This window comes from Cololabis saira, chromosome 12 (genome assembly GCF_033807715.1).
Source record: "Cololabis saira isolate AMF1-May2022 chromosome 12, fColSai1.1, whole genome shotgun sequence".
Taxonomy (NCBI): Eukaryota; Metazoa; Chordata; class Actinopteri; order Beloniformes; family Belonidae; genus Cololabis; species Cololabis saira.
Genome location: NC_084598.1, coordinates 2254312 through 2316651, shown reverse-complemented (window position 1 = coordinate 2316651; position 62340 = coordinate 2254312). Strand labels below are relative to the sequence as shown.

The following is a 62340-nucleotide window of genomic DNA, read 5'->3' as shown; positions in this document are numbered from 1 at the left end:
CCGTTATTAATGTCTTGAATGTTCATATCTCGATATAGATACGATAACGGTATATCGTTCAGCCCTATCCTGTACCCCCAGCTTGCATCTCTCAGATGGATCCGCCTTGCTCCAGGCTGGTGTACTGGCCCCAAGGCCAAGACCACCCCTCCCCTCCTGCACTCGGCCCACGATGCCCCTGTGTCTGAGTGCTTCCTTTGCCTGTTCAGTTGCAACCAGTGGGGTCCACTTCCTCCCAGTGGCCAGGATGGGGGCAGCTTGGGCCACAAATGGATTGCTCAAATCCAGAAGCATCATCTCCAATCTCACTTTGGCGCACTTGTACTCCTCTGCCAGACTGGAAGTGGGCAGGTGTAGCATGCCTTTTCCATAGAGCCCAATGCTGCTGAGGCACCTGGGAATGCCCAGCAACTTCCTAACATATGACTTGACCATCCTCTCCAGCTTTGAGAGCAGAACTTCATAGAGCAGGGGTCCTCAACCCTGGTCCTCGAGGGCCGGTGTCCCTGCAAGTTTTAGATGTTTCCCTGCTTCATTGCACCGTGATACAAGTGACTGTGTCATCAACAGAATTGTGCAGCCCTGGATGAAAAGCTGATGACGATGATTAATTAGAATCAGGTGTGTTAAAGCAGGGAAACATCTAAAACATGCAGGACACCGGCCCTCGAGGACCAGGGTTGAGGACCCCTGTCATAGAGTGTCCGCGGCCACAGGAGACGTGGAAGTAATCCATACTGCATGCACCAGAGTTTCAGTTTGCCAGGAAGCAGGGTTTTGTCGATTGTTTTCCAGGCCGCTGGCTACCTCCTTCCTGAGCTGCTTTCCTTGCTCTTTGTCTTTGAGGGAGGCATCATACCAGCATCCGAGGCTTTTCACAGGCTTCTCGGAGACCATTGGAATGGGTTCCTTGCCGATGTGGAAGCGGTGGTCAGTTTCCCCTTGACAATGGAGATACTTCTGGACTTGCTCGGCTTGATCTTCATGCGGGTCAGCTCCATGTTTTCCTGGAGTTTTCCTAGTAACCGTACAGTGCAAGCCTTGGTCACAGTGAGTGTTGTGAAGTCATCCATGTAGGCTCTGATTGGCGGCAGCCTCAGCCCAGGTTTATACGCTGTCCGCCAACCACCCATCCTGACGCCCGAATGATGACCTCCAAGGCCAGGGTGAAAGCTAGCGGGGAGATGGTGCAGCCGCCATGGTGGTGCAGCAGAGCTGGACATCCTGGAAGTAGGCCTTAACAAGGGTTGTGAGAGCTGGTGGAACTCGTAAGTAGTTGAAGGCTGTCCACAGGAGGTTGTGAAGGACAGAACCAAAAGGAACACCCCGTGGAGGTCTGTTCGTTCCTTCTTGGCGACTTGGATCTGGTGCCAGATCACACTGGTGTGTTCCACACATCCTGAGAAGCCTGAGATACCTGCGTTATGACTGATGTGTCAATCAGGTTGTTTCTTTGGAGGTATCTACTCAGCTTGTGCGTGACCACACTGAAGAAGATCTTTCCCTCAACGTTTAGAAGGCTGATCTGGCGGAACTGTCCGATTTCTGATGAATCCTTTTCCTTGGGGATAAGGATCCCTCTGGCTCTCCACCAGGATGTTGGTATCCCCTTCTTCTGCCAAGCGACTTTCATCAGCTTCCAGAGGAATCGCAGTACATCTGGTGTGTTTTTGTAGAGCCTGTATGGAACTCCATTGGGACCTGGAGCTGATGCAGCCCTTGTTCTGCGCACAGTGTTGTCTACTTCGCTCCACCTGGGTGGACTGATATCTAACTCGTGCTCTGGTGGATTGACTGGTGGCATGTCAGATGGGAGTGTAACCTCTTCCTGGTGTCGTTCATCTGTGCAGGACTTTTTCAGATGTTCTTCCAGGGCAGCCTTTGACACTGAGAGACTTCCGCTCTTCTCCTTTATGAAAAGACTCTTCCCAAATTTGTAGGGATCTTTGTAGAAGCGTGATCTTGTTTGGTCCTTCCTTCCACACTTCTTCAGGAGGTTATCAGCCCTCCTCAGGGATGCAAGCCTGCTCTGAATCCACTCCAAAGCACTCCGCGCCATAGGCATAGATTAGGCTACCCATTCTCTCCAATTTTTCATGGTAGATCCTCTGATTCCTTCTAGGATGTTACAGAGATCAGTGTTGGCCTCCTTCCACAGCGCTTTGTCGCAGGACTTCGGCCACTTCACTGTTGGCCTTCCCCCCTGGATCTTCTTCTCTGCCGGTGGTCTTGATGTGTTGGACTCAGGTTGCTCTCCTGTGCCTTGCTCCTCCTCCTCTAGGACAGGGGTGTTGATTTCCTGCAGACTGTGGTGTGTGTCCTGCTGCTGAACTTCAGTCGACTGACTCGGCCTGCTTCTCAAAAAGTCGATGCGACTTCTCCATTGATCCTTCTTTAGGCACCCTTTCTTGCCCTGGTGTATCTTCAGGCCATGGGTGGAGGTAACCTTTGTCCATCCACATACGCAGTTCTGGAGCGTTTGTCCTGCTGTAGCTGTAGAAGCCTCAGGTATGCTGATCATCAATCTCGTAGTCGTTACCGTTCCTGTGTTCGTTACCGGGTTGTCTGCTGATGAGCCATCTTCCGCCCCCGCTCTCGCAGGCTCAAGAGGTGTTTTCTTCAGTCATTATCAGACTTGATGACGACCATTAATTAGAGTCAGGTACGTGAAAGCAGAGAAACATCTAAAAAGTGCAGGATACCGGCCCACGAGGATCAGGATTCAAGACCACTGTTCCAGGGAATAACAGTGTACAGTAAAAGAGCTCTGGAGTTTTATCATGGGAGATTTATTCAGAAACCCAAAATATGGACACTTAAAACGGTGTGAGACTGTTGTGATCTTTTTAATGCTCGTCCATTTCATTGTGTGTTCACTCCCACAGCCCTCCTCTTGGCGTTCAGATTGCAGATGAATCGCACATCCGCAGATCCAAAGCTGACTGATTTCCCGGCCCCAGCACCATTCAATCATAACCAATAACAGTTTATATGAATTCAAATTATTAGAATGATTAGAATAAATATTCAGTGGTACTACACTCTCCTAGAGTCGGGACAGAGTAGGAAGGTCGTAATCAGGGCATAAAAAACATAAAAGAGATTCAATCAAAGTTAATTTGTAGCTCTAAACATATTTAGTGTTTTTTACAACTTTATTCCTCTCTCCTACAGCATCCATTACAATTATATAATGCCAATAGTTACTGTGACATAGTAAACGTAGAACATATCTGAAGCGGACTCATCTGCATTTCAGTATTATCTATAGTTTGGAAATATTTCACATTGGGCAGTTGCTGCAGCGCGACAGCAGTTTCTACTGTTTGCTATTTGAAAATTTGTTGTTTGTTGTTTTTTCTTTTTTTGTGGATTGTCAAAGTATGGATTGGGACTCCGTATCGGCCAGTTCTCAAAGTCAAATGACCTGTGAGTGAAAGTGATCTGGACATCCCGATGGGTCAGTAATCTTCTGTGCGTTTGTGTGTCCAGCTGTGCGAAAAGCTGGAGATAGTGATGTTTGGGACAACTGAAGACCAGGCGAAGCTGACGGATCAGGCCCGATGCTTCATAGAGGCCTCGTACAGGTCCTCATCCGCGCCCTTATTCAGGTCCTCATCCAGGCCCTCATCTGGGTCCACAACCAGATCCAAGTCCAGAAGCAGATACAGTGGCATTGGTGAGTCTGAATACCTCAATCACAACTGAGAACCATAGATCTTCTCATTTCACCACAGCCCATCGTTGTCCACATGATCCCCTGGCCCTCAGGGTTAGGGGATCATGTGGCCCTCAGTCTGCCTGAGCTGTGGATCCACAGAGTCCACCACAGAGCCTCAGGCCCCGTTTCCACGTAGCAAAAACGGTGGTGTTTTCATGCGTTTTGGCCGTTCGTTTACATGGAAACTAAGCTCAAAGTCACCAAAAACCATCATTTCTGAAAACTCTGGCCAAAGTGGAGATTCGCAAAACCTCCGTCTTCACGTTTGCTTGTAAACAGATGGAAATGGGCAATTAGACTTCAGAACGTCACATTATGAGACAGAAACGTCACCAGCGTCATGAGTTCGACCTGTGTTTACAATTTGTTTGGCCACCGTCAATATTTTCTTGTATTTTACCTGTTTTATATTCTAACGTTGCACTTAAAAGTAGAGAAGTAGAGAAAAGTAGAGATGATACTGCCCTGATATACTCGTACTCGCAAAAATTATCCGATACCACGAACCGATACTTGTAGTTACTGGTTAGCACCGCTAGGGGGAGATGTTGAGCCGCCACGCGGCTCCCCGGGTCAGTCTGAAGCCTGGCTGAACAGCCACAGAGCTGCTGCTGCTCTGTGACTGTTCCATGTTTCAGTAAATTCTATCTTCCTTAATTATACAAACTGGACAAACCTTATTCACATGGAACTTTATTAAACACTCCACTTAACTCACAGTACAACATAAACAATCCCATTGTTACTTAGCCGATTAGCCGCGTTAGCCGGTTAGCCGGTAAGCCGCGTTAGCCGCGCCGACAGCCCTCAGTCTGTCTTGCTTCTGTCGTCGTCCCTTATTTTGAAATAAGTCCACCCTGCTGACGTCCTGCTTACATTAATTGTCACTATCTTGCCTGAAACGGCACCACTCTCCTCCCACCACCACGCACCATGGACTGTAAGAATGGGATTGTTTATGTTCTTCTTCTTCTTCTCTGTTGTATTGGCGGATCACAACCAACTTTAAGGTGCATACCGCCACCTACTGTACAAGAGTGTGTAACATCATTTCATTTAGCCTGTTTTTTAAATTCTATTTGATTGTTTATGTTGTTTGCAGAGCTGGGTAGAGTAGCCAAAAATTGTACTCAAGTAAAAGTACTGTTACTTCAGAATAATATGACTCAAGTAGAAGTAAAAAGTAGTCATCCAAATAATTACTTGAGTAAAAGTAAAAAAGTTCTTGGTGAAAAAACTACTCAAGTACAGAGTAACTGTTGAGTAACGTCTGAAGTACAAAATAATCATCTTCAGGCTAATTAAATCAATAAAATAAATAAAAAATAAAAAAATAGCTAAATTAAATTAAATTAATCTTAAAGTAAATTCAAGTACTTTAATAAATAATAAAATAATAACAAAATAAATAAAAAAAATAAATTAAGCAAAAGTCGCACAAAATTTCAAGCCTTTGTACTTTTCTTTTTTAACCAGGCAGAACTAGAACAAGCCCATGAACTCATAGAAACTCTGTGTGTGTTTGAGTCTGTAAATGTGACAAAACATGTTTCCCAAAGAATCACTCAGTGATGTCATGAGATTGACACGTACGTAGATAAAAGGGATAAAAGAAAAGTAACAGCTCAACGTAACCTAATGTAGCGGAGTAAGAGTAACAGTTTCTCCTTCACAAATCTACTCAAGTAAAAGTAAAAAGTATAGTGATTCAAAACTACTCCTAAAAGTACATCATTTCCCAAAACTTACTCAAGTAAATGTAACGAAGTAAATGTAACTCGTTACTACCAACCTCTGGTTGTTTCACACGGACGGCTTCAGGTGAAGCACCGCACATGCGCCGTGGATGTACCTGCGATGAGACTAAAGCGCGGAGGAAAGCCCCGCTGGCCGAGTTTTGTTTAAAATTTAATTTCTGTTGCAAATAAAACCTGTCTTCCAATTCATTGCACTTTTCATTGCATTTTTAGCCTAGTTATTTTCGTGGTAGAAGTATCGGATCGGTACACAAATTAAAATACTCGTGCTCGTACTCGGTGTGAAAAAAATGGTATCGGGACATCCCTAGTTTTTTTCCAGGATTCTGATTGGCTAGCATGACTTTATCTTCTCGTTACACTTCCCCCTGTAGGTTTGGCTGCTCATAGCACCTTAACAGAGTATTTATGCGGGTTCGTGTAAATTTTTTCAAAACGTAGAGGGCGAAATATCGACTCCAAATGTGCTAGGTCAGTGCTCTTTAACCGCGGTCTTCAGGACCATTACCCTGCATGTTTTTGAGATTTCTCTGCTCTCACAAACCTGGCTTACATCAGTGGACCATTGCCAGACTTGTGTAGACTTTGATGACAAGCTGTTTTGATGTTTTCCAGTTGCTCAAACTGAAAGTTTCGCTGCCACTCAGTCTTTCTGCCACTCAGTCTTTCTGCCACTCAGTCTTTCTGACACTCAGTCTTTCTGCCACTCAGTCTTTCTGACACTCAGTCTTTCTGACACTCAGTCTTTCTGACACTCATTCAGAATAAAAGCTTAATGTGTTTATTGTAATGTGTTTCCTGTGTAACAGGTGTTTCAGGCGAGACAACTGAGTCAGCATCCCGATCATGAATCAGCAATTCTTCACCTCTAACATGAGTCAGAGCTTCAGCCGGAACACTGAGCTGGAACCACTGAATGAACCACTGGGACAACTGGAGTTACTGGTTTGCTCCATCCTCAAGTGTCCTCCGATGTTTGATTGATTTATTTATTGCTTTATTTCTTTATTGCTTTATTGAAACTGAGAAATGTAATTTTTAACACAACTTTTTAATATTTTAGTCTTTGATCTGACACCTTTACCGTTCTATCTCTGTGTTTATTTGTGGGAACTCTGCGGGTCTTGGGTAGATTTATTTATTGAAACTGAGAAATGTTAAATGTATTTATTGCTTTATTTCTGTATTGCTTAATTGAAACTGAGAAATGTAATTTTTAATACAACTTTTTAATATTTTAGTCTTTGATCTGACACCTTTACCGTTCTATCTCTGTGTTTATTTGTGGGAACTCTGCGGGTCTTGGGTGGTATTTGCTGCTCGGTGAAGTGAACTGGTTTCAGTGTGTGTCTGCAGTCAGAACTCCATCATCAGTGTTTTTTGGAAGGTTTTTTCTTTTTTTCTTCTACTAAATAATTTGAAGCAGGCGATCGAAGAGAAAACATGAACACAGATGTAAATTCAAAACACTGATCTCTTTCATTCACTTTAAATGTTAGACTGCAGCACTTTGCATGAGAACTGATCGATTTTACTCTTTTTAATGAGAACTAAATATCAAACATGTATTTATCGATTGTTGTGACACATTGAAGATCTGACAATCAGCTGATCCTGGAAGATGGCGCCAGCGTGTTCGGCAAGCCGTCTTCCACGGGCACTCTGTTCTACATTTGTTACAGCCTTGTTACTTTGCTTCTATCTGGATGTATCTGCCCTACTGTGCTACGATCGCCAAGCCCTGCTTAACATCCGCGACAAAGTTCTCCGTGAGTCTCGGGCAGCCAAACCCGAACCAGGAGATTGGGTCAAGCGTCCCCCACCCGTGCTGTCAGGTATCCCTGCTTATCTGCGTCTCTCGCCCGCGGCACCTCCTCGCAAGAAGCGCTCCAGGAGACGAGGAAGGAGGGGAGGTCTGCTGGTGAAACTCAAGCTCCAACTGTCTTCAAGCCGAGCTGCCACTCGGCGTCCGGTGAGGTGGCTCCGTCCTGTTGTCTCCGTCCAGCCTGTTACTCCTGCTGAAGCCTTCCTCAACCGTGATGAAGCCAAACTGCCTCGTCCACCGCTGTTCTCGGCCCCTCAAGCCGCCCCGACAGCGTTGACCGGACCGCGTCATCATCGGGTCCCCTGGCGCCCCCTGCGTATGAGCAGCCGCGGCGTTGACCACTCTGGCTTGCGCCTGTTGAGGCGCGCCGGACCGGCGGCTGGCGGTGCGACAGCTCTCCGGATGGCATTGATAAACGTGTGGTCCCTGGCAAGTAAAACCTTCATGCTTAACGACTTTTTTATCTCCGGGGAGCTGGACTTCCTGTTTCTGTGTGAGACCTGGGTCTCTGCTGGCGAAAACATGCCGTTCTCTGAACATCTTCCACCGGACTGTAATTCCCCCCGAGTGACTGGTAGAGGTTGAGGTGTGGCCTCTGTTTACAATTCCTTTTTTCACTGCCGGCAGATTCCACACACTGCTTTTGCTAGCTTTGAACTGCAACTGTTTGAATTAATTCTGTCACCCCCCATTTTATGTGCATGGGTGTACCGTGATATTGTGCAGACCTCTGTTAATAAATGTACCTGTGTGACATTTGGCACTAGGCATTGTTAACAGCTAACAGAGATGCTATGCTATAATGCTTTGGGGGAAACCCCAATTATGGCACAGAAAAAATATTGAAATATATCGAGTATCCCCATTTAGCTAGAAAATATCGAGATATGACTTTGTCTGGGCTTATGGTTAAATATGATCATATCATAATCTGTGGTGATTTTAATGTCCATGTTTGTTCCGTGTCACAGCTTCTGACCCGGGACTTTCTGAACCTCATTGACTCATTCAGTTTTACACAAGCCGTCTCCGGTTCAACTCATGAAAAAGGCCACACACTTGATCTTGTGTTATCCTATGGTGTTTCTGTGAATGAAATCTGTGCCATGTCTTTCTCCGACCACTCCTCTATTCTGTTCTCTGTATCAGCCCCATGCTCAGGTATTACCCGTAGTGTCTCCAAAAGGGCCTCGTGCCTGATTAACCCCTCGACTGCCGGCCAATTTTCAGCCGCTTTTAATGACTCCAATTTGTGTAGGCCGTCACTGGACCTTAGCTCTGATCTTACTACTGATCAGCTTCTATCTATGTTCTCTTCAGCCTGCACTGTAATTCTGGACTCCGTTGCTCCTCTTAAACCCAGACGCATGAAAGCACAGACATCTCCATGGCTTGACGATGCAACGCGCAAACTCAGACGTGTCTGTAGGCGGGCTGAGCGCAAATGTCAGAAGGACCGCCTCCACGTGTCCCTCCAGATTCTTCGTAGTTGCTTGGGGGATTACCATCGAGCCGTTAAAACTGCCAAATCCCAGTACATTTCCTCCCTGGTCTCCAGAAACAGTCACAAACCCCAGGTTCTTTTCAACACACTAAATTCTCTTATAAATCCCCAAAATTAATCCTCTGTTGTGCCCACATCTGCTCTCTGTGATAGCTTTTTAAAATTCTTCATTGATAAGATTGCAGCACTCAAGCCTACGGATACCTCTGCCACCCCACTCCCTGACCCACTCGCCTTCCCCCAGCCAGCTGTCCTCGAGCAGTTTGAGCCCAGTACCCTATCCTCCCTCTCTAATGCAGTTAGACACCTTCAGCCCTCCAACTGCCCCTCTGACTGCCTTCCCTCCTGTCTACTCAAGGACTCTGCAGTCTTCGAATCAGTTGCACCCATCCTTTTACTGCTGATCAACCTCATCCTCTCCTCTGGGTGCGTCCCGGCTGCTATCGAGCATGCCAAACCTTGACCAGTGTTTCCGCTAGAAAAAATTGGCACCGGACAATGTGACCGGCAGGGTTTCAATTTACCGGACAAATGTTTGAAATTCCGGTCACATAGGCTATATGAATTTATTGAGGTTAAAAATAAATCATATGCAGTAGTACGATATCAATGCAAGTCATTTAATAGTATTTTTATTGAAAAACAGGGTATTTAAAATAAAATAAGTCCTGTCAATTGACTTGAGAGTGTAACTTCAAAAAATAGATAAATATTGCAGAAGCTTGCGCGTAACCTACGGCGTAAGGTACGCAGCGACGCGTACTCTACGCCGTAGGCTCTGCGTCGGTGCGACGCGGAACCATAAATCAACGCACACGTGGATGTCGGCGCCGCAGCTCTGCTTCCTCCCGGCTCCCGGCATCGAGGCTCGGCGTGTCCCTCCGCCGGGGCTCGGCGTGTCCCTCCACCGGGGCTCGGCGTGTCCCTCCGCGGTACTCCCGGGGACCCTAGTCCCGCAGCACCAGTGAGTATTTTCACCGGACATTTTGACCGGAGAGATTATAAAATACCGGACTTCGGCATATTTTACCGGACAAAGTCCGGCAATTACCGGACAACGGAAACCCTGACCTTGACCCCTTGACCCCATTTCCAAGCTACCCTTCCTGTCTAAAGTCCTTGAGCGAGAAGGTTTTGTCCAGCTGCAATCCTTTTTAAATAATAACAACCTCTATGAGAAATTCCAGTCTGGCTTTAGAATAGCCCACAGCACTGAGACGGCTCTTCTGAGAGTGCTTAATGACCTGCTCCTAGCCGCTGACTCAGGTAGCCCTGTGGTCCTGGTGCTTTTAGACCTCACAGCAGCCTTTGACACGGTGGATCACAGGATCCTGCTGTCTCGGCTAGAGCATCACATAGGCATCAAAGGCACAGCCCTGAAGTTTTTTCAGTCCTACCTGGCCAACAGAAGCGTTGCTGTACAGCTTGTTGATTCCATCTCGTCTGCTACCCCCCTCACCTGTGGGGTCCCTCAAGGCTCCATACTAGGCCCCATCCTCTTTCTGCTGTACGTTCTACCCCTAGGGGAAATCATAACCAACCATAACATCTCCTTCCACTGTTATGCAGATGATGTCCAGCTGTATCTCCCCCTCAGGGTTGAAGGGCAGGCTGCACTCTATCCACTGCTTGACTGTCTGGCTGACATCAAAGCATGGATGGGTAGAAACTTCCACAACCTCAACGGGAGCAAGACCGAGACCATTGTTTTTGGAAAAACCTCTCCAGCCTTCTCCATCAATGCCCTGGGCTCTCTCGCCTCTAACATCAGGCCCTCTGTCAGAAATCTGGGCGTGATTTTTGACAGTACCTTTAAAGCAGCACAATGTAACTTTCAGCTTTTGTTGAGTTTGGCGACTCCTTTGGAGAAAAGCGGTAGTGCTTTACCAGTAGTGTGGAAGGGTTCCTACCGTCCACCTCGAAGTTACATAGTGCCAGTGAAGGCGATACAGACCCCTCAGACCATGACAGAGGTGTCATTAAACCTGTTGGAAGTTGATGTACCATCACAATGACTCTGGAAATATGATATTAAGGTGGAAAAGTTACATTGTGCTGCTTTAAGTTTGAGCAGCAGGTCAGTGCAGTAGTTTGTAAAAGCTTCTTCCACCTGAGAACTATTGTCAAACCCAAAGCCGACCTGCCACAGAGCGATCTGGAGAGAGTCATCCATGCTTTCGTCAATTCACAACTGGACTACTGCAACGCCCTATACACCGGCATCGACCAATCTCATCCGACGCCTGCAGTTAGTTCAAAACTCAGCCGCTCGACTCCTTACTTGCACAAAGAAGCAAGATCACATCACCCCGGTCCTTGCATCACTCCACTGGCTCCCCATCCGCTACCATATTCATTTCAAACTTCTCCTGACCGCTTACAAATCCCTCCACGGCCTCCTGGCCCCCACATACCTGTCTGATATTCTCCACCACCACATCCCATCTAGAGCACTCCGGTCAGCCGGCCAACTGTTGTCGGAAGTGCCCAGGACCAGCTTAATACCAGGGGGGACAGAGCCTTCGCTGTGGCAGCCCCCAGACTCTGGAACTACTGGTACTATAGCTGGGACAGAGCCTTGGCTGTGGCCCCCAGACTCTGGAATTCCCTCCCCCTACACATTCGGGCGGCCCAGTCTTTACATATTTTTAAATCTCAGTTAAAGACCCACCTTTTTTCCCTTGCTTTTAATTAGTGTCTTTTTATATTGTCTTATTCAGATTTTGTCTCTTAGCCCTTTTCTTGTCTCTTTTTTATGTCTTCGCTTTTTAAACACTTTCTGTGAAGCACTTTGGTTGCGGCTCAGCTGTTTTTTAAGGGCTATACAAATAAAATTTTACTTGACTTGACTTGACTTGTGATTGAATGTGTCTGTTGGATTTTAACATAACATTTTTATTTCTTTGCTCATAAATAGATCTGTTACAGAAACTTGTCTACATGTGTAATAGTGAATCAGAAAAACTGGGTCAGGACTCTTCAAAGGATCCATGGTTCTGGTCCAGATGTGGCCCTTAAGTAAATCACCTCCAGCCTTATTTTCTTTGAATCCAACAATACATTTTGACGGATCAGCCAGTTGTAACAAGTTATTTTTGGTCCAGTCAGTGAAGCTGCTGAACCCTGTCATGTGTCCAGTGATTATTGTGTTTTATGTTTTTACTGTAACTAAAACTTGGTCAGACCAAAATAACAGTGCTGCTGTTCTCATTGAGTGCGTTAACATTGGGAAGTTTAATTCCTCTTTAATTCAGAATTAAAATTAAATCTGATTTAAAATGATCAAAAATTACCATGTAAACACCTAATTCCGAATGAAAATGGCCATTCCGAATTAATCTTAATTCCGAAGTAAGTGGCTGATTTATTCCGATTTTAAATCCGAATAGAATAATTCCGCGATCATGTTCACACTCATTCCTCGTTAAATTAATTGCCGTCTTTCTGCGCTGCTCGTTCCCTCGCCCTTCTGTCTCCATGACTCTTATATTCCGCTGGGCTGGTTTTCCAAACAAAGTTTCAAGATGGCAGCAGCAGTAAACGCTGGTCAAGAGCAGAGACCATTTATTTAATAAATAGCTTGGAGGACCTGGAAATAATTAAAAGAACAAATGGCAGGAAACATAAAAATTGTGAGCTTTTCAAAGTTGTAGTGGCTAAGTTTGTTTTTCTTCTGGTAGACGTAACTTCCGGTCCGTCCCCCTATCCAATCAGAACCTTCCCAACCTGAAAAGGAATTGGATAAAGCCGATCAAACGTGTTTTCCATGTAAACCTCAATTTGGAATTACCATTTCCATGTCAACTCGAAGGAAAATATTTTAATTCGGAATTATTTAATTTGGAATAATTAACTCTGAATTAAAAAACATCATGTAAGCGTGGCCAGTGTCCTCCCCATGTGTCTCATCCAGAGTATCCCAGTCCGTTTCCATGTCTGTGCAGACCAGTCCCTCACTGTCCTCACTGGAACTGGTGTGATGGGGAGACTGGGACCAGTTTGGAACTGGTATGATGGGGAGACTGGGACCTGTTTGGAACTGGTGTGATGGGGAGACTGGGACCTGTTTGGAACTGGTATGATGGGGAGACTGGGACCTGTTTGGAACTGGTGTGATGGGGAGACTGGGACCTGTTTGGAACTGGTATGATGGGGAGACTGGGACCTGTTTGGAACTGGTGTGATGGGGAGACTGGGACCAGTCCCTCCCTGTTCTCACTGGAACTGGTATGATGGGGAGACTGGGACCTGTTTGGAACTGGTGTGATGGGGAGACTGGGACCTGTTTGGAACTGGTGTGATGGGGAGACTGGGACCAGTCCCTCCCTGTCCTCACTGGAACTGGTGTGATGGGGAGACTGGGACCAGGTCGGGGTCTGACCTGCCCAGTGGTGGCAGGGCAGTGGAGCTGGACGCATTCTACATGGAGCCCTGTGGAAATCTGAGGATTAAAAAAGGCATTAGTTAACGTGGATAAGTCAAAATAAATTGCCTTTGAGATTGAAAAGGAACAGAGGTTCTGGAAGGAGATTTGTGAGGATTTATCCACATGGATCAACCACAGAATCCCAGTGTGCCCCACGGTATGTATATTAGGTCACCTGGGAGACACTCAAATAGAACCTAATTGGACACACCGGGTTCTCACTGCTTTATGTATCGCAAAGAAAACCATTCTAGTAAATTGGAAACAAAAATCCAGTTTATGTATCAACCATTTTAGGAATCTTTTATCAGATCATATTAGTAGTGAGATAATGTCTGCCTCCACTGAACAACATTCGGCTGAATTGCACTCTCTGTGGTCCCCGATTATTGGCTTCGTTACCTAGTGGGGGCGGGGGGGGGTGATCTCGTAGCCCTTGGGGTTGGGGGTCGGCTTGGGGGGTCTGGGGCGCGGGCCTCTGGTGGCCCCTGGGGGGCGGTGGGTGGGGCCGCGGGGCCCTGTCCCTGGCCGGTGGGGGCCTTGGGGGTCTATGGGGGGGGGATGCCTCATGGCGGTGGGGGGGGTGGCTGGGGAGGGCTCGGTGCCGGGGGCTCTGGCTTGGGCGTCTCCGGGCCTCCCGGGGGGGTCGGGCCGTGGACGTGGGGGTCCCACCCGGAGGGCCCGGCCCTGCCTGGGTGGGGGGTGGCTGTCTGCGCTGGGGGGGCATTGCTGCCTTGGTCCTCCGTCGCTGGGCGGGGGCCAAGTGCCCCTGCGGATGTGGGGACTCCGTGACCCTTGGGGTGTCCGCCGGGGTGGCCTCGGGGATCGGGCCTCCCCTGACCGGGGGGTGCACGGGCGGGCGCGACGGCGGGGTGGCACCATTCCCAGGTATCTATGTCTTATGTTGTCAGTATGAATAGGAGGATGTTGGACCGTTTCCTCCTCCGTCTGGGGGCTCCCGCGGCGCCGGGGGCGCCCGTGGAGGTACGGTGGGGCCCTGGCCCGGCTCGGAGGGCCGGCCCCCGTCTACTGGATGGCCGGTGGGGGGACGCGGGTGTCTTATCAGGGCCGGCTTTGCTGGTCCTGCTTCCTGGCTTCGGCCTCCGCTCCCCATCTTTCCCCCCCTACACGATTCATACGCACATAGGCATAAGGCGGGGGGTCCGGGTCGTGGGGGGCACCGTGCCGCGTGGCCCGGCACTCCCCGCCTCACGGTTTTAACAGCAAAATAGACACTGCACATTCAACACTTAATAAATACACTTGACAAGGACACGTAGTTCGGGAGGGGGGGGGGTCGGTTTCAATCGATACTTGGCCCTCCCCCCTCCCTGTTTTTATGGCATTAATCACATGCACTCAACACCAGGGGCAGGAGGGGGTCCCACATCACCCGCGTTCCCTCACCGGCCTGGGACAGGTGGGTCGGGTTACCCGGGCCTGGCGGGGCCCGCCGTGCAGCCTGGGGTGCCTACTGGCGGTGTTGAACCCCCCCGGGGAGGGGGAAACGGTGCGTGATTGTATGTCTGTGTCGGTGAGAATGCGGTATGGAAGGGTCCTGCCATGGAGGATTTGAGCCTCCATTGGCAGGACATCAAAAACTTAATAATTTATCAATATTATATTATACAAAGATGGTTATTATTATTATTATTATTAGTATTATTATTGTTAGTATTATTATTATGTATAGTATATTATATTATTATTAGTATAGGTATCGGTTAGGTGAATGGATGAATGAATGGGATGCCTGGGTCTGGGGCCCTCCGTTGTCGGGCCTGCGCGGGTGTCGCCTTGTTGGGGGGTTCCCTCTCTCCGGGCCCGTCTCCGGTCCCCCCCGCTGCCTCTGCGGCGGGGCGCCCCTCTGGTCTTGGAGGGCCACTTTCGTGGGGGACGGGTGCGCCTGCCCGCGGCGGCGCGTCTGTCTCTCCGGGCAGGCTGGCCCCCTGCCGGGTGGGGGTCGTTGGCCTGAAGGGTGAGGGCCTCCTGGCCGCGTGTCCGGCCCGGACCGGGTGGCCGGGGATTGCCTGCGTCGCGGTCTGCCGCCGCGGGATCCCTGGCTGTTTCTTCCCGCGCCGTGGGGGCCCCGCCCGCGGGCCCCCTCGGCCGCCGCCGGGGGGGGGGGGCCTCGCAGGCGGTGGGTTGCCTCCCTCCTACTTCTCCCCTCTGTGGGGTTACCGGTGGCCTGGGTTCCGGGCTCTTCCGTGTCGGCCTCTGGTCTCGCGGGTGGCGGGGTTGCTCCCCCCCTGCCCCACTATAGATACACTTCAGGTGGAGCTTTGTTTGGTTTATTACACACACACACACACACACACACACATACGCACACACACACACACACACACACACGCATGATCATATACATACACACACACACACATAGACATACACACTGGCTTGTTCACCTGCATGCTGGCTCTCTAGTTTTTGGGTTTAGGTAGCGGTAGCGATAGCTTAGCTCAGACTGCGATCAGATCTCAAGATTTAGGTCGATTGCTGTTATTGTTTTGGTGGGCTCCGTGCCGGTTTCGTGCTTTGTTTGTGGTTTTTTGTTGCAGATTTCCAGTGCTTGACGTGTTTCCGTGTGTTCCTGCTTCCTGGATTGGCAGTGGATGTCGTCACCCCCCCCCCCCCCAAAAAAAAAAAAAAACAAAAAAAAAAACACTGGGTTTGTATGTGTATATTTATGTATGTGTACGCATATGTGTGCGTATATATATGTATATATATATATATAGTAATAATGCACATATATACACTTTTGGTTTCTACCGTCATGGTATCAATCAATAATATGTGTGCAGACAAGGTAAAAAAAAAAAAAAAGAGATTGAAAAGGAAAAAAAAAAAGTTCATGGTTAATGTTGTTATGTCAAATGTTATTTGTGTTTTAAAAAGTTTTAGTTTAGTTTAGTTTATTTGCACATAAAAATATACAACAGTTTTAAAGTACAGAAAAAGTATGTAGAAAAAAAAGAAATACAATATAACAGAAAATATGCAGGAGAAACCAAAAAACCCATAAGGGCTTGTCGATGGTTCCTCCTATAGTGAAACAAACAAAATCTACAGAGATATGTAGTCCTGAAAAAGGTGGGATGGAGATTGTTTGCAGACCTGGTATTAAAGTGATGAATTTGGGAATTGAATTGAAATAAAGAATGAAAACAGGTTGGAAGTAGCTTGTGAATGGATTGATAGACAAAAAGACAAATCTGAAAAACATTTACAGCAGAAATAGGGAGAATACTTAGGGATTGGAACAATGGGGTGGATCTAGTAAGTCTATTGGAAAATGTAATCATTTTGATAAAACGTTTTTGCAGGATAAAGTTACAGTTGAGGTTGCTCTTGAAGGTTCTTGCCCAAATGACATTCCAGTATGAAATATAAGGATAAATCATAGTATAATATAAATTAATACCGATTTTTCTTTATAATAGATGCCGTATAATAGATTACTCCAATATTCTTCGCAATCTTGTTCGAGATGAGTGCAATATGATTTTTCAAAGTGAGATTTTCATCAATCATAACACCTAGAAATTTAGTTACCACGACTCTTTCCAAAATGTTATTGGAAATATAAACATTTGAAAGGGCGTTGGTAGCTTGTTGGTTTCTAGGGGAAAATAACATGTATGAACTTTTCTTATATTAAAGGGGACCTATTCTGAAAAACAGGTTTTCTCTGTCTTTAACATTTATAAAGTGGTCTCCCCTCAGCCTGACAACTCAGAGAAGGAGGAAAGAAACCAGATTCTGCAGTGTCTGTACAGCCGCCCGGATGATCCGTCCAGTGTGATGTGGATCTACGAGCCAATAAGATTCTGCTCCCCAAAGTTACGTAACCAAAATTAGATTTACATCGGTTGGCCTCCGATGCGTGAAACCACGGCCACAACTAACTCCGCCGGCCGGAGCTTCCGCCATTTTCCCGTAGCGGTGTATCGCGTCATTCAGGCAGCCAATCAGAGCCTCATTATCATAGCCCCGCCCACTCAGAATCCCGCATAGATAATGAGGTTAGAGACTGGGAAGATCACGGCTGTATCCGAACTCGGATACTAAGTACTACATGCTACATACTGCATCAGTATGTACTGTATACTGCCTACTAAATGAAGGATTCAGTAGCCGCTCCAGCAGACCGTTCACACAGCAGTAGCAGCCAAGTATCCCAGAATGCATTTCACCAACCGTTCACACAGCAGTAGCAGCCAAGTATCCCAGAATGCATTTCGCACCAAAACGACAGCGAAAGCCGAAAGCTAAAAGCTGTTTTAGTTTCAGCTGTAGTGCTGTTAATATGCCACTTTATTAAGTTTTAATATTTTTTCAGGCGTAAAAGTAACCGTTAAGATCCCCAACCTGGGCTCAGTTTATACAAATAACGCCTGTTAAGAAAATTGATCCGATGTTTCGGGGATCAGAAGAGCCGCCGGCCCCGAGGAGGAGGAGCAGCTGCTGCTCCTCCTCCTCATCCTCCTCCTCCTCCTGCAGCAGCAGCAGCAGCAGCAGCAGCAGCTGCTGCTGCTGCTGCTGCTCAGGCTGGGGAGACAGACGTGATCGCTGGGTCAACCTGCGCCGTCGTCCCGGGGAGAAACCTGCAGCTCTGTGGAGAATTACCGCTGGCTGAAGATAAATGTTGGTTTAATAGATGAAATCTAACATTTGTAGCTGCCACATTAGTTTGTCTGAATATAAAGTGAAGCGTCATGTTTTTACTGGAGCCCCAGAAGCAGCAGCTGCTGCTCTGTCTGTTCATCAGAGCCTCACAATTTTAAATTAAAATTGTGACGGCTCTGATGTACAGACAGAGCAGTAGCACCTTGCCACCCGTCCCTTTTATCTCCAACGCGTTTCCCCTCCCCTTTGTTGTGGCAGCGCAATTATTCGTCCAGCAGATGGCGACATTTCCCCCAGTCCCCCCACAGAGAACAATGGCCTGGAGCCTTTTTGTCGTGGGAACATGATCTTCTAATTATGCTCATCTACAACTCTGCCTCTGATAACAATGCCCTTTAGTGGCCTTATACTGTAGCAACTCACTTCATTTCAGTTTTGGTTAACTATAATATCTCTGGTTGGAAGGAGCCTGTAATGTCAATTAATCTCCCAGTAAAGAACATAGATTGAGTGTGAGTGTGCAGCTATAAGGCTGTAAATGATCATGAACACATAGCAGCTAAAAAGAAAAGAATGCCCATACACATACAATAGAAAACATAACGAACACAACTGTACCGCAATCAGACCTTCAACCTACTTTTATTGTGATCAGAGTAGTTTATGTAAAAACACGTTTAAACTGCAAAGACGTGGACGTGAACAAATGAAGCGCTGATATCTTTTACGCACTGCAATGTTATTAACATCTGCAAACAAAAAGAAAAGTTAAACATGTCCTCACTTACTCTGCTGTTAACCAAAATCAATATTTTAATATTGGCTTTCTTAAAGGAGCTGTATGTAAGAGCAATAATAAAATGAATCATAAAATGACCCCGATATGTCAACAGACATTTAAAAATCATGTTCATTTCAAATACTTATGTCACTGACAACAGCATTCAAGCCAGGATATTCCAGTTTAAAAAGAGGAGTTGCAGCCCTCAACTTATGTTTATGTTGTCATTTTTTGTTTTGGCCTGAAGCTCCACCCTCCACCTATCTCCCAATCACCAAGTCAGTATTGTTTCTGAAGCTCCACCCTCCACCTATCTCCCAATCACCAAGTCAGTATTGTTTCTGAAGCTCCACCCTCCACCTATCTCCCAATCATGAAGTCAGTATTGTTTCGGCATCCGGGTTGCCAGCTCGGCTCTAATTATCGCAGCCATGGCAGCTTACGTTCCTGCTGCATTCTGCAGCCTACCTGGCAACCTCTGGTCGGGGGGAGGAGGGGGAGGGTACACGCCGCTCAACAATATTTTGAAAGTGACTGCAGTACCAGTTTTGGACATTTCTTACAGACGGCTCCTTTAAAGCGTTTATTGATCAAATATCTGCTTAGACACGTGCGTAAATGTGCGCAGCCAGTCTTCCCATTTGGAAACAAAACATTTCTGCGACTGTCAGGACTGCAAATCAAAGTCAAAGTACAGAAAAAACAACATAAAAAGTGACAGAGTACAATACACCGTGTACGTCGGTGATCAGAAATGACTGTAAGAAAAACGTTTTTAGAAACTTGAGACTTTCGCTCAAACCATTTAAATGCGTCAATGTTGCCTCATCAACGTTTAAAGCTCATTTGAAGATCCGTCCTGATGAGAAGGAAGAAGCCAACGGCTCCTCACAGACTGTTTTATGGGATACTACTGTGCACTAATTAAAAAAAGAAGGATGCTAATTCATAAACGCTAAAAAGCTCAAATAATATTGTGCAGTTATAACCCCTCTCTACTCCTGTCACTTCGTGATAATTAAATGAATTAAGAGATGAGGCCGTTTCTATTCAAAGTTCCATGAGGAGACTGCAAGTTACCTGCCTAATTCTGTTAAATCAGACAACATCCACCCCAGATACAATTCAATTCAATTCAATTCAATTTTATTTATATAGCGTCTAATACAACAGAGTTGTCTCTAGACGCTTTACAGAGACCCATACCCAGAACATGACCTGGGTATGGTCAGGTCATGACCATACCCAGTTATGGTCATGACCTGATACCTGATACAACACTTGCAACAGATGAGTTTAGAAATATTTATATATTTTATCAACTAAATGTCTTCTTTTTTTTCTTCTCCCTCTGTGCTGCTGCGTCCGCGGAGGACATACAAAGATGGAGTATAAAAGTTGGTCTCTCGCATCAGTTTGTGTCACTGAAAACACATAAATACTGCCACCAGAATTTAAAGGACAGTAACAACCTGGGGATTCAACTAACCTGGTTAAACAGTTATTTTAGGAACATCTGGAAGAATTTATTGCGTAAGGACCAGAATATACATCTGGTTACTATGGTTACTAGTTGAGCGTCACACAAGTTGAGCATAAACAAAGATCTTCTGCTCAAGAAATTAGTTTTTTGGCACTTCACTCGACGATTTTGTTGAAATTATCACTTCCCCTGAGGACATTGTGCATCCTGAAAACATGTGAACCCTTGCAGAGACTGAAGAAAGTGAAAAATCAAAGTTTCAGTATGGAAAATGTGAGATTTGAGCATGTTGAAAGTTTGCATTGTTTTCTGTGTGTTTCACCGCAGAGACTTTATGTATTAAACTTTATGTATTAAAGAGGGTAAAGTTGAGAAGAAACTTAAATAAATTAAATAAGACGGAAATGAGTTTCCAGACATGAACTTTCATCAAACAGGATTTATTGTAGCTCATATTTATTTTCTCAGCTTAAATGGAGGAAGTGGTTTTCTCATTTAATAATGCTAATTATCAGAAATCAGCAACAGAAGGTTGTTTTATAGAAAAAATTAGGACAAGCATGTTAACATATTTCACACGTTGATGTTTTGGTCTTAAACGGACCAGGGTCACCTAGTCCTGCTGGACATTTTATTACATGTATCAAGTTTTCTCTCCGGGTTTCTCTCCCATCTGGGTTTATCAACTTCCCCATTCTCCCTCAAAGCTCGTGACTTGATAATCTTACATCTTAAATGAACTATTTCATTTGAACATGTTCACACGAATGGCAGAAACGTCAAAGATATTTCTACTCAGTTATTTTAACTTCTTTTTAATAGTGTGATTGATAATATTTTACGTAGATCAACCAAAACCAGATTGTCATGTTCAGCAGCTTCTGTGGTCTTAGATCATTTTTGTCCACTTTGATACGTACTTGATATTTGAGACTCCAACATCCCACGATTAGAGATTATTCTTTCTCTGCACAAAGATACAACACTTCTTCAAGAATTGATTATTTCTGTTAGACTCAGGTTTGCTATCAAACATGATTTCCTCTAAAATATCAGAATATTCTGGTCTGATATCAGTAGTTTAGATTTCAACCACAAGAGGAAACTATCGCTGGTGTTTTCACCCCTCGTTGTTTTCTGATCAATCATGTGATCGGTTTATTTCCTTTAAGATGTCAGAGTTTTCAGAAGTGAATGATAAAGACATGTCCAAGACCAGGATGGAGTCGTTTGAGTTCTTTATTTCTCTATTAAATCACAGCCTTGATGTAACAAATGTTTTTATGTATGTCATGATAATTATTAAAGTATTGATATTGATCCCTAAAAATCTGAAACTACCTCATTTCAAGACTCGGCCGACAGACTTTACTGATGTATTTCACTTGGAGAAGGTCAGATATGCAGCGATAGACAATCTTGAATTATTCTGATTTTTATCAGCCTTTCTGGAACCGTCTTACTCATTGTGAAGGAAACTCCTCTGTGAGCAGGTTTAAAAGTGCCTGCTGACCTTTTTATGAATATTTGTGCTGTAACACAGTAGTAGTGGATGCAACTGTATTACTGTTGTCCTGCAATGTACGGACGCTTTGTTTTGACTTCTCCTTGTACTGTTTGATCATTTTGTTCAACTGTCTTTGTAATTCTGTGTTATAATTCAAGAAATTCTAATAAAACATCATTAACGAACTACGTATATAATTACAGTTGTGGAGTGAATTCTTTCTTATTTTCTGGTTTGTCCACTTATGGACGTTGACATTTATTCTGTCACATAGGAATTATTGATCTCTATTTAAATATATTTCTTGATGGTATTTTGTTGCTCAGGTTTTCTTTTGACAATGAGGAGTCATTTTTATTAGAGTAGTTTTAACTGTAGTTTTATTCCCAAATGAACGTTCTCAGGTTGTTCCAAAGTCTGCGTTTAATGCATGTCTTGAAAAATAAAACAAAAAAGCAGGTGAACCCGGTCTCATTAGACAATATGTAATAGATATGATCCCCAACACGTCCAAAACACAGTCGTCTCACTAGGACGTTGTAGTAAATATGAGGTAATGACATGTTCAGTGGTTGTTTTGGATCAGTCAGTATCAAAATGAAAAAATCACAACTTTGATTAATCAGAAAATAAATGAATACTGAATGAGGAAGAAAAAATATAACCCATCAAAAAGTAGAGTTACTAAAATGAAATAAAGTAGAGAAAAGTTAATGTAATTAATACATTGGTTTCATTATAGTGTGTGTGGGTCTTGGACTAGAAAGTTGTTCTACCAGCAGGTTGTTGTTGTGGAAAGGTTTGACAACCAGGGTGTGGCCACGTTTGATTTTATCCCTGATTATTTCTTCTTTCTGTCACGGCTCAGACAGGACAGAGAACCCAAATGCACAACACCAGGCAGATCAGAGTCCAAGAGGCTTTATTCAGGTCCAAGGCAGGCAGGGGTCAAAACCAGGTAGTCAGGCAGATCAGGCAAACAATCCGAAGGGGCAGGCAAAATCCAAAAACCAGGAATCATGCAGGGTCGCAGACAGGCAGGCAGGCAGGCAGGCAGGCAGGCAGGCAGGCAGAAACAGAACAGAACAGGAAGGCTGGAAAGCAAGGCAAAAACACTCGACGATCTGGCAACTGGTATGAGGAAATGGGCCGGTATATGAAGGGGAAACTGATGAGGGAAACCAGGTGTGGAGCTGGGCCGGGGAAGCACAGGTGAAGGGAATGAGGCTGATGAGGGTGGCAGGATCTAGATGACAGGAGTCAGTAACACAGTAAAAAAACCTCTGAAACTGTGACCATGACAATCCCTTATTATTTCTTCTTTCTAATTTCTTTTTCTCTCTGAACTTTTTGTTTGGTTGTTTGAAGCTTACATTTAAGAAGTGACAGTATTCATGGTATTTCTATCTTTATATTTCAGACACCTGAACCTTTGTAAAATGTGTTGAACTTTTTGTATTTACTGTAAAAGTTTCTTAACTCCTGTCATGATCCAGTCAAACCAGTTGTCTGAGGGGAATGTGAGTAGGGGATTCAGAAAGTGAAACAATTACAAATATGATCAGCAACGATCAAAGTATGCGGAACCAAGGTAAAACATGTGAGATCAAAATGAAGTCCAGAGATTACAAGACCAGAGAAAATGAATAAAGAACAAGATGATGACTTGATGTCTACTGATGAGCAGTTCCTCTGGTATCAGAAATGAGACCAAAACTGGTTCTGAATGGGTTCAGATTCACGTGGTCCTATGAATCCAGTGGACTTTTACACTGGAACCTGGTAATTTCAGAGTTACACTGTAGGAAGAGAGTTTGTTTTTATTTGCTTCTCTTTTGCGATCGGTCCAGTGGGTTTTTGTGGAAATATAAAACTTGTTCAGGCTTGGTGATGAGCCCGTTTCAGTTGTGGGAGGACCAAAACTACATCTTGACCTCAAGTCCTTCACAGGTGAAGGAAGCGTCTGTCGTGGAAACCTTCAATCCTGCGTTCAACGTTCAGCTCTTTGACTTATTGGATTCAAATTTTATTGTGAAAGTATTTTTTAATGTGTCATGTTCTGTAAAGTGTTTTGTTTGGTGCTGGCGACTTCAGTCTGGAAGGATGATCTCAGGTAAGGAGGCAGGACTTGGGACGAGCAGGTATGGAGGTGGGACTTCAGATGATAAAACATCCCGCACAGGCGTATCGGAGGAGTCTTCCACTTCAGTCCTGCATTAGATCTGGTGAGTACGAACTTATTTACTTGAACAGGAAATAAAAAAACAACGCTGCAGCTTTTTCAACTGGGACCTTTAAAGGGGACCTATTATGGCATTTAATGTATATTTTAAACAGGCCTTGAATGTCTTAAAAACAATCTAAAGCTTGTTTTTTCTACATAAATGAGAAATTCAGTCTGTGGGCCATGTCTCTAGTTTTACTGTTTCTAACCTCCTTCTCTATGAGGGATTCTGAGGGGCGGGGCTATGATAATGAGGCTCTGTGCTGATTGGCTGCTTGAATGACGTGTAGCAGGGGAGGGAACAAAGCCTCTCCGGGCTGAAGAGCAGCGGCTCCGTACACAAAGCTGTCCCATGCGACAGAGCTTCGGCGACAAAATAAATTCCATTGCTTTATTTTTTTTGTGTTGGACTGTCCTAACTGGCCGAGAGTTTAACGGTTTCGATGTGGACAGAGAGAGTTTAATGGTTTCAGTGTGGACAGAGAGAGTTTAATGGTTTCAGTGTTGACAGAGAGAGTTTAACAGTTTCAGTGTGGACAGAGAGAGTTTAACGGTTTCAGTGTGGACAGAGAGAGTTTAATGGTTTCAGTGTGGACAGAGAGAGTTTAACAGTTTCAGTGTGGACAGAGAGAGTTTAACAGTTTCAGTGTGGACAGAGAGAGTTTAACGGTTTCAGTGTGGACAGAGAGAGTTTAACCGTTTCAGTGTGGACAGAGAGAGTTTAACGGTTTCAGTGTGGACAGAGAGAGTTTAACAGTTTCAGTGTGGACAGAGAGAGTTTAACAGTTTCAGTGTGGACAGAGAGAGTTTAATGGTTTCAGTGTGGACAGAGAGAGTTTAACAGTTTCAGTGTGGACAGAGAGAGTTTAACAGTTTCAGTGTGGACAGAGAGAGTTTAACGGTTTCAGTGTGGACAGAGAGAGTTTAACGGTTTCAGTGTGGACAGAGAGAGTTTAACGGTTTCAGTGTGGACAGAGAGCGTCCGATGTCACGCAGATCGACGCGATAGTCGGACACTCTCATGCAGTTACACGGTGGAAACGGATCTTAAAGCCTGAATTACGGTTTTGCGTTAAATCGACGCGTACCCTACGCTGTAGACTCTGCGTTGGTGTAACACGGAACCATAAATCAGCCTTTAGTTCCCTGAAGAGGGAACGGGTCACCTCGTCTTCACACTAATTCACACAGGAAGATTTAATTGAATTCTAAACAGGTACACCACAGTTATTTACTCAGATTCCTCATCATTTCATTTCTTATGTTACAAGACAAATGAATCATGTTAACTGTAAAGAAATCACAACACTGAATGTTCACAAATGGCAACTTTATGGTTAAAAAAATAAAATAACATAATTTGTATATAAATAACATGTATGCACTATTGCTGGCTCAGGGAAGGACCGTGCGTCTTCTGAAGGTGTCGTTGAAGCTTCAGGTGCTTGGAAGATCTGAACCCATAAACAGAAAAAAAATGTATTACTAATAGAGCTCCGGTGTTACCTAACGAGTGAGTGGCTCCGTTAGGGAACACCGGAGCCACCGGGGCCACCGGGGCCACGGTGAGCAGCTCCGGTGCTCCAGAGCTGAGCTAAGCTAAATGCTTAGCCCATGCAAAGATCATACTTGTAGACAAATATAAATAACATAAAAAAAATAACGTCACTTACCGCTGACTCGTGTGCAGTTGCCGGGTCCGTGCTGTTGGAACTGATCCTTTTATGAGGTTAAATGTCGATGCAAAACCTCATTATTACTGTCCCCTCGCTGTGGAAACAATCACCACTTCTGAACAATGGCGGACGCTCCGACCGGTGGAGTTGGTTGTGGGCGTGGTTTCAGCAGTGGAGGAGACCTATGGAAATCTGCTCCCGTTGTTACGTAACGACGGGAGCAGATTCTGAACGGCTCGTAGAAGTCACATGACACTGGAAGGATCCTCCGGGCGGCTGTACAGACACTGCAGAATTTGGTTGCTTTCCTCCTTCTCTGAGTTGTCAGGCTGAGGGGAGACCACTTTATATATGTTAAAGCAAGAAAAAACATATTTTTCATAATAGGTCCCCTTTAAATGTTGCTGCCGTGTCTTGAAAACACTCAGATGTCCTGCCCACCTCCACTGGGCACTCAGCGGTGGTGAACAGCATCTTAACCTCTCAGGTGTTTGGTGTTTTAAGTGAAGTACTGAAGTGAAATAAAGAAAGAAGTTAGTCTTGAAGGTGTTCGTGTTCAGGGAGGAACATCAAATCATCCTGATCCTTCATTGCAAGTTTCATAATCACCTTAACCAGCTAAACCGGGTCTCTGTGGTTTCCAGAGGAATGTGAGCAAACATGTACATCGGTAAGTTTGTACCTGCTGCATTAGAACAGCAGTTAGGACTTTTGAAGGTTTCTAACAAGGTCAAGTTCATGGATTCCTGCTGCAGGTTGAAACAAGTACAAATGTTTCCTGGTCATGTTATCATCCTACCATCATGTTTTTTCCTCAGCTAAAGTGACAGATTCTCAGTTTTGGTTTCTTAGGTAACGTTAACGTTGAGGTGTCAGCTCTGCTTGCTGGATCCTCACGACGGGGATTTGTACTCATGATGGTCCTGTAACTCTCATCTTTTCAGGAATCAGCTAGATTTGAAAAGTGATTTCTGTCAAACCACTCCGTCTTGGACACCTGCACCATCCTGTGGAGGGGCGGAGCCAACCCAGCTGTCAGACCAGAAACTTGATACACCTGTCCAGGTCACCTGTCCATCACAGAAGAGACAGTCTAAGGTGATTCAGACAGAACTTGGTGGTTCTGCTGTTGGACTAAAGCCGGGCAGACACTGTGCGATTATCAGCTCGTTTTGAGTCGATTTTCCAGTCGCGCGACTATTTTTTGGATCGGGCCGGATTTTGACCCAATCGATGGTCGTGCCTCGTGCAGTATACGTGGGGTAACGATGAGAGATTAACACCTCACGACGAGAGATTAACACCTCACGACGAGAGATTAACACATCACGACCAGAGATTAACATCTCACGACGAGAGATTAACACCTCACGACGAGAGATTAACACCTCACGACGAGAGATTAACACCTCACGACGAGAGATTAACACTTCATGACGAGAGATTAACACCTCACGACGAGAGATTAACACATCACGACAAGAGAGTAACACCTCACGACGAGAGATTAACACATCACGACAAGAGATTAACACCTCACGACGAGCTCCCGATCACGAATCGTGTGAAAATCGCAAGAAAATTAAACGTGTTTGAAATCCTGGTGCTACGACCCGATTTGCCTCATCCTTTCACAGAGAGCATGCGCAATCTCTGATGTCACGTCAAAAACTATTATTTGTAGTTTAAATTGTTGCAAATTCACATTACAAATCATGTTTTAATAGCAGAAAAAAAGACTCCATTTCCCACGTCTGCCCAGCCAATTCCTTGTCCAATCACAACGTTGTCTAATATTTTTTCATTTATCGCTACACATACGACACTACGACGTAGGCTCCGCGTTGGTGTAACGCGGAACCATAAATCAGCCTTCAGTGTGTGCTCTGCGCTGTTCTGAACACTTCTCTTATCTGTTGTTCTCATTTTGCTGGGACGTCGGGTCCCTCCGCCGAGACACAACTTTTGCGGTATGCATTCATTGTTGTGTCTAAAAATGATGCGCAGTGCCCACCCAATCAGAAACGGTACAGATATTTTGTGATATATATATATATATATATATATATATATATATATATATATATATATATATATATATATATATATATATATATATATATATATATATATAAAAAATAAAATTATAAAAAAATAAAGGATCCCCATAACCTTTGATCGGGTGGGCAGGACGCACGTTTGGGTCGGCAAAAAACCCCTGCCCCAAAACCGGCCTCGAGTTCCAGTACACAGAAGTCTGACGTGAAGATTATGATCGTATAGTGTGAGCAGACGTGTCCCATCAGAGCATCGGGTCGTACAGTGTGAGACCATAAATCGTGGGCTGTGAACTTTTGAACTCAGTGATCTAGTCATGCAGTTTGAGATGGGGCTGGGAATCAAACAATTTTAAATATCGCACAGTGTATGCCCAGCTTAAAACACACACATAAACACACACGCAAACACACACACACACTTTGATCCGTCCAGGCTCCTCTGACGGTGTGAACGGCCGTAGATCTGAGCTCTAGTCAGCAGTCTGCACCACCTGCTGCATCTTCCATCCAACTCATGTCCTGGGGGTTCAGGGTTTGTCCTTCTCACTGCACCGCTTGTGTCTTGTAGGGTTGTGGTGATCCTGAATGTGCAGTTGGAGGAAAAGTGTGACGACAGATTCATAACGATGGCCACTTCAGCTCCCACATCTGACTCCACAATAAAAGCAGCTCATCTGTACATCAACGGGCTGAAAAGCAAGATAGGTCAACTTAGAAAGGTTGTAAGAAAACATAAGATCCAGGTGCTGGCGATATCTGGAACACGTCTGGACAAAAATGTCAAAGATGAGGAAGTGAAGCTTAAGGGTTTCAAGTTGTTTAGGAAGGACAGAGATCGTAATGGAGGAGGTGTAGCTCTGTACATCCAAGACCATAATAAGATAATGAATACCCCTGAAAAAGCCCCTGATTGTGAGATGATTTGGGTTACGGTTTCTCCAAATCCCTGCGCAACCCTGTTAGTGGGCTGTTGTTACAACCCAGACTTAAATGAAGAGTCTGTGAATAAAATCCTTAAACAATTCCAAAACCTGGAAAAAAAAGGAAAAGATGTTCTGTTGATGGGAAACTTCACCATCGATTGGCTGTCTGAGTCCAAGCTGAAGACGAAGATCGAACAGGAAACTACTGAATGTGGTTTGAATCAACTGGTTGAAGATCCCACCAGGGTGACGGAACATGAAGCAACATGCATTGATCACATCTACACCAACATCCCTGATCAGTGCTCTGACGTGACCTTCACGGAGGCGGCTTTCAGCGACCATCTTCTACTGACCGTGAACGTAACGACATCCATCCGCATAAAAGCAGCTCATCTGAACATCAACGATCTGAAAAGCAACATCGCTGAAATTAGAGATGTTGTAAAAAAACATCCGTTCCAGGTGCTGGCGATATCTCAAACATATCTGGATAATAAAGTCAAAGATAAGGAAGTGAAGCTGGAGGGTTTCAAGTTGTTTAGGAGGGACAGAGATAGTACTGGAGGAGGTGTAGCTCTGTACATCCAAGGAAACATTCGAACAAGGAAACACCCTAAAGAAGAACCTGATTGTGAGATGATTTGGGTTACAGTTTCTCCACATGACAGCAGACCCCTCTTAGTGGGCTGTTGTTACAACCAAGATAAAAAAAAAAATTCTCTGGAAAGAATCCTTGAGCGAATCAGAAAGCTAAAAATAACAACAAATTACAAAGAGGTTCTGTTGATGGGGAACTTCAACATCGACTGGCTGTTTGAATCTGACCTGAAGAAGAAGATTGAAGAAGTAACTACTGAATGTGGTCTGAGTCAACTGGTTACCCAGCCCACCAGGAGGACCGGAGATGAAGCAACATGCATTGATCACATCTACAGCGACATCCCAGATCGGTGCTCTGCAGTTTCCCACACGGAGGTGGAATTCAGCGACCATCTTCTACTGACTGTGACCGTGACGACAATCTGCAGCTGATCAGGCAGAGTAGCAAGGAATTAGTGTCAATGCAGAACAGCAGTGATCAACAGAAACCTGAGTCAGGTTTCTTTCAGACGCTCCCTTCCTCCTCCATAAAAGAATTCAAATTATTAGTAAAGAAACATCTCTTAAATAAATACATATAAAACTTAATTATTACTAAATGGCGATTGGTTTACTAAAAATGGTCATGGGTTCAAGTTAAGATAAGTGATTATAACTTAAACGCATTGTCGATGACTATACATTGTTTGAATTGGTTGATGCTATTTAAAGAAGGTATGATTTTGTATTGTAATGCATTACATCCAAATGTTTCGGAAGGACTGTAACCTTAATGTGAGTGTCAAAAGGAGCACTGGTCTTGTTTGACAGAAATCTAGAATATATTTTGTAGTAGAATTTCCTTTTTTTTTTAACTTTTTTCTTTTCTACGTTTCTTTTATTTTTCTTTACTACCTCTTTAGGTTTGCTTTTCATTTTTTTCATGTATTGTATATTATGTGTCGGACCCCAGAAAGAATAGCTGCAGTTTTGCTGTAGCTTATGGGGATCCAAATAAAACTATAAACTATAATCCTAAACCAGTAACTACCAAGGGGGATGGGGGGGATCTAGAACAGGGTTAGTGTGGGGGATGGGGGGATCTAGAACAGAGTTAGTGTGGGGGATGGGGGGATCTAGAACAGAGTTAGTGTGGGGGATGGGGGGATCTAGAACAGGGTTAGTGTGGGGGATGGGGGGATCTAGAACAGAGTTAGTGTGGGGGATGGGGGGATCTAGAACAGGGTTTGTGTGGGGGATGGGGGGATCTAGAACAGGGTTAGTGTGGGGGATGGGGGGATCTAGAACAGGGTTAGTGTGGGGGATGGGGGGATCTAGAACAGGGTTAGTGTGGGGGATGGGGGGATCTAGAACAGGGTTAGTGTGGGGGATGGGGGGATCTAGAACAGGGTTAGTGTGGGGGATGGGGGGATCTAGAACAGAGTTAGTGTGGGGGATGGGGGGATCTAGAACAGGGTTTGTGTGGGGGATGGGGGGATCTAGAACAGGGTTAGTGTGGGGGATGGGGGGGATCTAGAACAGGGTTTGTGTGGGGGATGGTGGGATCTAGAACAGGGTTTGTGTGGGGGATGGGGGATCTAGAACAGGGTTAGTGTGGGGGATGGTGGGATCTAGAACAGGGTTTGTGTGGGGGATGGGGGATCTAGAACAGGGTTAGTGTGGGGGATGGGGGGCATCTAGAACAGGGTTAGTGTGGGGGATGGGGGGCATCTAGAACAGGGTTTGTGTGGGGGGTGGGGGGATCTAGAACAGGGTTTGTGTGGGGGATGGGGGGGATCTAGAACAGGGTTAGTGTGGGGGATGGGGGGATCTAGAACAGAGTTAGTGTGGGGGATGGGGGGATCTAGAACAGGGTTTGTGTGGGGGATGGGGGGGATCTAGAACAGGGTTAGTGTGGGGGATGGGGGGATCTAGAACAGAGTTAGTGTGGGGGATGGGGGGATCTAGAACAGGGTTAGTGTGGGGGATGGGGGGATCTAGAACAGGGTTAGTGTGGGGGATGGGGGGATCTAGAACAGGGTTAGTGTGGGGGATGGGGGGATCTAGAACAGAGTTAGTGTGGGGGATGGGGGGATCTAGAACAGGGTTTGTGTGGGGGATGGGGGGGATCTAGAACAGGGTTAGTGTGGGGGATGGGGGGATCTAGAACAGGGTTAGTGTGGGGGATGGGGGGGATCTAGAACAGGGTTAGTGTGGGGGATGGTGGGATCTAGAACAGGGTTTGTGTGGGGGATGGGGGATCTAGAACAGGGTTAGTGTGGGGGATGGGGGGGATCTAGAACAGGGTTAGTGTGGGGGATGGGGGGGATCTAGAACAGGGTTAGTGTGGGGGATGGGGGGGATCTAGAACAGGGTTTGTGTGGGGGATGGGGGATCTAGAACAGGGTTAGTGTGGGGGATGGGGGGCATCTAGAACAGGGTTTGTGTGGGGGGTGGGGGGATCTAGAACAGGGTTTGTGTGGGGGATGGGGGGGATCTAGAACAGGGTTTGTGTGGGGGATGGGGGGGGATCTAGAACAGGGTTAGTGTGGGGGATGGGGGGCATCTAGAACAGGGTTTGTGTGGGGGATGGGGGGGATCTAGAACAGGGTTTGTGTGGGGGATGGGGGGATCTAGAACAGTGATTCTCAACCGGGGGTCCGTGGACCCCTAGTGGTCTATGGTGTAATTGCGAGGGGCCTGTGGGTCCGTGATGATAAAATATATATGTTTTAAAAAGATCTTCTGACATTTATAGAAATAGATAATTATTTTACTCAAATGTGACCAAATGTGAAATGTGAACCCTCCCCCCCACCCCCCCTCAGCATTTCATTGGGCATACACCCTTGATTTCTTTAAACGGTACAGGGGTGTCAAACTATGGAATACATATTCCCATTTAGCAAAAAAAATTGTTTTAAAGGATGTCTGAAACACCACTTAATTTTTGTTTTGTAAATGGATGCTCTGGCATAAGTAATGGGCTGAAAAATGTTATCGTCTTGTGTAATCTCCTTGAAAGTATTTTTTGTTTGTGTTCATTTGGTTTGTTATTTAGTCGTTTATTTTTTGTTTGTTTCTTAATTTTTAAATTGTACTCTTTATCGTTTTTCATATATCCGATCATTTTTCTTTTGTGTAAATTCTTTGTAATTTTCATTTATTTCTATCATCTATAGATTTCTAACTACTCATTTGTATATTTTGTTTTTATAAGTATGATATTAAATTTAATGTTAACTATAGGTGGAGGCACCTGTTTTTTTAATTGCATTACAGAAAATAAAGAACTTTGTCACAATATTCAAATTTTCTGAGACCTGTATAATATTTGATAAATATACAATATATACACAATATATACACAATATATAAACAATAAGGATTTTAGGATCTCTTTAACCATGGCAACATCCACTTTACTTTGCTGGAAATGTAATCTTAACCCAGGTAACGCATTTTGTCTATTTTGCTCTATCCAATTGTTTTGGTGTTCGGCCTTAAAGCAGCACAACGTAACTTTCAGCTTTTCTGAGTTTGGCGGCATCTTTTGGACAAAAGCGCTATTGTTTTACCAGAAAGAACACTACGTTTCCCATGAGCACCAGCGCGTACTGCCGGAAAACTCCTGTCCCCGTCGCGTGCATTTGTTTTGATGAGAGAAGACGGGACGCTTTTCTGTTTCACCAAGTGAACAGACGGAACGCAAAAAAAAAGATGTTAAACTGCTGGAAAGGACTGGAATTTACCGGGATACCTTAAACAAGGGAGCCAGGGAGCCGTATATGGAGAAAATAATGATTATTAACGGTCTGGATCCATATGAAATCCCTACTAAAAAATGGAGCTCCTCGTCGGAGCGCCACTCTTTATAAGGGATTACTGCTGCAGTTCTGCAGAACCCACGTCTTACTACCTTGTTTAGGAGTGTTTGGCAGCTGCTTTGGTAAATGTTTGACTCGCCATGTGTTTCAATAAATTTGTATAATAGTACAACATACAGTACATGTTTTGTATCCGTCTTACTTCTCTTCTTCTTTCTCTCACTTCTTTTGACTGCTATATTATGTTGAAGAGGCTCCGAGGCGTGAGCAATATTTTTGTTTTCCTCGTGAGATGATTTTTTTCTTCTGCAGCTACAAATAAGAGTTAATATTTTTTCCTCAACAAACTAGTTTTATCTGAAGATTGGGCTTAATTGCACCGCAGAGAGCTGGCCAGCAACTGCGTTTAGCTGGCGAAGTGGGGAATAAAACCCGTGTTTTGATCCGACCCGGTCTGTGTGAGTGTTTGTGGTTTAAGGCTGATTTATGGTTCTGCGTTAAATCGACGCGGAGCCTACGGCGTAGGGTACGTGGGGACACGCACCGTACGTTGCGCGTCGCCACGTACCCTACGCCGTAGGTCTGCATCGATTTAACACAGAACCATAATTCAGACTTTACTGTGTGGAAGGTTTGGTCGTTACAGCCGCGATCCAAAGCGAGCCGACGACTCTTTCACTCTTTTACTCTGTTATATCAGATACTTGGCCTCCGTGGTTCTGCCTCCGAGCAGGAAACCGGTGAAAAGTTAAACCATTAGCGATCTTTTCCCCACGTCTGTTGTGTGTGGAGCTGCTGCAGCCATAACGCAGCAACGGGTTACCAGCTTCTGCTGAGCTCTGCGCTCCACGCCCTGCCCATTTTCGTCTCGACTGCGAATCGGGAAGGAGGGGGAAGTGACGTATGCCGTAAAGCAGTCAAAGACGTAAAGATTTGTAGTTTTTTAGTGTGCCAGGGTTCCTACCATGCTCCTCAAAGTTACATAGTGCCAGTGAAGGCGATACAGACCCCTCAGACCATGACAGAGGTTCATTAAACCTGTTGGAAGTTGATGTACCATCACAATGACTCTGGAAATGTTATATTAAGGTGGAAAAGTTAGTGTTGCTTTAACTTAACAAAACATGTGTTGGCGTGCTATGGCACCATGACATTTGATTTTCATTAAAAATCTGTAACATGTCTGGCTTCATACGAAAGATGAAAAACAGAATTAAATCCGTTTGGCAAAAGCTTTTGTTGTTGAAGCCCTAACAGAGCAGACCAGCAGACTGGTTATTATTGAATTGTTTATTAATAGACTTCATTCATAAGGACAATAAACAATGCAGGATACAGAGAACACACAAACCCACTGTTTATAAAATCACACACACTGAAATTTAGGGATCTGGTTAAATACAAAACAGCGCAAATAATGTTCGAAGCAAGGAATAATCTACTACCAAAAAATATCAGAGGAATGTTCACAGAGAGAGAAAGGGGCTAAGGGGAGAACTACATTTTAGAAAACATACAGTAAAGTACGAACAACAATGTGCAGCATGTGCATGGAACTGTGGAGACTCTGGAACAGTTTGGAGCAGGAAATGAAACAAAATAATAACATAAATCTGTTTAAAAAGAAATACAAAAAATGATTTATAAACAGGTATATGGAAGAGGAAATGGGTTAACGAGGAGTGTAAGAAACAAATAAAATAGGGAAAAATGGTATATTATACTTGCTTAAGATATGTTTAGATATTTATGTGGATATTTATGTAGTATATATTATCTGTTGAGAGGGATAGTTAAAATTATGTAATATATGTTGTATATTTATTGGGTATGTAGCACATATATATTTATAGGGATATTTATGTAGTTTATATAGTGTATATTTATATAGATGTATATAATAGTTGTATTTTCTAGATATAGATATAATATTTATGTAATATTTATATTGTCTATATACTTATATGGATAATTATGTAATAATAGGCATGTTTACGTAGTATTTATATAGATTATATGGATATTGTGTAGATATAATAATAGCAATAATGTAAATTCATAGAGTTATAAAGGGGTAGGAACTAGGAAAAAGTGTAAACTTCTTCCTACTCCTTTTTTTTGAACATATGTGAATATGAAGATGTAAATGATTATCTTTTTATTATTATTTTTACTTTCATTTTATATACATGTTCGAAATAAAAATTCATTCATTCATTCGTTCATTCATAATTCACAACATCAATATTTTCAGCATATTTTGTTTTATATAAACTCAACAGCTTCATGACGCAAGTATTAGTTTGGTTTGAGTCATGTGACAGGGATTCCTACTTCTGTTGTGTCCCATTGTACACCACCCTCACCGCAGAGCTCTGCAGGCCGACTGTTGCCAGAACTGGTTTCAGGTTGTCACACTCATAAATCAAGATCCAAATCTTAAATTATGACTTTCCATCCCTCTGCACGTCATCATGTGTGCTCATGTGTGACCTAAGTCATGGTCATGTGGTTTGAGTACACACCTAAGTGCGAGTACGACACTAGCAACCATTATAAAAAAAAATGAAAATGTAACACAATTTATTGTTTTTGTTTTTGGAGAAACATGACATAGAGAAAAGAAAGTCAAGAAAGTGAAGTTACTATAAGTAAACAACACTCTTTAGATTGTCTCCCTCTGGGAATATTTAAGTTCCACTTTCAACACACTTCACTGGCCAACACTGTATCATTTAAGCTCTACTTGGTTTAGACAGCAGGCAACAAGAAGTAATAACATACAATAGAAGTACTTAAAGTTGATTCAACTGGTATTTTGGTTCTGGTCATAAGAGATCGGAGAAAGGTCCAGGTTCTTATTGCTACTTTGTGAAAGCCAAGAGAGCCACCAGACCAAAGAGTGACCTGAAGGCTCGGCTTCAGTTCGCTGGAAAATTGTACTATTGTTTACATTTTATTATTGTTGTCTGTCTACTCAATATGTGCACTAATCATTGCAGTAATCATTCATACAGGATTGATTCATTGTTTTTTTTATAAATACTGACTGTTGTGATTTTTTGGGATTGCCTAATTAGTATCGAGGTTCCATTTGGTTACAAATAGGTAAATAGGTACTACAGTAAAACTGAACTTTAAAAAGGTCTAATACGTTCGATTTAGGGTAAAAACTGCATTTAAAAAGTAAGTTCATGATAGTGTGGTTTTTAACAGTCAGAGCTTTTATTAACCCTTGTACTGTCTTTGGGTCAAAATGACCTCATTCTCCTGTCCTTCTTTCCTCCTTCTTGCTCTCTCCTTCCTTCTCCCTTCCTCTTTTCTCCCTTCCTACCTTCCTTCTTTCCTTCCTTCCTTCTTTACTTCTTTCCTTCCTTCTTTACTCCCTTCCTTCCTTCCTACTTCCCTTCCTTCCTTCTTTACTTCTTTCCTTCCTTCTTTCTTCCCTTCTTTCCTTCTGTCCTTCTTTCCTCCCTTCCTTCCTTCCTTCCTTCCTTCTTTTCTCCCTTCCATTTCTTTTCTCCCTTCCCTAATTCTCGTATCCTTTTTTCTCCCTTCCATCTTTCATTCTTTTCTCCATTCCTTCCTTCTTTCCTCCCTTCCTTCCTTCTTTTCTCCCTTCCATCCTTCCTGCCTTCTTTCCTTCCTTTCTTCTTTCCTCCCTTCCTTCCTTCCTTCCTTCCTTCCTTCCTTCCTTCCTTCCTTCCTTCCTTCCTTCCTTCCTTCCTTCCTTCCTTCCTTCCTTCCTTCCTTCCTTCCCTTCCTCCTTCCTTGACCCAAAGACAGCACAAGGGTTAATTTAAAAGAGATCCAGAATAATTCATATGAATGTTATTCAGAGTTAAATGAAAGAACTCAGAATCCTATGAGGTGCCGTGAGGGACATAATTCTGAATTAGTGTTCATAAACACATATGAAATCCAAAACCTTTTATACACACAGGTGAAATGCTCTTACACATACAACTGGAAATGTTCATAAACACATATGAAATCCAAAACCTTTTACGCACTATACTGAAAACCTCTCACACTCACTTGTGAAATCTCTCATAAACACAGGTGAAATGCTCTTATACATACAACTGGAAATGTATCCACTCACATATACAACTGAAATGTGCTCACAGATACTACTGAAATGCTCTTACACAAACTAGTGAAATCTGCTCATACTCACTATTGAAATACTTTTATACTCACTATTGAAATACTTTTATACTCACTATTGAAATACTTTTATACTCACTAGTGAAATACTTTTATACTCACTATTGAAATACTTTTATACTCACTAGTGAAATCTTCTCATACTCACTAGTGAAATACTTTTATACTCACTATTGAAATACTTTTAAACTCACTAGTGAAATACTTTTATACTCACTAGTGAAATACTTTTATACTCACTACTGAAAATTTCAGTAGAAACGGAAGTCATTTCAGTAGAAACGGAAGTCATTTCAGTAGAAACGGAAGTCATTTCAGTAGAAACGGAAGTCATTTCAGTAGAAACGGACGTCATTTTTTTTTTTTTTTTTCCCGGGAGTTATTTTGATTGCTTGATAGAGCAATCAAAATAACTGCAGCAGCCAAAAACAACTGACTGAAGCAACAACTTTACTCAATAATATATTAGCTTCAGCAGAGACTATAAGGACCCTGTCAGGTGTTTTTACTGCGGGGCTACAGCCCCGCCCCCCCGGTGATTGCGAGTGCAGATCGGTGCAGGTGTGCTGGATGAGCCTCACGTCACTTTTCCCATCCCGGCAGCTGCGTCAGAGCATCCCGTTAGCAACGGCAACAACTACAGTTTTGAGAGGATACACACCACGTTATCAAACCCAAAACTGCTTTCGCACATGGAATACTGGCAGAAAGCTATCACGCGGCTGCCGCTGTTTTGTCGATTTCTGCTGCTTCGTCGAAAAATGCTACCACCGCATAAACCGAAAGCGCCTGTCTATCGATTTTTGCTACCCTATCAAAAAATGCTACCTAATGGTTTTCTACCTTTTGTAGAGCTACAATTTTACTGTGTTTTACTCCCTAGCCCACGTCCTTTCCCCCCAAGTGGTCCTTGTCTCTTGCCAGGCCATCATTGTAAATAAAAATGTGTTCTTAATGACCTGCCTGGTTAAATAAAGGCCAATAACGGAATGGATATCAAATAAAGTGATAACATAGTTTTTTTTTCTCTTTATCATATAATGTTCACAAAGTGTAATGCAATTCATATCATGGGTAGTGTATTTTGAAGGATCAAATACTCAACATCCCATATCATCCATGTTAAATCTATTTAATGGTAGCATAATTTGATAGTCCAGTAACATCCTATCAAATAATGCTCCCGTCACTTAATGCATTCAGGTAAGATACTAATCACCTCACTGCCACTGCAGGATGAATGTCAGCATACTTACACCCCCCAATTTATCCATTTTGTGATCACTATTTTTGGATTGATAATAAGTATAAAATAATAAGAAATAAAAGTAAAGGCACACAAACGGTCTCAATTTCTCGTTTCAAAAGAAGAGTCTGCTAAGTTCAGAAAATTAGCCTACATTTAATAACATAACAATAATAAATAAAAGTTAATGAACACAAACAACAACAAAATGCCAAACAGAGTAGTTCAGCCACATTTCTGGCATTTATGTGAGACTTTGTCATAGTGGATACATTTAAAATGTGCCCACCTACTGCAGGACTCGCACTGCACCTACAAACAAATTAAAGATATACATTCATTTAAATTAATAATACAATACAAAGCACTATGGCTGGACAATTAATATAAAAATAATGGAAACCGACATTTAGGAACTTTATTAGACTTAATCTTGCTCATGTGAATCAATCATGGCGCAGAACCACAAAGTAGCATTTCTCGACGGGTAGCATCAAACAGAACACCGTGAGGGGAAAAGTGACGTGAGGCTCATCCAGCAGTCACCGGGGGGGTTGTCGTCTCTGCTGAAACTAATATATTATTGAGTAAAGTTGTTGCTACAGTCAGTTGTTTTTGGCTGCTGCAGTTATTTTGATTGCTCTATCAAGCAATCAAAATAACTCCCGGGAAAAAAAAAAAATCGCGCTGACCAACCCACTTCCCTTTCTACTGAAATGACGTCCGTTTCTACTGAAATGACTTCCGTTTCTACTGAAATTTTCAGTAGTGAGTATAAAAGCATTTCACTAGTGAATATAAAAGTATTTCACTAGTGAGTATAAAAGTATTTCACTAGTGAGTATAAAAGTATTTCAATAGTGAGTATAAAAGTATTTCAATAGTGAGTATAAAAGTATTTCAATAGTGAGTATAAAAGTATTTCAATAGTGAGTATAAAAGTATTTCAATAGTGAGTATGAGCAGATTTCACTAGTTTGTGTAAGAGCATTTCAGTAGTATCTGTGAGCACATTTCAGTTGTATATGTGAGTGGATACATTTCCAGTTGTATGTATAAGAGCATTTCACCTGTGTTTATGAGAGATTTCACAAGTGAGTGTGAGAGGTTTTCAGTATAGTGCGTAAAAGGTTTTGGATTTCATATGTGTTTATGAACATTTCCAGTTGTATGTGTAAGAGCATTTCACCTGTGTGTATAAAAGGTTTTGGATTTCATATGTGTTTATGAACACTAATTCAGAATTATGTCCCTCACGGCACCTCATAGAATCCCTCCTCTCATGTACTTCTACAGCGAGAGGACGCTACACTTAGAAGCTGCAGCTCACAAAGACCTGACCCTGGACGTGGCTGTTCAGATGGTTAGGTGGCAAAGGCTGTGGAGCTGCAGATCAACCAGCAGGGGGCGCCCTCACGCAGCATCAGGAGGGACTTCACCCAAGACAGTACTCAGGAAAAGTGTCGCTGGCGTCACACAATAGTCCAGGGGCCAGAAACCAACATTTCACTTGTCAGCACCACTCAAGGTGACCAAACTTACTTATGATTTTTGAAAATATCCACGTCTATAGATGATATTTTGGTATGATAACCTTCCTGAGTGGCAGCTGGATCAGAGTTATCAGCTCATGAAGTTAAAACCCCCTTCAGAAAATTAAATTTTAGATGCTGCTGCATATCCTGCTTTAGACTCATGTTCAGGAAATCTGTCAATGTTTCACTATATTGTCTTTGGTATCATTTTAAAGGAGACCTTTAAGGCATTCATTCAAGCTAAGATGTGAATCTTTCTGACCAACATAGAGGTCACTGCAGGTCTTTAAACTATAAACAACACACATTTTTACACAATTTTCACCTAAATGATATACTATCTTTTAGCCCTGTGTCAACTAGGAACAACAGAGACACAAAATACAAAAACGGGAATACTCACAGGACCATAACGATTCAGGAAATGTATAATATATTGTGAGCCTTAAACTAGAAGAGCATCATTAGGCTCCTATGAAACTATAACAGCCACTAATGTGACAAACTGGTCTTTATCTGCAAATACACCACATAAATGACATAACAATGAGATAAAGAATCAGCTTAGTTTTATAAACAACATTAGAGACACAAAATACAAAAAACAATACACAAACTGGAATACTCACAGGACCATAAGGATTCAGGAAATGTATAATATACCCAATTTAGAATCATCAATGAACCCGAGGGGGGTTTTAACTTCATGAGCTGATAACTATGATCCAGCTGCCACTCAGGAAGGTTATCATACCAGAATATCATCTATAGACATGGATCTTTTCAGAAATCATAAGTAAGTTTGGTCACCTTGAGTGGTGCTGATATCTGGTCTGGAACATGGACTACAAAGCAGGAGGGCACCAGAAAAGGGAGGATGAATCAAAGCCAAACTACGGATATCAAGCCAGAAAGAGTGATGTGAGATGTGGAAAATCTGAACATAAAATAAGGTCAGCTTGCCAAGGATTCTTTCTGCAGGAATTGCAAAAAAAGGGGGCACTGGGAATACATGTGGACGAGTGAATGAAGTCAGAGGCAGAACAACAACAAGCTGACTCATTCTACCATGGGGACATTGACAAAGAGAGCGACCAAAGTAATTGGACACTGACACTACAAATCAGCAAAATGCCTACCAAGTTCAAAATAGATACTGATGACGATGCCACTGTAATAAACTATGGCACTTACAGTATAAGGCTCTGACACAAAAAAACAGTTTTGATGAAAGCGGAAATCACCTACGTACAATGTACTGGTGTCTCCACAACAACCTTTAACTGAGGTCTGCTGCAACTGTCAGCTCCCTTAAATCAGGCCTAAAGACATTACTGTTTACTGAAGCGTACTCCTAAATTAAATACTTACCTGCTGTACTCTACTGCCCTTATTTTTAAACAACTTGTGCTTTTTATAATTTTAACTCTTTTCTTATCATTTTATTTCATTTTATTTGTTATTTAAGCCTACTCTTAAATTAAATACTTTTTGAAAACCGTGAATGAGATGTGTACCTGCGGTAGTCTACTGCCCTTACTTCTCAGCAACTTATGCTTTTTATTATTTTACCTCTTTTCTTATAATTTTATTTCATCTTATTTGTTATTTACTGTTTAATTATGTTTTGCCGATTTTATAATTATTAATATATTTATTAATGTATTAATGGAGTTCGAAAATAAATCTACTCTTATATATACACTAAAAGAAATACTTTATTCCTTCATCCAAGTAAACCATGTGTAAAAACTACTCAGTGGGGGATCACGTCAACCTGATGATTTTACTATGGGTGTAATACCGTAGTGCGCCAGCATCGGCGCCAACTTGGTGTAAAACTTTTCAAAACAATCCCTTGACCTCAAATATTCCCCCGGATATAAAATAACAAACCAGCAAACGTTGCATTGTGGGAAACAGATTTCCGTGTTTAAGACACGCTACAACAAAAACAACACCCACTCATTTACGAGTAACCGACGCTCCCATTTAGGTGAGCGCAATGCGCCGACAGTTAAGGCACAGTGCGCCACCCAAAAAGAAAATAATCCTCACCCAGGTATACCAAAACCACGGACTAGCCCACGTTAGCTTCCCCCGGCCAGCAAGCCAGCCTGGCTCCCATTTTCAGTCCGCATCCATTGTGGGTGTAGACTTCTCTTTCTCCTGGATTTGGCGAATAAAGTCTTTGACGTCCCCAGGTTTCTCAAAGCCTCGAGTTGTGTTCTTTTAGGTCACCAACAATTTCGTTGGAAACAGCATGCCCTGTGGGATCCCAGGGATCCCGCGTAGCTGGTCCTGTACCGAGTTGAATTCCTTCTGCCTGTTGATCACTTCAGCCGGCAGGTCCGGGAAGAACCCGACGGGCCTTCTCTCGTACAAGATATTCCCAGGGGAACCCCGGGTTTGATTCTTGGCTGTGGTTATAACTTTAATGGCTTGCGTCACTTTCTCCAGGTCCCGGTGATCCAGGAACTTCATGATCATGGTTCTTGGATGAGCATTGTCGTCCCTTCACTGACCGATCCTATGGGCCGCTTCCACGGTTATCCCAGACGCTATTCCGAGCATTTCGGGGAGCCACCTCTCCAGGAAAGTACAAGCGTTGCTCCCCTCAGCATGTTCAGGCAGAGAGACCAGTCTTAAGTTCAGTCTTCTGGACCTCGTTTCCATGGAAACAACTTTCTGGGCTATCTCCGCATGCTGTTTCTCCAACGTTTTCACCTTAGCTTGTAGCCCAGCCACTGAATCCTCCGTGCTGGAGATTCGGGCCTCCGCACATTTGACACGTTCTTTACATTCCCCAACGTCCTTCTTCACTCCTTCAATTGCCAGCATGACTGAGTCCAGTCTCTTAGAAAAGTCAGATTTCAGATCCCTGATAGCTTCTAGAATCAGCGCATTTCCAGCGCCTTCCCCTCCATCTTCCATGCCGAATTTTTCCTCCGGGTCCATGCTAATGCTACCAACGTTAGCCTTTCCACCACCTCTGCTTCCAATAAAACTGAACTCCAACTTAGCTTGATGTTTGCCTCGGAGTCTGCTCGATTTTCTGTCTCCCATCAAGGATTTAGGTTATGGGGATAAAAAAGCTCACTTTTCCATAATATTCTGTTTCATTTATTTAGATAATTCTAACACACCAGCGGAGCCGAGAGAAATGCGTCCGACTAGCTTGCCGCCATCGTGAAAGTCCGTCTTGCCGCTTTTAATGTTGATGTAAAGCACTTTGAATTACCTTGTGTTGAATTGTGCTATATAAATAAAGTTGCCTTGCCTCTCCTTGCCTTAACTACAAACAAAAACACCAGGAAAATGAGGTGTATGTTGTCACTGGTCCATCCGTCAGCACCTTGATCTGCAGGAAACCGGCTGTAGCTCTTGCGTAAGTTAGAGAGTAGAGCAGGTTGGTACAGCGTTTGGCGACCATGGCACAGGTGAAAGACCAAATAAAGAGATTTAGGGCCGCTCTGGGGTGCAGTGGGTTAAGCAGCGGCTCTGAGGCTACAGTCCTCCTGCATTGGCTGCAGGTTCCAATCCTGGCCTGTGCACTTTTGCTGCAACTTGAATAAAGGGCCACTAGAGCCACAAAACAAATCTTTAAAAAAAAAGAGAGAGAAAGATGCATTCTATCAACCACAGAGGAGGACCTCGCAAAATTAGCAGGAGCCAAAATCTTCTCATCCCTGGACACCACAAGCCCCCATGTGTTGTGTTGCTTCACAGTTTTGTCAATAAAACAAGTAACTCGAAGACAGCGGACTCTTCACTACTTGACAGAAGACACATTTTTAATTGTTTATATCATCCCAAGGTAAAAATAAAATGTGATGGGATCAATTGTACCCATGATCTACGTGTGATATTAGCCCTGATCTAAAGAGCTTGCTCAGTTTATGGCAAAACATAATCCTGATCTGTTGGTCACATGTAATGAAGATGTGGCCACAGTTTATTTCCACACAACACAATTAATGAGCTAAAGCAGCACAATGTAACTTTCATCTTTTGTTGAGTTTGGCGGCTCCTTTGGACAAAAGCGGTAGTGCTTTACCAGAAAGAACTACATTTCCCATGAGCACCAGCGCGTACTGCCGGAAAACTCCTGTCCCCGTCACTGCATTTGTTTTGATAGTGAATGAAATAAGACGGGACGGACTTTCAAAACTACTTTTCTGTTTTCAGCGGTCGTTTGCAGGATGGATAGTGAAGAGGTAATGTATCTATTTTTGGATAAACAATATAATATGACGATGTTGAAAATCACTAAGTTCAACTTGGTTTTATTAGTGACGTCTCCCCCGCCCCCCCGTCCTGTTTCAGCAGATAATGCGCCCCGAACTACAAACGCTCTGGATTTGTACTACTGCACCTTTTTCCTGTCACGTTTTTTAGAGGGACTTCGTCATAAATTAATAGTCCAACATACTTACTGACAAAATAAAAAAATACTTTATAACCTGTGAATAACTGAATGCCCATTCCTTATATTTTGCAGATCAGCCCTGCACAATTTTACAGTTCTCAGGAAAAATACTAGAACCTAAGACGAATCGTATGTGAAAACATTCTAATTTAGATTCTTATTGAACATAGAACTCTACATTTACATTTGTATCATAACAATTCTGTCTCTCTTGTCGGACATCCCTCCTCGTCTTTCAGCTCACGCCAGCGAGTGAACGCCGGGACAATGTTTATTCTTGTCCGGGCATTTAGCTTGTTACACTCCCGCTTTCTTTTTTTCGCCTCCTCCGATAAAACTTTTATTTTCTTGTTTTTTTCCGCTGCTTGGGCCATGATACCAGCTTCTGCTGAGCTCTGCGCTCCACGCCCCGCCCAGCTTTGGTCTCCACTACGAATCGGGAAGGAGGGGGAAGTGACGTATGCCGTAAAGCAGTCAAAGCCGTAAAAATGTGTAGTTTTTTAGTGTGGCAGGGTTCCTACCATGCACCTCAAAGTTACATAGTGCCAGTGAAGGAGATACAGACCCCTCAGACCATGACAGAGGTTCATTAAACCTGTTGGAAGTTGATGTACCATCACAATGATGATGATGAAATATTAGATTAAGGTGGAAAAGTTACATAGTGCTGCTTTAATGACAGACCATGCAATAAAATATATTTTTTTACAAAGATCAATACAAACTCTCAGTAGGAATCTCAGTAGGAATCACTGACAACACTTCAGTGATTTCAGACAGCAGAAAATGACAAAGCGAGAGAGCCAGAGACAGAGGGAGAGAGCGAGGTGCCCCTGTGTCCCTGGTCACACCAGTGGGTAACCACACACTCCATCCTGCGGCTCCAGACACACACATGCACTCACACACACAGACACACACATGCACTCACACACACAGACACACAGTCAGGCCAATGATATGTTGGGAAACATAGTGAGGGGGAAACCTGAGAAAGGGAAAACTGAACCAGGGAGAAAACAATAACAAAAGTGACTGAAAAAGATCAATATTGTGTCACGACTTCTCTCTGTCTCTCTTGGTCTCCATAATTTAATGTACAGGGTATAATGTAACACTGCCATATAAATGGAATAAATGCTGAAACTCATGCTCACGTTTGCTACAATAGTGTAGTTCTGGTATTCGAAAACAAATACAGGACTGTCTCAGAAAATTAGAATATTGTGATAAAGTTCTTTATTTTCTGTAATGCAATTAAAAAACAAAAATGTCATACATTCTGGATTCATTACAAATAAACTGAAATATTGCAAGCCTTTTATTATTTTAATATTGCTGATTATGGCTTACAGTTTAATTAAGATTCCCAGAATATTCTAATTTCTTTAGATAGGATATTTGAGTTTTTTCTTAAGCTGTAAGCCATGATCAGCAATATTAAAATAATAAAAGGCTTGCAATATTTCAGTTGATTTGTAATGAATCCAGAATGTATGACATTTTTGAATTACAGAAAATAAAGGACTTTATTACAATATTCTAATTTTCTGAGACAGTCCTGTGTTATCGATTGAGAACAAAAAATGGGAAGAAAGTACACTATGTGTAACAACACACCAATTACACACCAATTAAACACATCAATCAGACCACCCAGTTGTCTTAATACTGTATGCTGTGAGTTTTAACTTTTTGCACAAATTTAATGTAAGCAAAGAAATAAAAATGGGCTTGTAGCTTGCATTACGGAGCACAAGTCTTGTCCTGACCCTGCACCCCAACCTGGGACTTGCTGATTGGGCCGGAGCTTCGGGAGCTGCGTGCTGGCCTGCGGTCCCCACCCCCGGTCATCCCGTTGCTGCTTCCACCTGCCTGCTGTGCTGTTGCCGTCCCTGACCCACCAGTCTGGCCCTCGGCAGGAGGGTCCCCCCTTATGAGCCTGGTCCTGCTCAAGGTTTCTTCCCTCCTAAAGGGGAGTTTTTCCTTGCCACTGTTTGGCTTAAGGTTTTTCTCCCACTAGGGGAGTTTTTACCTGCCATTGTTTATGTAATAACTGCTCGGGGGTCATGTTCTGGGTATGGGTCTCTGGAAAGCGTCTAGAGACAACTCTGTTGTATTAGACGCTATATAAATAAAATTGAATTGAATTGAATTGAATGTTCAAAAAAAGGCTATCAAAATAAGTAGGTAGATCAGGAATGTAGATAGTGGAACAAAAATACTACTTCATTTATACAGACACGACAATTGTAATTTATACACATTTTCGAGCATTTTCAAAAAAGTGGTAGCTGCATAAACCAGTCTGCACTGTCTCCATACTGTCAGTCGAGGATGTTGAACATGTCTACATAATAAGATTTTTGATATCACGATTTCTACATTTTGGAATTGGTGGTTACCTGGCATATCGACCAATTCTGAAAACGTTGTCAGGTATTCTGGCAGTCGTAAGGCTACCTGGCCTGTGTGAGGGATCAACACTCTGTGTTGCTGTGTGAGTAAAATCACAAACTGGATGTAATTCTTGAACCGAATCGCAGGCTAGCTGCGATTTTTGAACTCATTGGTGTGATGGAAAAGAACTTGCGCGGCTTGACAGAAATCGACCACAAATTTGGGTGTTGCCTGACTTGGAAGGCTGGCTATCTCAATCTCTCCTGGATGTTATGCTAAGCAGACACTGACACATTATGGTTCCGCGTCACACCAATGCAGAGCCGACGGCGTAGGGTTCGCGGCAACGCACACCGTACGGTGCGCGTCGCCGCGAACCCTACGCCATCGCCTACGCCGTCGATTTAACGTGGAACCATAATTCAAGCTAAGCTGCAGTCTGTCTGCGCTGATCACTGACACACCGGGTCGGGGCGGATTTGGTCATATTGATTAAACTGTGTTTTGTGATTAATAAGCATGTTTTTTAATTATTTTGCTTTGGATCAATGTAGCAAATAAAATATTTCAGACCATCCAGCTCTTCAACCATCAGTTTGTTTCACGTGATCAGTTCAGGTAAAAACCAAATCAGCAAAAATGTCCGTTTACTGGATTAAATATTTTAATTCCTGATAAAATAAGTTTGTTAGTGCACAGCTCTGCTCCTGTACGCATGTGAATGAGTGCACGTTTGTGAGTACATGAAAGTACAATCTTCATTGAGGCTTCTCGCTTCGGGAATCCCGGTGTGTGATTGGACGCTGCCTCGGCGTCGCCGCTGCTCATTTTCATAAAGTTCAGATTTTTCAACTTAAAATTGACGCTCTGCTCCCGTTGCGTCCGACGCCTCCGCTGCCTCTCGACGCGCATTTTCACAGAAAATGAATGGCAGCCTATGACGCCCGTGACGCTTTTAGTGTGAATGCAGGGTTACCTTTCCCTCCATGACATGTGAAACTGAATCAGAATTATACAAAGGCCAGTTGATTACACTTTATTACTATCAAGAAATATGGCTGAGGAAATGAAGATCGGCAACACACACACACACACACACACACACACACACACACACACACACACACACACACACACACACACACACACACACACACACACACACGCCCCTTTACTCGCACTGAGTGGCAAAAACGGCTGCAACTAGTAGGGGAAACTGTGGAAAAGACGGGATAACAGCCAATTATCGGCTTAAATTAGCGTCAGTTGGACTTGACAGTGACCCGTACAGTTACCCCAAGAACCAGTGGTCCATGGACATTAATATTTGGTACAGTTACCCCAAGAACCAGTGGTCCATGGACATTAATATTTGGTACAGTTACTCCAAGAACCAGTGGTCCATGGACATTATTATTTGGTACAGTTACCAAGAACCAGTGGTCCATGGACATTATTATTTGGTACAGTTACCCCAAGAACCAGTGGTCCATGGACATTAATATTTGGTACAGTTACCCCAAGAACCAGTGGTCCATGGACATTAATATTTGGTACAGTTACCAAGAACCAGTGGTCCATGGACATTAATATTTGGTACAGTTACCAAGAACCAGTGGTCCATGGACATTAATATTTGGTACAGTTACCAAGAACCAGTGGGCCATGGACATTAATATTTGGTACAGTTACCAAGAACCAGTGGTCCATGGACATTAATATTTGGTACAGTTACCAAGAACCAGTGGTCCATGGACATTAATATTTGGTACAGTTACCAAGAACCAGTGGTCCATGGACATTAATATTTGGCCACGAATCCAGTTTCCTGATATTTATATGTACTTAATTTCTACGCCGGGGAAATACACGAAGCAAAGCTTGAAGGCTTACAAAAGTCTTGACGCTTGGTCCGACTTCAAGGCAGGATTTTTTGTAGAAATTAAAGTGATGAGGACACCGAACTTTATGATTTGACCGTTTAACGTTAGCTACCCAAAAATCCAACATTACCTGATACAAAATGGGAACCACAAATCCACGTTTCGGTGTCTGGAATCCAGTTGTTTCTGTGAATTGCAGCGATCCATTTGTCTCTCTTAAGCTTATTTTTCTACAGTCTGTAAAACGATAACTCTGATTTCTTACTAAATCTATGAGTACAGTCGATCGCACAACAGCTCTTTACCATTTTAGATGTTTTCCAGTTGCTCAAACTGAAAGTTTACGCTGACACTCAGTCTTTCTGACGCTCAGTCTTTGTGACACTCAGTCTTTCTGACACTCAGTCTTTCTGACGCTCAGTCTTTCTGTCACTCAGTCTTTCTGACGCTCAGTCTTTCTGTCACTCAGTCTTTCTGACACTCAGTGGGCGTAACCTGCTGTGAAGTCTCATCTGTGACGTCATGCGCATTCCCTCTCTACAATCACGTTGGCACAACTTGTTTTCATTTCTGCAGCCAAGGAGTATCAGATTGTGATGCTTCAAGGATTAAATATAAATTCATACTGTTCACATTGTTTCACTTACGAAAGTGATGATCGTGGACACGTCCTTTCCGAGATGTAACAAAACAAAACATATATCTATTGGGCGAATTTTGCAACAATATAATACACATGTAAGCAAAATGGGATGAGGAGAGCTATTTTTCATTCATTTCATTTCATTCCACCAGCCAAAGTTATGGTGTCGATTCTTAAAATATAAACAAGAAAAAAAGAGTGAAATGATGCGCGAATGCTGAACACAAACATTCACAAACCCGTACAAACACAATGACCCAAAACTCGTCACGGAACACAACACAAAGCAAGGAATAACAATACTGCAACGTGGTGAATACAGCCACAGAACACTACTCTGTTTTGTTTTACAGCTTAAATCAGAGGAAATGCCGCCAAATAAATTATTTTTCCTGGCCTCAACTTCTGACAGGAGTGTCTCCAGCTCACGGTCAATGTTTTTTTTTAATTTTTCACTTGCTTTTGCAAATTCCTTGTTTGGATGGGGTGGCTTTTCATGGATAGTTATATTTATTATCATATTTAAATTGATCTACTTGAGGGAGGAGACAGGGAGGAGACTTGTGCTCCCACTTCCACGTTCAATTTCACGTTGGTTGTGATGTTCAAATGAAACGGATTTGGGCGTACACACAGTTTTGAACATCTGAATCTTTTTTTTTTTGCTTTTGCAAGATTTCTACGCAAGGATTTACAGGACTGTCTCAGAAAATTAGAATATTGTGATAAAGTTCTTTATTTTCTGTAATGCAATTAAAAAAACAAAAATGTCATACATTCTGGATTCATTACAAATCAACTGAAATATTGCAAGCCTTTTATTATTTTAATATTGCTGATTATGGTTTACAGTTTAAGATTAAGATTCCCAGAATATTCTAATTTTTTTAGATGGATATTTGAGTTTTCTTAAACTGTAAGCCATGATCAGCAATATTAAAATAATAAAAGGCTTGCAATATTTCAGTTGATTTGTAATGAATCCAGAATGTATGACATTTTTGTTTTTTTAATTGCATTACAGAAAATCACAATATTCTAATTTTCTGCGACAGTCCTGTATATTTGACAAAAAATGGGAACACATTTGTGTCCCAAAGCCTCTGCAACTGGCCTCCCCAGTTCATAGACATATTTATGGACTACAATTTAAAGAAGAGGCGAGGCTGAACTGGTAAACATCACCCTGTCCCTTTTCGCTTTCCTACTTTTATTTATTTTCTTTTCTAACTCCCCTTTTTACATTTTTTTTCATCCCAACTTCTTTTTACCTTCTTTTTGTCTTTTTCCCATACTTTTCTCTGTCTGTAGGCAGCTATATGCATTGCTTACTACAGTGTCATGCTGGTTCACCACAGGCGCACACACACACATGCGGCGTCAGTGCCTGTTATAGTGACAATGCCACGGACAAAACCAACAACAGACAAATATATAAAAATGGGCTGAAATTCTGTTTAATTTTAGGAGATTTCCACATAAGCACTGTTCTCATAAACCCCATGTTTAGCCATGCATGTAGGTTCAAGAAAACCAGGGGAGTCGGAAAGATAAATAGACTGAATTATAAAGTTTTGGAGACAGTCATCCCCAAATAGCATGGGTACTTTTTCCTTGGGTTAAAAAAGAGATACAGACCACAGAGAGTCCCTAAAAATGTCTTCATCTGTTTTCCCGGGCTGTCATCTTTCATTTGGATCTCATATTTTTTCTTGTTTGCCCTGCTTCTCACATGTCCCCATTCCCACCCCCTTTTTTGAATTTTTAAGTCTTGTTTTTAATCTTTAGAAGTTATTGGAATATAGGACATAGTGGATCATATGAAAATGAGTTCAATGACCCCATATGTGGCATGGCAAAAAAAGGTAGAATATGCCAATTATAACAAAAAACTAATGAAAGGAATTAATATAAAGTAGGGTTAAAAACATACAGCCATCTTAAATGTAGAAATGTAAGTGTGTGTACGTGTAGCTGTGTGTGCGTAAGTATGAAACTAGATGCAGAAGGAGAAGCTGATATTTACAAGGATAACAATAGTTCCATCACACAGTACCAGTTTCTTGTATTGTCTTTAGGTAGGGTGAAAACCTCTATCATTAAGAGTACTTTCACACCGTAGCTGGTTTTGTCCGTTCTTTTACATTACCATACCATACGAACTTCATATATCAAGCATTTAAAACAACCACAGCTGAAACAGCTGGAATATATATATATATATATATATATATATATATATATATATATATATATATATATATATATATATATATATATATATATATATATATATATATATATTGCTGATTATGGCTTACAGTTTAAGATTAAGATTCCCAGAATATTCACATTTTTTGAGATAGGATATTTGAGTTTTCTTAAACTGTAAGCCATGATCAGCAATATTAAAATAATAAAAGGCTTGCAATATTTCAGTTGATTTGTAATGAATCCAGAATGTATGACTTTTTTGCATTACAGAAAATAAAGGACTTTATCACAATATTCTAATTTTCTGAGATAGTCCTGTACATATATATATATATATATATATATATATATATATATATATATATATATATATATATATATATATATATATATATATATATATATATATATATATATATATATATATATATATGAAACCAGTCATTAAAACTTATTAGGTAACATCCGCCCTATAATGCAGAGTCAACATATTGAATTATATATTTTTTCAATTAAATCTCATATCTTCCATCACGTCTTGCCTTGTACATTCTGTGTGAGACTTTGCTGAGAGTACGTTGTGAAGTATTGTAGGTTACTTTCACATCAGCCTTTTTTTGTTTCTCTGAATTCCATAGCCCACTTCAATATTGAAAGTGAAATTTAAGGCAAAGAAGAAGAAATTACAGAAAAAAAGGGTAAAAACAAACACAGTTTTCAACAACTAACCAGGATAAAGGGAAATAGAAGCTTTTCTTTGGACTCCTGCTGACTCAGATCCTGGCAGAGTGATTGGCTGCTCTGACTGTTGCCACACTGATAGATGAGTTCCACCAGTCAACATTAGAGGTTAGGCTTGCCCGGGATCTGAACCCACAACCCACAAGCACTTCAAAGCCAAGGCCACCAAACCAGCTGACCTCAGAGGTTTCACACCCACACCTTGGCTCCGCTAAAGAGGGAAAAGTAGTTGAGGGAGCAGAAAGGATAAAAGGAGGAGAAACAGCAGAGAAGGAGATGAGAAAAACGGAGGAAAGAAAGAGCTTACAGGAGTTCCAAGTAAAAAGGGAGAAGGAAGTTGAAATTGGTTGCAACTGAGAATTTGTACACATTTCCAAAACTGGTATTTCAACGTTGCACTCCTTTAGATCAGACAAATGAGGTCACTTAATCTTCATCTTTCTCCATCCACAAAAGTAGTTTTCATATGAGCAATCAAATGCAGCACTGTGTACCATTCATCAGGCGACAAGCCCACTCAGATGAAAGATGGACCGGTAGTCGCCGTGCCTCTCTCTGGCAACCAGTTTGGACATCTCTAAACTCTACCAGTCAGCTTGCTTAGTGAGACAATTAAGCTTAACCACATCATAAACTTCACTATGCACCATGAACGGTACACCCACTATGTTCACTGTTAAGCAATTTTATTTTCCACATTGTTTTTGAAGTTAATATTGTCATAATTTTTATTGGTTTGTCCTACCATGCTGAGCTTCTTGAGCTGCAAATGAAAAATTAAATTTGAGGTGAAAAATTATGTGTGTTCTTGTTACCAAGTTAGGATCTTCTATGCTGTCCGTCTGTCCGTCCGTCCGTCCGTCCGTCCGTCCGTCCGTCCGTCGGTCTGTCTGTCTTTCTGTTTTTCTGTCTCTCTGTCTCTCTGTCTGTGCTTTACTTGGCAAAAACCCTTTTTTGTATTTTAATCTTGCAGCAGTTGTTGGTTTTTGTGTATGCAGTGCGATGTGGGCGAATGTGAGGTGGATTACTACAAAGAGGGCAGTCATGCAACATGAGACAGTTACATATAAATAAAGTACATCTAAAAAAAGTAAAAAGGACAAAAGCTCTTTCTTCAAATACTTGAATTAGTGTTAGGTACAGTGGGGCAAAAAAGTATTTAGTCAGGCACCAGCTGTGCAAGTGAGAGGCCTGTAATTTTTATCGTAGGTACACTTTGACTATGAGAGACAGAATGGGGGGAAAAATCCAGGAAATCACAGGTAGGATTTTTACCGAATCAATTGGTAAATTCCTCTGTAAAATCAATATTTGGTCACCTACAAAGAAGCAAGATTTCTGGCTTTCTGGCTTTGTGGGGATTGGTGAGTATAAAAACTGGAAGCTATTAAGGGGTGGGAATTCGTTGTTTTTTTTTTGTTTTTTTCAGTTTTGTTTGTTTGTCTGTCTGTCCTCCCCTCCACCCCCATCCCCCACACCGAGATATTGGCCCATCATGCTCTTGTACAAGTATGGGTAAGTAATGAGTAGCACAATAACACCTTCAAGTCAGGGCTGCAGGTTTGTTTCATGGAACATTAAGGGAGTTAATGGAATAATTAAAAGAGGTAAAGTGATTTCACATTTGAAACATCTTAAAGGGAACATATATTTTCTCCAGGAAACACATCTCAAGTCTACTGAGATCCTGCGCATTAAAAGACCCTGGATGAGTCACGTGTTTCATTCCAAGTTTTCAGCAAGGGTTATTATTGGTAAGAATGTGTGGTTTGAACCCACAAAAACTGTTGAGGACCCTAACGGGCATTTTGTAGCCGTATCAGGTAGGTTATTCGACATCCCGGTTTTCTTAGTGACTGTCTATGCCCCTGTTTGGGACGATGACAAATGTATTACTCACCTCTTCTCCTCCCTCCCGGATATAGATAGTCACTACCCAATCATAGGAGGTGACTTCAACCTTATCCAGGATCCTGCTTTAGATAGGTCCTCCTCAATATAACAAACTCTGCAATGACGCTAAAATCCCTTGCAGACCGGCTTGGCTTAAGCGATCCTTGGATATTCTTCAATCCGTCCTCCAAAGTTTTTTCATTTTTCTCCCAGGTTCATAGCTCGTACTCTAGAATTGACTTTTTTCTCATGGACAACAGACTATTACACTGGATCACCTCCAGCGAATATCATGCACCTACATCGGCTGTCATGCACATTCCTAACCACACCCCTCCACAATTCCAGTGGAGGCTTTCCCATTTTTTGTTAAACAACTCCTGTTTCAAAATATTTCTTTCGAATGAAATCGCAGATTTTTTCCGGATAAATGACACCCCTGACATTGCGAGAAGAAAGGCTGACAGAGATAGGATGATCTGGCTCTCGGACCAATTATTGAAAGTGGACACACAATACGCCGCCACCCCCGATCCCACTCTTTACGATCAGCGCCTTAAATTCCAGGCTGAGTTTGACCGCCTGTTGACATCCAAGGTTGAATCACAATTGTTAAAAACAGGACAGCGCTACTTTGAACTGGGCGATAAAGCGGGTAAACTTCTTGCCCATCAAGCCAGAGCTACTGCTCTATCAAGACTTATCCCAAGGATAAAGTCAGTATCCGGGACAATAGTCACTGACCCCAGGTTAATAAATGACGCGTTTTTGAATTTTTATTCGAACCTTTACACTGGACCGTCGTGGTGAAGAAGGAGCTGGGTCGAAAGGTGAAGCTCTCGATTTACCGGTCAATCTACGCACCTACCCTCACCTATGGTCATGAACTTTGGGTAGTGACCGAAAGGACGAGATCGCGGATACAAGCGGCCTAGATGAGTTTCCTCCGCAGGGTGGCTGGATGCTCCCTTAGAGATAGGGTGAGGAGTTCGGTCACCCGGGAGGAGCTTGGAGTCGAGCCGCTGCTCCTTCACATTGGGAGGAGTCAGCTGAGGTGGCTTGGGCATCTGTACCGGATGCCTCCTGGACGCCTCCCTAGGGAGGTGTTCCAGGCATGTCCCTCCGGGAGGAGACCCAGGGGAAGACCCAGGACACACTGGAGAGACTATGTCTCTCGGCTGGCCTGGGAACGTCTCGGACTCCCCTCGGAAGAGATGGAGGAAGAGCTGGAGGAAGAGATGGAGGAAGTGTCTGGGGTGAAGGAAGTCTGGGCATCTCTGTTGAGACTGCTGCCCCCGCGACCCGGGAACGGATAAGCAGAAGAAGGATGGATGGATGGACGGATGGATGGATGGATGGATGGATGGATGGATGGATGGACGGACGGACGGACGGACGGACGGACGGACGGACCTTTACACCTCAGAGCATCGGCCTGAAATCTGGGACAGCCATAACCCTCTTGAGAGGATCACGTATCCCCAAGTAGATACTGACTTGGCCTGCAAACTGGGTGCATTAATCTCAGCAGCGGAGGTTACGGAGGCTATAGGGCAGCTACAAAATGGCAAGTCCCGGATGGGTTTGGTGTGGAATTTTACAAAGCGTATTCCAACCTTATTATCCCACATTTAGTTAATGTTTATAATGATTCTTTTGTCAGTGGTAAACTGCCTCCAACCCTATCTGAGGCCAATATTTCCCTTTTACTGAAAAAGGATAAAGATCCCGTGGATTGCAGCAGCTACAGACCTATCTCACTTCTGAACGTGGACCAAAAGATTCTTGCAAAGGTCCTAGCCTAATTTCTCCGGACCAGACAGGCTTTATGGCTGGAAGGAATTTGTCATTTAACACCAGACGACTAATTAACTTTATCGACTCCCCCAACCCTATCCTACCAGAAGTAATCATCTCGTTAGACGCAGAGAAGGTGTTCGACAGGGTTGAGTTGAAGTACCTGTACTACGTTCTTTCAAAGTTTGACTTCGACTCTGATTTCATCGCATGGATTAGGCTACTTTACAACTCCCCCACTGCTCATGTCCTTGCTAATGGTGTACGATCACCCCCCTTTGCACTATGTTGGGGCAATAGACAGGGATCCCCTCTCTCTCCCCTCCTATTTACTTTAGCTGTGGAACCTTTAACCATCTGGCTTCGAGAGGAGAGGGGAGTTGAGGGCATTACCAGGAACGGCGTCACCCATAAATTGTCCCTTTAAGCAGACGATTTGCTGTTATACGTTTGGAACCCAACCTCGTCTATACCAGTTATCACGGACATTTTAACCCAGTTCGGTAGATACTCAGGGTACAAGCTTAATTTTGGTAAAAGTGAGCTCCTTCCCATAAACTGCCTATCTAGGATGATATATCCTTCTTTGTTTCCATTCAGAGTCGTCTTTAGAGGGTTTCGATATTTAGGAGTCTTTGTTACGGCTTCCTATGGCGACCTTTTCAACTATAATTTCCGCCCTCTCATAGATAAGTGCAAAGTCGATATGTCTCGTTGGTCATCCCTCCCTCTCTCCTTAACTGGTAGAGTTAACCTTATAAAGATGCTGATTCTCCCCAACTTCCTCTACCTGTTCCAACATATTCCAGTTTTTATGAAAAAATCTTTTTTTCAACAGCTAAACCAGATGATAGGTTAATTTTGGTCTAATAAGCCTCCTTAAGAAAACTAGCTTGCAGCTCCCCAAAAAGCTAGGTGGTCTAGCGTTACCCAACTTTATCCAGTATTATTGGGCATGTAACATCAACAAGTTGGGCTACTGGATCGACAACAAGGTTGAAACGCTTCCCTCATGGGCCATAATTGAGCTACGATCTTCGCAGTTCACATTGAAGTCCCTTCTCACCACGCGACTCCCTCTCAAGACTCATAATATTTCACAGAACCATGTCGTAGTCAATTCATTGAAGATCTGGGCCCAGTTTCGTAAACATTATGGCTTGAATGAACCCTCATCCCTAGCCCCGATCTTTAAGAACCATATGTTTCCGCCATCGATGTCTGACCCTACATTTCGCGTCTGGCGAGACAAGGGCCTACTAACAGTCAAAGACCTTTATAAAGAACGCGTTTTCACTGATTTTGCAGAGCTTGCAACCAGGTTTAATTTGTCCCATTCCAACTTTTTTCGCTTCCTCCAAATCAAGCACTTTATCCAAACCACCTTCCCCCAATTTCCTAATCTTCCACCCGGGTCACTGATTGAATCCCTGCTCACCCTCAAACCTACTCAGAGACGTTCTACCTCTATGATTTACAGCTCCATTGACTCCCTTAACCCCAATCTGCTGGCTCGCCTTAAGCAGACCTGGGAAGAGGAAATAGGTGTGTTGATCTCAGATGGTCAGTGGGACCAAATTCTTGAGCTAGTTCACGCGTCCTCCATATGCGCTAGGCACGGCTTAGTGCAGTGTAAGATCCTCTTCAGTGTGCATTACACAAATGCTCGGCTCGCAAAAATGTACCCAAACACCAGTGACAGCTGCAACAGGTGTAAGCAGCCATCAGCTAATCATACCCATCATACTCACCAAATTTTGCACACAAGCCAGGCCTAGCAAAAAATTTGATATTTAATGGTTTGCATTAATGAGCGTGGCAAAATGACTCAACAGCGCCCCCCGGAAAACTTTGTGCCTCAAGCCTCACAATACGGTTTGACGTACATGCACAAAAATCGGTACACAGCTGTATCATTGCACAACTTAAAGAAAAGTCTCTTGGCGCCATGGCCGAAACTGAACAGGAAGTCTGCTATTTTTAATTAATTGTGTAAGTTTGGCGTAATTTATGGTATTCCTTTGGCAATTAATATGGCCCGAACCGTAACGTGCACCCAGGTGTGTTATACATCAAAATATGCGTTTCCATCCTGTGACTACGCGCAATACTTTTCTCTTTCAAAAGTGTTACCGTGGCGACGCTAGACGCCAAAAAGCAGGCCCACCCTTCATCTGATTGGTTCAGAAAGAAAAACCTTTGTGCCTCAAGCCCCACAATACAGTTTGACGTACATGAACGAAAATCGGTACACACCTGTATCATGTCACAACTTAAAGAAAAGTCTCTTGGCGCCATGGCCGAAACCGAACAGGAAGTCGACCATTTTGAACATTCTGAATTAATCGCGTAATTTTGGAGCAATTTATGCCATTCCTTCGACAGTTAATACTGCCCGAACCGTAATGTGCACCCAGGTGTGTTATACATCAAAATATGCTTCTCCATCCTGTGACTACGCGCATTCCTTTTCTCTTTCAAAAGTGTTACCGTGGCGACGCTAGACGCCAAAACGCGCGCCCCCCCCTTCATCTGATTGGTCCATATTTGATAGTTCCCCAAAAGTCACCAAGTTTTGCATGCAAGCCAGGCCTGGCGATAAATTTGATATTTCATGGTTTGCATGAATGGGCGTGGCCTAACGGCTCAACAGCGCCCCCTAGAATACTTTTCTCTGCTATAACTTTTGAATGGTTTGACATAAAGAGTCGTGGGTGGTTTCATGGGACTCCGTATTGAGTCCTTGACCATAATTGGTGAAAATTAGCCCCGCCCCTTCTTCTGATTGGTTGTCCCTATTTTCTGCTATAACTTTTGAATGGTTTGACATAGAGAGTCATGGGTGGTGTCATCGGACTATGTATTGAGTCCTTGACCTTCATTGGACTGAATTAGCCCCGCCCTTCTTCTGATTGGTTGGCCCTATTTTCTGCTATAACTTTTGACTGATTTGACATAGGAAGTCGTGGGTGGTGTCATGTCTGATATGCTTATGGGGGGCGGTGGCCATGAGTGCGAGGGCCCGTTCATCGCTGCTTGCAGCTTTAATTATGCATGTAACTGCAGAATTTAATGTCATCCTTATGTCATCTGGTTCCACAGTTACCAGTAAAGGAGCTGTACAGAATGCATCTGATTAAAAAGATGGCAAAAACAGATAAAGAAATGTTAGAAGAAGAAATGAAATGTTGTTGAAATGTTGTCTTTATTTCAAGCTTGTACCTTAATCCCTGAAATGGTTGTGGCATATTGTGTCTCGGACCGCTCTTCCATCCTGGACATCTGCAGGGTGGATGGGATGGTCTTCCTTGGGGTCATTTATTTGATTGTGGCAATATTATGGAGAATAACACAGGCCACTATAATGTCACAAGCCCTCTCTGGGGATACCCTGATTCTACGCAGGCACTGGAACCCTGCAGTGGGGGCCCGGCTCAGGCTCAGGGTCAGGGGTCAACAAGGAGGACATGCATGGGTACCTTGTGTCCCCAAGCAGGTAGCCATCAAACTCTCCTGTAATTATATAATGAATACATTTTGATTGTGTTAAAAGAGGGAGACAAGGGAATGATATATGGACAAAGCTTTACTTACCATGTGCAAATCTGTTGCTCAGGGTACACTCACGATATATTCGTGAGTCATGCACTGAGCCGGGCCACTTGGCTTCAACATTTGTGATGATGTGTGCAGCATTACATATGATCTTGGCAGTGCAGAGAATGAGATGTTAGTTGCAGTATATTGTGATGTATAGTCTCTGTTATTGTAAGTAATGTACCTGCAAATTAATGCTGTGCAAAGACTTCCTATTCACATAGTCTCCATCATTAATAGAAGGAGCAGTGATAGGAATATGTGTGCCATCGATGCAGCCTATCACATTGGGAAGCCCTGCAAAATAAAACCTAATTATTGATCCCAGTCAGAGGTAGCAGCAAAATGTCATTAACAGAATATCATTTGAAATATCGTCAACTTCAACAGAATTATTTCTATATCACTCACCTGCAATCCTGTGGAATTCCTCTTTGATGGTCCTAAGAGGTTTGTGCCCAGGGAACACTACAAATATGTGCAGTAGGCGTTTCCGTGCAAGGGACACTAACGGCTCTACACATAGTTGCTTTTCCAATGTGTTCTGCGTCGCCAATGTTGTATAGAAAACTGCCGTTGGCAAAAAAACGAAGCACAATACAAAGAATTTGCTCTGAACTGAGAGCAAGTCCGTGTAATGTTTGATATATTAATGGCTGGAGAATGTCGTTCAGATAAATAATAGAGTGTGATGAAAAACGGTAACGTTCTGTAAGGTACTCATCAGGGAATGAAAGTATATCGAAATCTTGGTCTAAATATCCTCTCCTGACGAAAGGCATTGCAAATTAATTCGGCTTCGATGTCAATTGGATTCCGGAGGAAAGGACACCCCATGTGGGATATAATAATAATACTATATTGTGGCGGACACAATTATGGACCTCGCACCCATCAGGACAAGAGGGAAGGGGGCGTGGTCACAAGTGTTTATTGGTTGCTTAGCAACGCGTGTTTGTTTCTGTTAGTTGTCAGTTGTCAGTTGGATTCCGCTGTCTTGGAATAAAGTCCTGTTTTATCAACCTCTGGAGTCTAGCCTCATCCTGCCACATTGGTGACCCCTTTTTTGAACATGTTCGAGGAAACAGAAGACATCTCGTCCTCATCTCATCAGCCTCCGCAGCCCGCAAGTTCCGCTGCGGCTTTGAGGCTCCCTGAGTTTTGGCAGGAAGACCCCGGCTCCTGGTTCGAGCATATCGAGGCCCTGTTCCATCTGCGGGGAATCACGGAAGATGATTCCCGGTATCATCTGGTCGTCGTCGCTTTGGGCCAACAGTCCACTCGGCGGGCCCTGCAGCTTCTTCGTGCGCCCCCGCGACGAGACAAGTACGCCGCACTCAAACAGCTGCTACTCCGGAGGTTCAGCCTTTCCGCCTCAGAGAGAGCGGACAGACTCCTCTCCCTGCCGGGCTTGGGTGACAGGTCGGCGATGGATCTGATGGACCAAATGCTTTTACTGCTGGGCCTGGACGATGGCAGATTCCTGTTTCCGCATCTTTTCCTGCGCCAACTGCTGCCGCCCGTCCGCGTAGCGCTGGCGAACTCCAGCTGCCTTGCAACGGGTGACTACTGCAGTTTGGCTGAGGAAGCGGACCGAGTCCTGCTCGCTACCCGGAGTTTGGCCGTTCACCACGTCGCAACAACCGCCCAGCGATCGACGTTGGAGGACGCGGACCCAGCGGTGGTGGCTGCAGTGAAGACCCAGAGACGACGCGGGACAGATCTGTGTTTCTTCCATCAACGTTTCGGCGCCAAGGCGAGATGCTGCGTCCCTCCGTGTCAGTTCGAGACACCGCCGGGAAACCGGCGCTCAGTAGCAGCGATCGGCGGTCAAGAGCTGCTGTTCATTGCAGATTCTGCATCAGGGAAACGTTTCCTGGTGGACTCCGGCTCCCAGCTGAGCCTCCTACCGCCGACCACCACGGACCGGTCGACCGGAGGTAATGGACCGCCGTTAAGCGTGCCTAACGGCTCCTCCATCACCACTTTCAGGACCCGGTCAGTGACTGTATGTTTCCACGGACGCCGTTTTGAGAGTGACTTTGTCATCGCCAGTGTTGCTGTTCCTATTATCGGTGCTGATTTTCTGTGTGCTAACGGTTTGCTGGTGGACGTTGCAAACCGCAGATTGATCGATGCAGTGACTTTTATGACTTTCCCATGTGAGACTGGGGGATCTGGACCGCTAGCACACGCTAGTTTTTTCGCAGCGGGTAACGTGTTCCAACGTCTGCTGGCAGATTTCCCGCGGCTGATTAAACCTGTCTTTTCCACCGCGACAACCAGGCATGGTGTCGAGCATTACATCACCACCGCAGGGCCCCCGGTTTTTGCACGTGCACACCTCAAACTAGTCTTCCAGAGGTTAGATGAACACGGCCTTATTGTCAACCCGGCTAAATCCCAGTTCGGCCTGCCGGTTATTGATTTTTTAGGGCACCGGATTTCAGCTCAGGGTGCAGTTCCACTGCCGTCTATGGTACAAGCGGTGGCAGAGTTTCCCCGCCCGGCCTCGGTTAAGGCGCTGCAGGAGTTCTTGGGTATGATTCATTTTTATAACCGTTTCCTCCCTCGCGCCGCCCACCTCCTACAGCCGCTTTATGGAGCCTTGCAAAAAAAGAAAGGCTGTGACCCAGTGGACTGGACACCTGACCGCACCAGTGTCTTTGAGGGTGCTAAGTCTGCCCTGGCCAATGCAGTACTTTTAGCTCACCCATCACCTTCGGCGCCCATTTCTTTGACAACCGACGCTTCGGACATAGCAGTAGGAGGAGCCGTAAAGCAACGGGTGGCAGGAGTTTGGCAACCTCTTGCATTTTTCAGCCGCAAACTACGTGACAGTGAGCGAAAGTATAGTGTCTTTG

At 43.5% G+C, this 62340-nt stretch overlaps 1 protein-coding gene across 1 annotated transcript; it reads left to right on the top strand.

Moving 5' to 3' along the window:
• Positions 1-23834: 23834 nt before the first annotated feature.
• On the top strand, positions 23835-30163 carry LOC133456228 (uncharacterized). Its single transcript, XM_061734676.1, has 3 exons — positions 23835-23861; positions 26481-26634; positions 28165-30163. Exon 3 carries the CDS (start codon positions 28223-28225, stop codon positions 29552-29554), a length of 1332 nt encoding a protein of 443 aa, XP_061590660.1. The 5' UTR covers positions 23835-23861; positions 26481-26634; positions 28165-28222; the 3' UTR covers positions 29555-30163.
• Positions 30164-62340: the final 32177 nt, after the last annotated feature.

Bases quoted from the DNA above. Each gene is read 5' to 3' on its own strand.
- LOC133456228 (XM_061734676.1), top strand. From the start codon at position 28,223: ATGGCCACTTCAGCTCCCACATCTGACTCCACAATAAAAGCAGCTCAT.